The sequence below is a fragment of the Syngnathus typhle genome, linkage group LG2, assembly GCF_033458585.1.
Source record: "Syngnathus typhle isolate RoL2023-S1 ecotype Sweden linkage group LG2, RoL_Styp_1.0, whole genome shotgun sequence".
Lineage (NCBI taxonomy): Eukaryota > Metazoa > Chordata > Actinopteri > Syngnathiformes > Syngnathidae > Syngnathus > Syngnathus typhle.
Genome location: NC_083739.1, coordinates 9,619,440 through 9,684,229, shown reverse-complemented (window position 1 = coordinate 9,684,229; position 64,790 = coordinate 9,619,440). Strand labels below are relative to the sequence as shown.

At 42.0% G+C, this 64,790-nt stretch overlaps 6 protein-coding genes and 4 non-coding genes across 15 annotated transcripts; 7 read left to right on the top strand and 3 right to left on the bottom strand.

Annotated features, from left to right (window-relative positions):
* Positions 1-5,359: 5,359 nt before the first annotated feature.
* nol4la (nucleolar protein 4-like a) lies at positions 5,360-27,031 on the top strand. 2 transcript variants are annotated; one of them, XM_061272983.1, is made up of 11 exons: positions 5,360-5,990; positions 15,885-16,040; positions 17,422-17,533; positions 18,917-19,026; positions 21,697-21,838; positions 22,826-23,115; positions 23,502-23,687; positions 24,270-24,458; positions 25,448-25,564; positions 25,658-25,847; positions 26,277-27,031. In XM_061272983.1, the coding sequence occupies exons 1-11, from the start codon at positions 5,640-5,642 to the stop codon at positions 26,492-26,494; spliced, it is 2,061 nt and encodes a 686-aa protein (XP_061128967.1). In that variant the 5' UTR covers positions 5,360-5,639; the 3' UTR covers positions 26,495-27,031. The 2 variants fall into 2 exon arrangements, with proteins under 2 accessions (XP_061128967.1, XP_061128966.1); XM_061272982.1 differs by having other exon boundaries at positions 22,823-23,115.
* An 11,565-nt stretch (positions 27,032-38,596) lies between these two features.
* ppdpfa (pancreatic progenitor cell differentiation and proliferation factor a) lies at positions 38,597-41,685 on the bottom strand. The gene is made up of 5 exons (XM_061272514.1): positions 41,507-41,685; positions 40,124-40,225; positions 39,457-39,534; positions 39,303-39,375; positions 38,597-38,993 (listed from the first exon to the last, which is right to left on the bottom strand). The coding sequence occupies exons 2-5, from the start codon at positions 40,176-40,178 to the stop codon at positions 38,837-38,839; spliced, it is 363 nt and encodes a 120-aa protein (XP_061128498.1). The 5' UTR covers positions 40,179-40,225; positions 41,507-41,685; the 3' UTR covers positions 38,597-38,836.
* Positions 41,686-42,013: 328 nt separating this feature from the next.
* On the top strand, positions 42,014-42,085 carry trnae-cuc (transfer RNA glutamic acid (anticodon CUC)). The gene has a single exon. It is a non-coding gene; the product is annotated as a tRNA-Glu (tRNA).
* A 403-nt stretch (positions 42,086-42,488) lies between these two features.
* Positions 42,489-42,560, top strand: trnae-cuc (transfer RNA glutamic acid (anticodon CUC)). The gene has a single exon. It is a non-coding gene; the product is annotated as a tRNA-Glu (tRNA).
* Positions 42,561-42,650: 90 nt separating this feature from the next.
* trnae-cuc (transfer RNA glutamic acid (anticodon CUC)) lies at positions 42,651-42,722 on the top strand. Its single transcript has one exon. It is a non-coding gene; the product is annotated as a tRNA-Glu (tRNA).
* Positions 42,723-42,811: 89 nt separating this feature from the next.
* On the top strand, positions 42,812-42,883 carry trnae-cuc (transfer RNA glutamic acid (anticodon CUC)). Its single transcript has one exon. It is a non-coding gene; the product is annotated as a tRNA-Glu (tRNA).
* A 510-nt stretch (positions 42,884-43,393) lies between these two features.
* Positions 43,394-47,452, bottom strand: LOC133150552 (tumor protein D54-like). The gene is made up of 9 exons (XM_061273175.1): positions 47,247-47,452; positions 46,523-46,635; positions 46,207-46,355; positions 46,019-46,066; positions 45,628-45,729; positions 44,344-44,370; positions 44,230-44,265; positions 44,100-44,148; positions 43,394-44,001 (listed from the first exon to the last, which is right to left on the bottom strand). Exons 1-9 carry the CDS (start codon positions 47,257-47,259, stop codon positions 43,990-43,992), a joined length of 549 nt encoding a protein of 182 aa, XP_061129159.1. The 5' UTR covers positions 47,260-47,452; the 3' UTR covers positions 43,394-43,989.
* Positions 47,453-47,772: 320 nt separating this feature from the next.
* dnajc5aa (DnaJ (Hsp40) homolog, subfamily C, member 5aa) lies at positions 47,773-55,381 on the bottom strand. Of its 5 annotated transcripts, none has more exons than XM_061264263.1 (6): positions 55,242-55,381; positions 53,598-53,799; positions 51,370-51,498; positions 51,079-51,292; positions 50,809-50,980; positions 47,773-49,662 (listed from the first exon to the last, which is right to left on the bottom strand). In XM_061264263.1, exons 3-6 carry the CDS (start codon positions 51,477-51,479, stop codon positions 49,559-49,561), a joined length of 600 nt encoding a protein of 199 aa, XP_061120247.1. In that variant the 5' UTR covers positions 51,480-51,498; positions 53,598-53,799; positions 55,242-55,381; the 3' UTR covers positions 47,773-49,558. The 5 variants fall into 5 exon arrangements, with proteins under 5 accessions (XP_061120247.1, XP_061120239.1, XP_061120256.1 ...); XM_061264255.1 differs by lacking the exon at positions 55,242-55,381 and adding an exon at positions 54,125-54,348; XM_061264272.1 differs by lacking the exon at positions 53,598-53,799 and having other exon boundaries at positions 55,242-55,358.
* Positions 55,033-57,795, top strand: LOC133142741 (glucose-induced degradation protein 8-B homolog). The gene is made up of 4 exons (XM_061264233.1): positions 55,033-55,169; positions 55,253-55,449; positions 55,782-55,979; positions 56,262-57,795. Exons 1-4 carry the CDS (start codon positions 55,049-55,051, stop codon positions 56,433-56,435), a joined length of 690 nt encoding a protein of 229 aa, XP_061120217.1. The 5' UTR covers positions 55,033-55,048; the 3' UTR covers positions 56,436-57,795.
* Positions 57,796-58,110: 315 nt separating this feature from the next.
* Positions 58,111-64,314, top strand: LOC133142737 (voltage-gated purine nucleotide uniporter SLC17A9-like). The gene is made up of 12 exons (XM_061264217.1): positions 58,111-58,402; positions 59,082-59,279; positions 59,900-60,039; positions 60,673-60,772; positions 60,864-60,988; positions 61,686-61,785; positions 61,860-61,956; positions 62,044-62,166; positions 62,248-62,363; positions 62,684-62,739; positions 63,290-63,319; positions 63,831-64,314. The coding sequence occupies exons 1-12, from the start codon at positions 58,281-58,283 to the stop codon at positions 63,998-64,000; spliced, it is 1,377 nt and encodes a 458-aa protein (XP_061120201.1). The 5' UTR covers positions 58,111-58,280; the 3' UTR covers positions 64,001-64,314.
* Positions 64,315-64,790: the final 476 nt, after the last annotated feature.

The window sequence follows — 64,790 nt, the reverse complement described above, 5'->3', positions numbered from 1 at the left end:
TGGAACAAATTACTTTATAATCATAAAATAATGATCCATAGTCTTTTTGAGTCATGATTCATAGTCTTCAGCGGGCCACTTATGATTGATTTCATGACACAATACTTCGGGCCAGTTTGAATTTAGGAATTTGATCCATATATAAGGTTCACCGGACTATAAGGCGCACTGTTGGTTTTTGAGAACATTTTAGGTTTTTAGGTGCGCCTTATAGGGCGGAAAATACGGTAATCTTTCGAAATGTTTCTTTTTAGCTCCTTTTTCTGGGAGGGGGGGGGGACACCATTCCTTTTACAATGTAATAATTTTAAAAAAAGTTATGGTACCAGTTAAAATTCTCCATTATCTGAACCACTCAACAAAATAAATCTCATGCAAATATAAAGTTAGTATTGTGTTTCACGCATCGCTAGAGAGAATCTGCATACAAACGTTAAGAATTCTACTTTTAATGATACCAAAAGAAATGTATTACGTTCAGTGTTAGGAGAGCCAAACAATATATACATGAAATGATGCAAGTTGCGCTTTGTGGGGATGGGTCGGCTCTCGGATGGGACACAAAGGAGCTGCAGTTTTCAGCTCCACCTTGAGGGGGGCAGTAGTGGTCAGGTTGTTTTGAATGATGCAACGAGTGGCGTCAACTTGTCAGCCTAACTGAGGCCGATTCCTCATCACCCGCCGTCAGGCTGTGTGCCACGCGTTGTCTTCACTTCAACACCCATTGCTCCACGTCACTTTGATTCTTTGCCCTCGTTTACCGGCCGCCTGGTGCAGTGCTGTGCCTCCTCCACCCGGCCGCTCTCTTTCAGGTTCTTTCAGGAGGATGTGTGATGAAATAAATGACTATGACTGTAGGAAAACGAGTCCAAGGCCTTTGTAAGGATAAATTGCTGACAAACCTTTTTGGTGGATACGGGTCACCCGAGAGTTTGTAGATGGATGCGAAAATGCTGTCATCAGTAGATTGAGGACCTTAAAGTGAAATGAATGTCCCTTCATAGTCTACCTCACAATGTTAGCTGGAGGCAAAAGAAACTTTCGCTGGAGGCAACAAGCCTGGAAGCCAGGAGTAAACATCGTTACGTGTCGAAAAATGTATTCTTGTGTTGTTTGGTTGCCAAAACCATAAAAGCACATCTTAGCGTCACGTCTTAGCGTCTGCCAGTCAAAAGAAATCTCAAATAGCTGTGGCTGAACGCAATTAGGCATAAGATTGGACTGCGAGTATCATCCCTGACGCTCGTTTTTGCAGTGCACACTCTGTCAAGAAAGATTTAACATGAAATTGATAATCGCCTATGCCTGGTACATCCTCGTCTTCTCTCCCGGTCATTGACTTGACTGTGTTTGTGACTGCACGACACAAAGGTCCTCGCTCAATCTGTTATATTGTAAAATTTTGAACATGTTCATTCAAGACTTAGTTATCACTTATCTTCTTTGTGTGTTAGAGGCACTACACGTTTGCATTCTGATTTAATTTAGTATATAGCGAGCATTTTATCGCAGGAATTTCCGATTGACGTTGATCACGAGTCAATCGCGATACATACTAATGTTGAATCATCACCCAGTCTTAGGACTGGATGTTTTTGCCTCCAGCTAAGCCACGTCACATAAATGACATCACATAATTTAAAAACTTTGAAGAGGCCAATAGACCAGAGGGGTGCACTACAAAGCGAGCTTAATGGCTTAGCGAGCTGTGTTGAATCTAAAGCCAGGATTGTTACGACGGTTTTGTCAATCTAGATCATGCAAGGCAAGCCTGGCTGTGTTGGGTTTCCTTCATATGGTATACCCCCCCAGGGGGTCTTTTTGAAAATGAAAGCCTTTGAAAAATTGTGGTTTCTCCACATATACCTTGTTGGTGCTTAGAGGAGGATAATAGCGTATACATTGGCTGTCTTCATGGGCTGTGACTTTAGCACTGTTTTTTCTCATCTGTTATGATCAGATGCTTGATAAGGGCATTACAAAAAGAACTGTGGACTAAACCAAAAATAGCATGTTCGAGAGACGTTTCCATGACTAGCGACTGAGGGGGAAAAAACAGCCATAGATATGAATAAGTAGATACGACATGCGTAGAAGAGCTGTGTGCTTACATTAATATGAAGCTAATGTCCACATTTTTCCTTTACATTGGTCAACAAATGTTTACAAGATTTCGAAATTAAAGGTGCACTTTTCTCGATTATCTTTTTTTGCGCTGATTCCAACTCTGCCCGTGTTTTTCACTAGCACCATCAGATTTTCGTAATAGCAATACAAAATATAATAACCATTAGAATTGTAATAAAACATTTAGTAATATTATAGATTAAGGGTTAGGTTCAGCAGCAGGTGGATTGTTTTTCCTGAAACGTTATAGCTATAAATTACAAAGCATGATAGAATCCAAATTGAGCAACCCCTTATATGTAGGTCAAACCTAAAAACATAATTTGAGAATATCGCACCGTTAAAAACATTTTTTAAATAAGCATCAATGATACATTTAGGGACGCATAGAGCCATCTTTTTAAAATTGACACTTTTATCTTTGATGGGACAGTCGCCCCTCCCAACATGGCTGCCACGTTGACGTGTCTTTCAGCCGTCCCCAGCCCACTTTAAGCGTGTTTATTTGACGAGAGCAGCCCAAAGTGGGGAAAAAAAAGTCTGCTGATGGCACCAGCCAGAGGCGTAGCCAGGAATTTTTCCAGTAGGGGCGCGCGCCCACAGGAAAAAAAATCGAACATCACCCACGCCGTTCGCTGATCGCTAAAACAACATCCGGGTCCGGGAGGCAAACGGTGAATGGATAACATCGCGCACATAGAATAGCGCAAGCACATTCGCGCAAGACCGAAAGAAAAAAACGGCATGAAAATGAAGAATCGAAAAGGCTCAATTTTTTTCAATCGGGCCGCAGGGAGTCCTAACCGGGGCGCCGCCCCGGCTTGGCTACGCCTCTGGCACCAGCGCACTTGTAACTGACACGATGGCAAATTGTAGCCAATTACAGCCAATTCTGAAACTTATGTTTGCTCAAATCCAAATGTGATCCATGTTAAAAAGAAATCTTTTGTTGCACGTAATTCTGGAGGACGGGTTGCTGCTTGTCTCTTCCGCATGCACACTGGTCCAAAATAATTGCAGATTAGCGGAAGACCAAGCTGCACTGATGTCTGTGTATATGAGTGAACTGACTCTAGGAAATGATGATGGATCAGCCTTGCAAAGATTAGCCTTGAAATGCCCCCCCCCCCCCCCCCCCCCTGTCCCCCACACACCTCCAAAAGGGATGTGCAACCTACAGGATCTGGCCAGTCCTGTCCAAGAGACCAAATGATGAAATGGAATGAAATGACTTGCACAGGCTTCGGCCAATCACCACACGCACAGAAGTGCAAATGCCGTATTTGACGTCCGCCAGCGGTTCCAACGTCCAGGGTGGGGCTTTTTGTCCAATGTTCCATTTCGCGAGCGCGGATGGAGCCACGAGGACGGGCCATCCCACTCACCCTTTGCACGGCCAGAGACTCTGCTGAGCTGCTGTCATGGCAACAGCAGCAGTCACTGCCGCCAGCTTGGGCCTGTAATGCACAGGCCAGGGGGAGTCACACACAGGCTCCCAACTGCACAAATAAGACCCCCGATGGAGGGGAGAAAAATAGTCAGACCATGTGGGATGCTTCCTCTTCTAATATAAACGAATACTATATGGATCATTTTTATATAACTTGACTGATAATGGTAGAGACACTTGATCTTTTTTTTTTCCAATTTAGATTTGAAATTTGAGTCTGATAACCAAGACGTAAATACACTCAGTCCAATGCAAAAATGATCGACAGTAATGTCTTCAACTCTGCTGATTGAACCTATTGACTTTGGCAAATGTTAGTGCCCCATTGTTCTACTTGCATAAGATTAAAGAGAAAACAGCTTCTAATTGTGCAAGTGGCTCAGAAATAACAGCATCTATTTAGCTGTCTGCAAATCCCGGGACTTCTAATCACAGATTCCTCTAGTGTATTGCAATGACAAAATGAGGCTCTCTCCAGTGGTATTAGCTTGAGATGAAAAGATGGCAAGAAGGGAAAAGAAAAAGCCCATAGAACTAAACATGGAATGAGCATATTCCAAAAAACCTGTTGCCAAACTTGACATTTCGTTTGGGACATAACGGTATAGACTTTTTGATAAAGGTGTGAAAAATATTTCTTATGAACCAATTTTTGTTGTAGAAACAATTTCTTTTTGAGTGGTAGCAACCGCCAATAATTGAAATACAAATATCAGGATTATTTATTGTGTTTTTTCCCCCCAAAACAGGGAAAAGTTTTTGTTCTGACTCCTCAAACAATAAATTGAGTAAAATGGAATAAATTCAGCCGCCCTGACTGGCTATTTCATTATCTAACAAGTTAAAATGAACGTGAAATAATTTCATTCTACAAAAGAAAACATTTGTCCAAACAAAATCCATTATTGGGGAACACTTGTATAATCGACAACTGCTTTTATTTCCGCCTAAAGTGAAAGTGAATTCAGGAAAAATGATTTTTTTTCTTTTTTTTTTTTAATGCCAGATGTTGCAATCTGGTAAATTTTAAATATCCCTGTCTGTGGGACAAGTGGCCGGCAGCATCCCCTGTGCAAATTAAATAATAATAATAATATAGTCTTATACAAAAATAAATGCATAAAATTATCTTACTTAAATCGGACATTCTGTGGTGCTTTTTGAATTCATGCATAAGCCTATACTCTCATACGGTTCGCTTGTGGGACAATGCACGGGGCGCAGACGAGGAAATGAAGTTGAAGTCCTTTCTTTCACTTCTTGTTCCTCTTAGAATTGCATCGGCCGTATTGCGATCGGCCCTATTACGATCACACAAAGAAGCCCCTCCTCCCCCTCATGCTTTGTTGCACAACGGGACGGTTAAATCATAACGCAGCAAATTTCTCCCTATACGTTTGCAAAAGTGTTCATAAAGACCAAGACGTTGTGTGCCTTGCATGCGTGCGGGATGGGTTCTGTAATGAACATTTTGGATGTTATCTGTCGGGACGTCAAGGAAAAAAAAGGCACAGATGCCATTCAAACAGGTGTGAGGAGAAGCGAGAGGCGCACGACGTGATCGAGTCGCTCTTTGCAGTTTGAGCACCCCCCGCACCCCCAAGCCACCCCAGTCGGAAGTAGGTCGATAGAAAGTGAAAGCGACGTGTTGTTTCTTTTGTCTTCTCTGAGCTCAAGATTTTACGCACAGGTGGGAGATGGCAGCCCCGGTGCAGGACGTCCCCTATACCCCCCCCCCCCCCCCTCTTCTCCCTCCCTCCTCGCTCTCTCGCTCCTGCTCCTCAGCTCATGATTTGAGGAAGTGACATTTTATCACCGCTGCGGTCCGGACAGCGGCTGCAAACAGGTGTGCTGTCGTCTGTCCGGCCCGTGTCACTCACGTCTCGGAAGCCGAACCGGGCCACGTCGGACGTGGGACGGCGGCGCTGGCGGCAGGGCGGGCGGTGGGGAGGAGGAGGAAGCCGCTCAAGTGAGCTCTTTATTAGCCGGGCTGTTGGATCCAGACGTGGAAGAGGAGAGAGAGAGAGGGAGAGGGAGCGAGAAGGGGGAGCGAGGGCGAGCAATGGCAACGAAGAAGGCGGCGTGCGTGGATGCGCCCAAAAGGAGCCGGAGTCGGAGTCCGGTCGCGTTGGAGGCGGAGATGTTCAGTGAATTTCAGGACTGGTGCCTCCGCACTTATGGAGACTCTGGCAAAACAAAGACCGTCACCCGGCGGAAATACAACAAAATCATGCAGACCTTATTGCAAAACGACGAGTCGGATGGTGTGTACGTGGACAACAGCCACATTAACGCCAAATTCAAATTCTGGGTCAAGTCCAAAGGATTTCAGGTGGGGACCAACGTTTTGGGAGAGCACAACAAGAAAGGAGCTGCGGCGAAGCCCGTGCTGTACGTCCCGGTCAAGTCAACGGTAAAGTGTGATCGTGTGCGTGCGTGGCGTCTGCGAGATGTCCCGTCGCCGTTCGCAACTTGTCTTCGTTTCCAAGCTCGAACGAAAGAAAATGTTTAATAACTACTAAGCCCCCAAAAAACACGCCAACATTTCGCGGGCCCATCTCCACCCAGCGCGATAACGCTCCACTTTGTCCGTGGATGCACATCCCAGCGTGAGCGGCCCCGTGCACTCTCATCCTTGCTGCCATAGCAACGCCGCTGCCTGCCGGCGGTGGCGATGCTGAAAGGCTGTTGTGCAGCCGTGACAGCGTGAAGCAACACCAACATTGGCATTGCGGGTCCATACTTTTGCACCGGACCGAAACTGGTATGCAGGTTGGACCCTCACAGGCTCCCCTTTAGAGAGGGGTAAAGAGGGAGGGGGGTGAGGGGGGGGGGGGGTATAATCACCAGGTGATTAAGGGTGGAGGGGCTCATCACATGCACTCCTTGTCCCATCTAAACCAAATGGCACACGCATTTGCGTTTTCATGTGAATGTTGCATTTTGTGTCCAAAATGTGACCGTGTGCATTGTGACCATGTTGGCCGAGTGTCACTTTTCATTGTCCTGGCCAAGATGCGGATCGACTCGTTGCTCTGGCAACACCTGTGTGCTCCACCAGCCGGCTTCTGCCGCATTTTGTTGTCGGCAAAACATAAAAGTCATACATAGCTGCATATTCGCAGGCCGGTCATAGGTGGGAGGGAGCATGGGGGCGGGGGGGTTAATTGGTGCCCTGCTGGGTTACGAATGAAACAAAAGGGGCCGATAGCTACGCACACGCATGCCACACACACATATTGGGAGTGCAGAGCGTCACTTGTTTGTGTCCGATGACGTAAAAAGTAAAGGTCAGGTCGCATGTCCCACTGCACCTCACGGAGTTATACGAGTCGTGTCATGTTCGCGCTCATGCAAGTGAGAAACAGTGAGGTGGGTGCATGTACCGTTCACCTCCATTTTAAATACGCCTTCTGGAAATCATCAACCCCCCATCCCGCCTATGTTGTTAACAAACCAGAGGACATATTGGCACGGATTAGGATGTGAATGCGTCGATTCTAGTTGAGTGGTAGATCCCTCCACAGGTGCTCCACCTGTGTGAATGCACAATTTCCACGTGGGCCGTGCGAGCGCCTTTTGGAAGATGGTTAATCTCGTCTCTGTGCCGTATTGTGTTCCCCTGCGGACAAGAGGGCAGGTGGAAAGCGTGGAGTGTGTTGGGTGTCTTTTGTGTGCAGCTTTCTTTTGATAAAAGTTCCTGCAGTCGTCTAGATTGGGACAAATCTCCCCCGGTGTCTCATAAGCTTTGTTGAACCAAAGCACACATTTCACATTACAGAATAAAATCCTAAAAGTGGACAAACAAGTTCGTTATGGGAATGGGTTAATGGTTCCCGAGAGACAACCAAGCAAAATTTGTCATAGCTTCTATGCCTTGATTTTTATTATTTGTGACTAAACTTACATCACAAAGACTGTCGTTTAGTGTTTGGGAAAAAAAAGTGAGAAAAGACCTACAAGATGGCTTCTGGAATAATGTCAGCCAAATCAGCATCCGTGGAGGCGTGAAGCGGCAAGCCCTTAAATTGGCCAAACTTTCTTGGCCACGTAGCAAAAAAAAAAAAGATCAGCCCAATGATGTGTTCGATCTTGGAAAAACTCGTAGGTGGCGTCACTCTTATCTAAAATCATGGCTGTATTATTTATTTCTTATTGAATACATCCATTTCAGAACAATGAAGTGAAATTAGATCATTTCTAGTAGCACACCTGATGATCTCTCCCGGCACATCAGCTTTGAAACACTGCTCAAAGCACCGAAGGTCTTATTGAATTAAAAGTGTTTTATTTACGTGAGAGGACTATACACACTTTGTAGCTAATATTGTGTGTGCATGTGTGTGTTAGAGGGGGGGGGGGTTCTGACTCAGCAGCACTTGGGAAATGGAAAGAAGAAACATAACATTAGGCAACTGGCGCTGCGTCTCCGACTGTGAGTCAACTGCGATGGATGCATTCGTCTGCTGGATTATTCCAATGCAATTTTGCTTTGTTTAGCATTTTGTCAGCATTTGTCACAAATAGGCCGGGGTGAAAGTGCCGCACACGCACACGTGGTTAACGGTCACGGCCTCGCCGGGGGGGGTGGGGATGGGGAGGCGCTCTTGTCTCCGGACGCCCCGCTGCAGCTGCTCCCAGACTGTGCCAAGTTTCTGTATGGGGGCAGGCGTGTAAATGACGGGAGGATGCATGGGTGGGGGCGGGGTCGGACGGTGGCTGATGTGCACACAGAGAAGGCCTCTTCTGTGCGTCGGCCAAGCGCACAAGGCGGCTTCAGTGTGTGATGGGACAAAGGCTGCCGGGCGAACAGTCGCCACTCCGTCAAGACGCTTCTGTCCGAGCGAGCCACATACTGTATTCCGCTTCTTCTTGGTCGCCTGTATGTCGGTGTTGTCTCGCCCTCTTTCTACATAGCTCCCCCAGCAGCCCCCAGTGTGGAGAAGCAACCTCGTTTAGCTCCCATTATGTCCTGATTAGGGAGGAGGTGGGGGCGGGGGGGGACTAGACGCACACCAAAGGTGCGCCGCAAAATTGCCTCCAGCAAAAGCATCGGTGAGGCTACCGGGAAAAAAAAACGGTTGCCGTAACATGACCCGTGTGCTAAAGATTACATATCAAGAAAGAAAATATTGCAAGCGATTGCTTTTAGTTGCCATGTCAACTGAAAGCTGTAACTGTGTGACTAGCGTCACCGCAGATTTCAGTGGCCGGGTTGCAGATGCGTGTAGCCGTCTAGAAATCATGCGACTGGTGAAGCAAACATTGCAACAAAAGAAAAAGGAAAAACCCCAGGTTAAAACCCGGGCTGCAACTGACAATTATTTGAATCATCCATTCGTCTGTCTAGAAGTGAAACAATGAATCGACGACAAATCAATTATTGAAATCTTCAACTATTTTGATAATCAAATATTTAGAGATGTTTGAGGTAAAGTTGTCCAAATTATCGGATTTTAGCCTCTCAGCAGTAAGAATTTTCTGATTTCTGTAGTACTCCATTAAAGCATTCATGTCTATAATTATCTTTGTGTGGACTCAGAATAAGAGAAAAATAATAGAAGTTATTTTTTTTAAGCAGTTGAGCGTACAGATCCCTCTGGTGCATTGCAACAACAAAATGACATTAATGGTAAAAAGAGTTTCAATGACTTTTGAAAAAGAGGATTCTAAGATGCATATGTTTTCATTGTCATGAAAAAGACATTTGAAGCAGTCGGAAGAAAATCCTATGTATCCATCTTTAGGAAACATGTTCAAAATTATGTTACATACCTACATTTTACATTTTGGCATTAAAGGTCCGAAAAATATTAAGTTTTTGTTGTGAACAATTGTTTCATTTTCAAAGATGTTTACTGCCAGTAATTCCAGCACTCAAATCGGTAAAATGAACTAATTTTCACACAAAAAATGCAGTTGTCTGTCTTGTCTTGTCCACTCAGACATCAAATTGAGTAAAATTGGATGAATTTACTCGCACTGACTGACCGTTACGCTACTCATACAGTTCCTTTTTTTTTGGCAAGACAAACGAGTTCAAATCAATGGGAATTAATTGACTCACATAAAAGAAAACCCATTTTTTGAGGACCCTCAAATATGCATATTTCTTCTGCCTGAAATGAAAGTGACACAAGAAATGAGGATGTTTTTCTTTTGTTTTTTTTCTCCCCAGATGTTGCAATGTTGGGAATTTCACGAATCCTCCTCTGCATTTGCTTACTTAGTTTTGCTGTTTGAATTGTAAACACCTTCTAAGGCCCGTACTGTATTGCATGAAACCAGACAAAGGACCCCATGCTTGCTTTGTAACACAACGGGATGGGTGGATCAGCCAGCAGCATCCCGCATGCAGGTGTAGAAAGCAAAAAAAAAAGGCCTTAAATAAGACATCAGTCAAATAAATATATTTTCAAAATGAATTTCAGTGGCGTATTGATCAAACGGTATACAATTTACACATCTGCATGCTTCTTTTAGTAACCAGAATGTGTTTTTTTTTTTTTTTCTGACCTGAAGCTTTAATGGGAAATGAGCACTTTATTTTACTAGTGAAAGGAATCAATGAGGAAAATTTGCCAGCTTTGTTAAGTCCCCATTTTTTTTGTGACTGGGCCGGAGAGACAATTAAACCGGCCAATGTGGTATATCCACAATCGTGCCTCCCTCAATTTACAAAATAAAAGGCTTGACGGGGCCCGTCGTCTTTGTGCAGTGGATCTTATTATTCTTAACCATCTCGGAGATGTTTGCACCTCAGCATCGGCCGAGAAGGGGAACATCATCTTTATTATCTGATTAATTAGGCCACGCTTCCCTTGAGAGACCATCTTTTCGGGTAAGGGCCACAGAGTCAAAAGAATACTGGCCCTATTATTCCACAGCATTTGCATAAATACCTTTTTGAATCTCCTGCGCTTTTGTCCTCACTTTTTGTTTCATGGCTGTCTGGCAGCACTTATCGGAGGGCCACATGGCCTGGCTCAAAGGGCTTCCTAAATGTTCGCTGCCCTGAACGAGAATCGGAAAAGCGCTGATGAGCTTGTCGTGTCATCAGTGCAGATTTCATAAAGAGTGAAGAGTGTGCTCAGACGGAACATCACTTGAAAAACAAAAACTTGTGATTTTAAAACCATTTAGACAACATACTAGATTTGAACTCTAAACAGTTGAACAAGAGATATCGACTACTCAAGGCATATATTATTTATCATCTACAAAAATATCACAACATCTTACGAAGTCACGTAGTAGAAGAAGCACCACAGTAGTATTTCTTTGTCCGCAAGACTGCATTCTACTGCCCCCCGGTGGCCAAGGCAGGCACACCTGAAGGAGCAACACGTAGAACTGAATTGCAACATAAAATGATGTACGCACTGTTAAATTATTTACATTCTATCTATATTCCTACTCTCTGTTTTAACAAAGCAGAATTTTATAGCATGCTATTTCCCTTTATCAAAGTACAAACAGACTGGAATTGACTGGATAGAATTTGCATTTATTTCAAAGGGAAAAGATGATTTGGAAATGTTTTGAGAGTTGTGGTCAGAGAACAAATTCAACTTGTATGTCAAGCCACCTGTGTGTTCATCTCGTGATTTGAGATGCATGGGCACCCGCGTCCAAATGCTAGGTACATTGTGCTCGTATGCACGCCGGTACAAAGAGGGGGTCGCTGATCGGCTGCTCGGCTGCACGGCTGCTCGGCGTTTCCTCCCTTCTGTACCCTCTCTGTTGCCATGGAGAGACCGCTCTTTGCTTTCCCATAGGAGGAGAAATTAACACCATTTTTAACTGGCCTGGGGGCCTACCCCCTGTGTGGGAGACAGTCAGAGTTCCGCTCCTATCCACCCCCCCCCCCACACGTGTGTTTAAGTCATCGATAACCCCCTCCTCCCCCTTTCACATTCCTCTGTTGTCATTTTAATACCTTTCCTAGGACAGAATTTGACAAAGTGAGACATAGCGGAAATAGACTGTGTGATAATGTGTCCGCGGCTCATTTACATACAAGAGCAGAGCCGGTCCCGGGACTGATGCTCCTCTCACTGGTTCCGTAAGATATTGGGAGTGTCACACTCACCATCCACCAATGTTTATCTCGGGATAGACGCACACGTGCACAGGACAGTGGCTCGGAGCTGGCTGCAGCTAATGTGGATTTAATGACAGGCTTTGTGAGCGGAGGCAGAGGGGAGAGGATGATGGTAAAAAGAACGGGCAGCGGTGAAGAAATACGAGGGGGGAAAAAAAGCGATTGGGGGTAATGATCTCTTATCCCCATTTGATGTCATATGCACCTTAACCTGCCACCATTAATCAAGCGTGCACACACACCGCTTCCCGCCTTTGTCCCATTTACGTGTCCATTAGCTAGCTTATATTTACGCACTTCTTGATGATCTGTCACAAGTCACGAGGACTAATAAAAGTCTTTTTAGTCGTTTTTAGTCACGTAAAATGCTCCGATACTACCACACCCGATATCAGCATGACATATATACACGGTTTAGTTTCATCTGTATTGTGACCTTGCTTGGGATGTAGTGAATCCGTTCCAGCACTCACCAACTACCAACACCCTTTTTTTTTTTTTTTTTAAAGGAAAATATGCATTTGACACTATAATAGTGAATTATAACCTACAGGAATACCACTTGCTTGCCACATAAGATGCAACATGGGCACTGATTTATTGTCCTTCTGTCTTCTGAGTTGTCTCGCTTAGTGGCACATCGTCAGCTGATATTGTTCCTCCACTGCAAGGAAACCAATGGTAGCCGGATATTGGGAAGTTTGCTAGAGGCACCTCGAGGTGGTGGTGGTGGTGGTGGTGTGTGTATGTGTGGGGTGACATACTCATTTTTTTTGTTGCTCGTACCACAAGGAAACATCAGCGAAGCAATGGCGCATATCTGGGAAAACTCCTATGTGGAAGCACTCATGTCTAACAACACCACTGTAAAACAAAAAGTCATTTTGTGGACGTTCAGTGCAAAACCCCTGGTATGGGATCTTTTTGCATGTCCACAGCATCTCGTCCAGCAGCTCTCGTGGCCTTCTTGCCTTTGTGACCCAGCTGCTTTCCGTCAAGCGCCCCACCTCCTCCCCCTCCTGACCTGGCTGCCTGTGTGCAGGACCTCTCCTCTCTCGCCATCAGCGACTCGTGTGCTCTGCGTGTGCGCGTGGACGTGCGTGCAAGACTGCCAGCGGGGGTGGGGGCGGCCGACTCAAACCCTCCAGTCTCCTAGCAACAGAGCGGTTTGTTGCGGGACAGGGAGGCGAGGCGAGGATGGGGGCTGGTCGTACAGTGGCTGGGGAAGAGAGCAAAGTCCTGCGGGATTACCACCAAAGAGCGAGAGTGAGAAGGAGGAAAGGCGTGTTGCGGCGTGTTCTTCATAATGTCTCGTTGCCATTTAGGGATGCTGACATGTCTCCTTTGCTCTTCAAAACGCCCCGCCGCCGCCGCTGATGAGACCAAGCTGCGACTCCATTCAACAGCTGTTCTCCTCTCCTCATGATGCTTACAGCTCTGCCCGCGTGACGTGTACTGAACTCGAACGCACGAATGGGACGCACAAACACGCTCACTCCAAAGCAGGACGTGTTCAGGGGTGAATGTTTCACTCACTGTTTACTCAGATCTGGAAGCGTTTAGCTGAGACGGCCTCCCGGAGACGTTCACTACATTTTCTTACCTGTACACAACAGGTTGGCAATATTAGCTGTGTCTGTATTCCAAAGAATACAATAAGAACAGGCCTGCAGCTATTGAAGATTTTTGGAGTAAAATGTTTTATGTATTAAAACTGTACATATGTATTTTTATTAAAGTTAAGATTCTTATATTTATCAGTCAGACCTATTTTGTGTTAAAATTTGGCATCATTTATTCCGCAGATTAGTCTTTTTAATCCCTCCACAGGTGGTTTGGATAGAGGAGTCCTTGTGCACTCTCAATCTCTCTATTGAACACATGGTAACATAACTCAGTAAACACAAACACATTCTTAGTCAATGACCTCAACTGATGCCATGGCATTGTACAAAAAAATCCGGTGCTGGCTAAACGTAAGAAATCGGAGCCCACAATTTGCATACACATGCAAATTATTTCCAACTCATCACATACGTATGGCGGGACGGTGGAACGCAGTTTGGAGGGTGCAGGTTCGATTCCACTTTTGGCATTTTGAATGTTTTAAGTTAAATAGTGGCTCGAAACGATTCTTCGATTATCCAATCGGTTGTGAATTAGTTTGATCTTTAAAGTTGTCAATTCAATGATTAATATTTGCACTTCAATCAAGACAATCCTTCAGTGATACCCAGAAGGGAGATTCAGGCGTCAAAGCAGCAGTGAAAATTCATAATTAGTTAGAGCTGCCAGAATTAATCAATTAACTGATTGTTGAATTGGTCAACACTATTTTGATAATCGATTCCAACGGATTTATTGTCTTTTGGGGGGTAAAATAAGACATTGGCAAACATCTGCTTTTACTTTGGAGAAAAAATGATTTTTGCTTATCTATTTTACGAACCAAACAAGGAATTTAATCACAATCATTTTATTTGTGTACTTCCTATGCTCTCAGTTTGAAATAGTGTGCTGTTTTTGAATAAATTGATAGAAATTGAAATATTTTGTTTATCAATTTCATCAATTATTCAAAACATTATTCTCCAGATTGGTTGATTTTTAAAAGAATCGTTAAAAAAAGCTTAGTAGAGTAAAAATGAATAGCAAGAGAACGGTTATTTATTTTTGTTTAAACGATTAAGTGGAAAAATGGTGCAGAGGCCTTGACTCTGAGAATATGATTGTGTCCTCCCGAGCGAGTGCTGCAAACATCCGTCTAGGAGAATTTGGGAGGAATTCAGCAGAGATGCAGCAGTGCTGTGGGTGCAATGCACACCCCTCACTTGTATGAGATTATCTAAATCCAGCGTGAATGGACCTGACACCATTGTCCCAAGCAGCGCTAACGCTGGTGATGATGTCACCAGAAGCGGGATGGTACTAGAGTGGGGTGCTGGGGGGGGGAATACCGTGATGATACCTTGCTAGATTACAGCTGGGATGATGAGGTGGAGGATTGTTATTATTTCATTTATTAGCGTTACATTTAGCCCATGCTGACAGGGGAGAGTGGCTGGGAAGAGGCGGGGCAGGCCGGATTAAAACAAACCCACTCTGTGAGCTGGTTTTAGTTGCCATGGCAACGATCATTACCTCGCACTTGGGAGAGCCGGAGCAAGAAGAGAGAAGGAGAGGGGGAGGGCGGCAGGGGGTAGGGTAGCGTTCGTGGGGCGTAAGAAAACAGTGCACAACGGTCCATCCGGATGGGGCAAAGAAATGTCACAAACAGTACACGAATCTCAGGGAAGGGATGGATGGAAAACATTGTGCATGGCGCAACTTTTTCCACTCGGGATGCTCCTCTGACAAGGAAAGATCATTCCCAATCACCTGAGAAAGCAACTCATCATGCTTCAATTTCTCAGCCATGACTTCAGTTAATTGGTTCCCGGGACGCTGAAACGACTCCACTTAAAATTGCAACTATAAGGGGGAAGGAGTAAGAACTGTACAAACATGGGCAGAGAAAGCAGCATGTGACACGGTGGATGGCGGCGGTTGTCCTGGCGATCCCACTTCCACGGTATGTCACGTGACCCTTTGCCCAGCACACCTGCCCGAGAGAAATCAGCGGCAGTTTCTATGGCGACAGGGTCAGCGGTGCAGGAGGCAGGACGGGCTGCCAGAGGTGGCAGTCGGTGGGAGGGACTGTTGGTCTTCAATGGGTTATTTTTAAACGCTATGAGATGAGCGCTTTCGCGACCTCTCCTGCTGAAAGAAAAATGTTTGGTAGGACTGTCCAAACCTACGTGAGCAGTCGTGTACGTATGCGCAACCCTACCGCATCGTTTGCCCCTAATATTAGATGGGTCTGATGCGTATGCCCCGCCTCTTGCCCAAAGTCACCTGGGATAGGCTACGGGTAATTTGTGGTCCTGATTAGGAGAAGCAAAAATGGGTGGTCGATACATAAAGTACACACGTTTTTTTTTTTGTATTAAAGTGGGTCATGGTGGTAGCGGAAAGTACTGGGACCAAAATACAGCCATGGAATATTCGCCGATGCTATACTATGGCGCTCCCTGTTGTAAGACCGAGCCCTCCCTCTCTGCGTTCAGTGAATATATACTTCTGAAAAGTGTGTGTTTTTGTTGTTACAATCAACACTTGCAATATTTGCATCAAAGAAATGTGGCGTTTGTGTCTTTGTTTCAGTGTGCGGACGGCAATTCAGCTCAGGACAACTCGTCTCTGAAGCGCGTGGCTGTAGTGGAAGACTTCTTTGACATCATCTACGCCATGCATGTGGAGATTGGCGCCGACCCTGGCCGGGCCCCCAAACACGCGGGCCAAAAGAAAACCTACAAAGCGGTAATTTTGTCACACTTTGGTGTTCTACCTACGAGTATACAGTAGAAATTTTTTTTTAGCACATTTTTATAATTCTCTCTGTAATGTATAGTTTTTAGCATCAGTAGTTTCCAAGGGAACAAAAACAACTTGCACAGATGCGTCACATAACCGCTGCCTCTAGAACAAAAGGCAGCATGAGCCTCCAGCTCACAAACACCACCATGTGGCTTCTGATACCCGGGACACGTGCAATGGGACAAAAATGAGTTCCTGCATGATTTTGCAGCCACGTCGGACACTTATGCTGGACTTTGGTAATGGCATCCCTGCCCGCCCCTTGCCCCTAAGCAACCCAAAACAAAAAGAAACCAATTTCTACTTGTGCCCCTGCCCTGTAGAGAGGTCCTGTCACGTCTCATAGCGTGTCCCCTTTTGAGGAGGCAGCATTAGTGGGGCAGGGCATAATATGGAACTGTCACTGTGGCCTTCTGGGACGAGCACGCTCCTCTGGGTGGCCTTTCCCTTTCAGCTGCCTCAAGGGCCCGTGATGTGTGTGTATGTGCGTGTTGGCGGGGGGGCAAAGGAGATGGCGAGCAGTGGCAGCGGTGGTGGGCCCAGTGGGGGTGGGCACCCCTGCTGTCTCTCCGTGGTCTCGTGAAGGTCGCGTTTTCCAGGGAAACGCCAGCGGGGACGAGGAGGGAAGGGCGACGCTGGAGAGCGGGGGATGGGGGGTTTGAGGGGGGGGGGGGTTGATGAGGCCGAACATGACACCGACATCGAGGTGGAGATTTCTGGTAAACGTTCAATAAGTCAACTCAGAGATTAATTTATTTATACATTATAAATGTTTCAAGATACTTGATAATGTTTTAAGATAATTGATAAAAACGTGTGGCAAATTTTCAAACTCTTTATTTTCATTTTCCTATGGTCTATATTGTAAATAACTCATTCAATCCCATATCCATTTTCCAACTTTAAAAACCGATTGAATTTTTAAACCATAACAATGGGGGGAGGCCTCAAGGATATCTCAGTGCATCCCTAAAACATTTTTCTTATACAAACGCCTCAAATTCTTCATTGTGTTCCCTTCAGGGGACAGGTGTGGAAAATACCCCAAAGTCTATTATCTGGCCTAGCAACTGGGTGGTCCAAGCATTTTTCAAGGGGAGGCAGTGCCCCCATGGGCCCCCTCTAGCATTGCCAGTGAACCCTACTTAGAGCGGAAATATGGATCAGGGCTGGGCAAAAAAGAGAGACCGAGATGATCTCCTGGAGGGATAATCACGTCAATGGCAATCTCACAGACATTGCATCTTGCCCCTCTCAGAAAAAAAAAAAGAAACACTGCAGATGCACTTTCTTACGCCATTTTCATGTCCATCTCTCACCACAGATAGCGGAGACCTACGCCTTCCTGCCTCGAGAGGCGGTGACTCGCTTTCTAATGAGCTGTGGCGAGTGTCAGAAGAGGATGCACATCAACCCCAGCACCGCAGAGTTCAAAGGTAACACAACCTGTGAATGGCCCGCTCGCTCAGGAAACATCATTAAGTGCTGGGCTATTTTCAAAATCAACCTTTAAGAGCACACGCTGCTCCCATCACCCCGCCAGCTGATGATTATAACACTCCGATAAATAGATGGAACAGTGCTCTTCCAACTTTTTACACTTCAAAATATCTTTAGTTGTACAAATAATACTATCATTAACAACATTCAAACGCAGGTTTCATTCCCACAAGTAATATTTCATATTATTGTAAGTCCTTCAGAGAACATTATCACAGTATGAACATTAATAGTGAATTTAAATTAAAGAGATAAAACCAATTAAATTATAATTAGTTGAAAAAAACTTTGGACAAAAAACTTTAAAATAAATTCTCGACTTATTATATATGACTAAAAAATTTAAAGCCACTTAGTATCAACATTAACACTGTTGGGGGGGGCTGTATAGCATTTAAAAGTTAAAATTCTAAAACCAGTTTAATAGTTCTAAAACAAACATTTAATAAAGGTTATATAAAAATGTATTGCACTTAAACTTGAAATGTAACTGAACTTGACTTAACAAATGTATTACATTAGAAATAAAAAATTGAAATCATTGTAACGTTATGCACATTATGAGTATCTAATATTTTTTCTTACAGATTACTCCAAAATAGTCCGTCCTATTGGGTTCAGTGAAGATGCTAAAATGTTTTCAGCTGTAGGTAGTTGTCTCCTCGTGGCCTGGGATTGGGTGGCCACCAGTTCTGGGTGTACCTGGCCCCAGTTGGGATAGGCTCCAGCTCACCCCAAACAAGAGACACACTTGGCGATGAATTGACGGATGGATGGATGGATGGATGGATGGATGGATGGACGGACGGACGGACGGACGGACGGACGGACGGACGGACGGACGGACGGATGGATGGATGGATGGATGGATGGATGGATGGATGGATGGATGGATGGATGGATGGATGGATGGATGGATGGATGGATGGATGGATGGATGGATGGATGGATGGATGGATGGATGGATGGATGGAATCTGATGCAACCAAGACTCAAAAGGTTCGCAGGAAGCCTGAAATAGGATGATGGAAGACTCCCCCGAGTGGATGACGGCGGGACTGCAGACACATTCCTCCACTTGAGGCTTTTGCGAAGAGACTAGCAGACAACTTAAATTTGGTCACAGAATTACTAATACAACGTAATTTAACTGTTAAAAAAACAAAATACAAAAAACACCTCTATAGGAAAAATAGACTCCATTGATCCTCTAGAACACAAAAGTAATAGATGTAGAGTGACATTAAAATATGTTGAATCAGGAGGAAGCTATATTCACCGCACAAATCTTTTATTTTCTTTCATTTATTTTTTGTCAGAAAATGACCGTCCAACCTCGCTGGTCCCTGACCTGATTGACTATAACATGCCCCTGACTGCCACCTACTTGAAGCAAATGAAGTTGCAGTGCATGACTGCCACCGAGAGGGTAAGTCTTCTGTATTTTTTTTTTTCAAAGTGGAAAAACTGTCTTTCAACCACCGATAGAAGCGAGAAGTACAAATGGAAAGTTTCAAATGAAAGGGTAGAAGCAAAGGTTTTATGTTTTATGTGTAACTGAATACAATGCATTTGAATAGCTCTGGTGAGGAGGATGCAGACTTTGCTCATTCATTCCCATGGCTCTATGGTTGAAATAAATGATGACACTTGTTTTCGTGGCATTTTTTTTTTCTTGGAAACATAATACAATAATAATAAGTGAAACTAAATGGCCAGTTTTCCGGATTTGTGGGGCAACATAGTTTTCCAGTTCTGAAATTATTGACAAAGTGCTCAATTAAGTTAAACTTAATATACTTGTCGGCGTTCCCTCTCCGTGAACCGGGATTAATTTTGTGGGCGTGACGTCATGTGCCAGACCCCTCCCACCTAAGGGAGGCTGTGACAGACCGAACCCCCCTCTCCCCTCCTCCCCTTCCCAGTGCGCCTGCTTTGCTGTGAGCAAAGTGCAGGGAGCGGCACTCGCTTTTAGAGCCAACCCGAGCATGATGTTCGTTTTAAGGGAATCGAGAGCCAGGCAGGGATTCGAGGGTAAGTACAATCAAAACAAACCCCGAAACGGAGAAGCGTGCGTTTTGTTATAGTCGCAGAGTGTTTAACAATAATTCATCAGCAGCAGCGGCAGCGATGGAGTGATGGAGACTACTAGGCCGCCAAGTATTGTGTGAAGCGTCACAAGCGGGCTGCGTGAAAGCTGCAAGTGTGCTCTGCTCTGCTCTGCTCACATTAGTTGACAACATCACCATAGTTTGTTTTGAAAGGAGCCGCACGCTTGAGCCACTGTATTAAGAGCACACGAGACTGCCCTCTCTTATATAGATTCAGCGGTTCCTCTTGCTAATCATAGCAAACTACAGGAGGGGGGGGGGGGGGGGGGGGGGGGTTCTGTCTGTGTGGCATCCCAGCCAAGACCGGAAATTTTACTCTCCTCCACCTCATCTTGGCAGTGGTACAAATAATACTTAACTAGATTTTTCAGGTATCTTGATACTTTTTCTCCATGACTTTTTACTGACTCCCTAAATTTGAAAACTTATATGTGTACTTTCTACAATGCAAATTGTAGAATAAAACAAAACACCTCTATTTAAATTCTAGATTTACTATACATAGTAAAAACTCAACTGAGCAATGACATTTTTACTTTTTGCTTATCTCCATGGATGTATACAAGTGGGGAAAAAAGCTATTTTAAAGAATAAAAGATAAAAACACACACACACACACAAAAGCAGAATAAGTATACGAATAATAACAAAAGCAACGTGTGGTTCACAGATTATGATGTCATTTGAATTGTTTATTAAAAATATTTACAATACAAATAGCAAATGCAGTGTTTCCATTTTGTTTAGGAATGCCATTAATAGCAATCAACATACTAAGAAAAAGAAACAAAAAATACAACAAAGGGCATTTAAATTAAAATCTGTGTTTGAAAACCTATTCAGGAATATTCAAAGATTCACCTAATTTACTGTTTTGGTCCGGAAAATGTTTATTGTTTTCCAAAGCAACAGCAAATGCTGCTTTCATGGAGGATGATATTTTCTGGAGATGTACAATTTTGAGTTAGACAAGGTCTGTAAGGAATTGATCTATTTTGAAAATAGTTGTTGATTCATCGATTTGATTGTTGCTCTTTTTTTCACGAGTAGCAATAATTACAAAGCGATTAAAAATTGGAAACTGTTTTGTGTACAAAAAACTATTTTGTTCTGTTGTACCAAGTTATTGAATTGTATTTTGTATACAACTCACAGTAAAAATTCATATTTGCTTTTGTACTAAGTATATTTTCGAGTAGAACGCTTAAAAAGGTTAATGTAAATGAGTTGAATTTTTACTGTTACTTCTACCATTTTTTTTCCACAATTATCTGTATTTTTATCTACTTAGTGTGAGTAGTTTTCAATTAAAGTTCGAGTCGAATCTACATGAAAAAAGAGTCAGTCCCAATCATATGAGTGCTTTTACTTTTAAGTTACGGTAGGACGGGGTCACTGTTTTTATTGTCGTATGTTTTAAAATGATGTGACAGAAATGAATTTCAAATTATTTTGGCGACCCCAGATAAAGAAAGCGAGTACATTGTTATAGCAAGATGTCGACTGACACTTGGCAACTTTCGCAGGGGCCAAGTTCAATGTTGTGGAAGGAGGTCAAAGGTCAGAATAGGCTGTGAATAGTTAGCAAGATTATGGTGCCTTCTCCTCTGCTTGGTGAAAGGCTACACCAAGTATTTTACGTTAGTATTGAAAACAAGGTGCAGCAATGGATTAATCAACAATCAATCGCTTATCAAATGAACAACAACTCAAATGTTACTAAACTTTATATTTCTACTTTTACTTTCTTTTACTTCTAAAAGATGAAGTTGCTTTATGAAAAAATGTCCTCATCAAATAAAATATCGGACCAAAATACAGTCTTGAAAACCTTTTTTATTTGTATTTTCAACAGAAAGTGGGGACTTGCATTTTTCTTTTACTCTTGGTAATTGTTAAGAACTTCATAATTTAACGCTTTGTGATTCGGCTCGTGTCATCACTCTCAAGCACTGAATTGGAATCTGCTCTTCTGTTTGTTTCTGCAGGATGACTCGTCGGTGAGCAGCGAGGAGATGAACGGCGCCGAGCCCGCTTGGGCGGCAGCTGACCGGCCGCCAGCGCCTGAGCCCGGGACTCCGAACGGAGCGAGGCTCAGCAACCCCGCAGCCTCCGTCAAGGAAGATGACGGTGAGACTTCCTGAAACATCTGTCTCAAATCATCGGTTCATCCATTTTTAAATTTTAGTACTCGTATCTCAATTTACTGCTCCTACATCAAAGCAAAACAAAACTTTCATGAGGCGGGACACCCAACACTGTATACACTGTATTCATCGTACGAGAACACACTTGCTGTTTGGTGGCAAACAGCTTGCCTCGGTCTTAGTGGACTAATCCAAATCGGTAAATCCACTCTTGCAGCGAGTGGACCGCCAGTGCTGCCTCAATGTCAAATACCCCTCCCTCTCTCGCCGGGTTCGAGGCTTAAAAAAGTAGGACAAAGGAGGCCACGAGGAACCCTCACACCATGCACACGACGGCAATTGGTGCAAATCACACAATTCTACCAAACACATGACACAAGAAGGAAGCATTTTTGAACACACACACTTCCGCATTTCACCATGAAAAGCGAGCGCCATTAGCTTTACATTCACATAAGCGGTGATTCAGTGAAAATGAAAGCCGTGAAAGCTTTTCTTGCATCTGCTGATTCAACGGATGGATAGTTAAAAAAAATAAACTCCCTTAACAGCACCATGTAATGCGAGATTATTGGCGTCAAGAACATGGGAGGAACTGGGAAAAAAGGTATCAAACAAAATAAGCATGACAAACGGAAACCAGACTTTAAAAAAAATTGTTTTTTTTTTTAAACTTTCTTACAATGGGGTTTGGTTGTGTTGCATTGCTTTTATTGCTTTTTTATTACCAGTCGGACATAAAAAATCTACACCCATTCCTTTTCAGGACTTTATTTTTCTTTTTGCCCTATATCAGAAGTTTGAAGGTTTTGTTCTCACATTAACTATTATTTGGAAGTGTTTATTCAGTTCTAGCCCCCGTTTATGCCGTTTGCCTTCAGAGCCAAAAAGTTCAACCTTGGTCTTATCAGACCAGAACACATTTCCTTCCACATTTGTCTGAATTTTTCTTTTCTTCCCCCTCCAGCAGACGACGACTCCTCAGAGAGCAGCAACGGCAATGGAATGCCAGCCATGACCTCGCCCGAGGTGCAGCCCGCGGGTACCAATCCCCCGGAAGGCAGCGCCTCATACGGCGAAGTGATGGAGAACGGCGTGAGCGCTCCCTTGGACTTCAGCACCACTTTGTCTACATCCTCCTCGGATGAGCAGCAGCCCGTCAACCTGAGCGACCGACTGCTGCCCGCCGGGTGTTCGCCGCCAAACTCATTCCCGACAGACCCGAACAGGAAGTACCCAATCAAAACAGAATATGCCAAGGTAATCATTCAAACTTGACATTTTAGGAGAATGTTTGTGTTTTTAACCCTTACAAGTGGGGAAGTAGAAATAAACATGAAATAATGTGGTTGCCAAAGTGTGGATACAGCTATGGATGCATGCCTACTAGCAAACCTATACCAAACTTAAACCACTGACTTGTGCATTTATGCTAATATGATAATGACATAATAAATACCTACTATACGCTAAAAATATGAATTTCTAAAAGCTCTGTAGCTCATAATTTGATCTAGACAATTATCATGAAGATGCATGGCCCAAGCAAAAATCAAAGAGGTGAACATGCAAGAGTATGTGTGCTTGGAAAATCACCAGTACGTTTGCGATCATGCCATTTGACGTGCTCGCTCATTTTTCGGCAGTCGCCTCCATACAGCTCAGGAAGCTACGACTCTGCGAAGACCGAAATGAGCGCGTGCGCTGAGGACTTGACCTCCGGCCGCGCGCAGATCATCGATGATGACGACGACGATCACGATGAACACGATGACAGCGATAAGATCAATGACGCTGAGGGGATGGACCCTGAGAGACTTAAAGCCTTCAATGTAAGTAATCTGCTTGTCTGGAGCCTTTTTTTTTAACAATTCCATGGCGAGCTCTTCAGCAAATAGTCAACCAAAGTACAGACGTGCTTTGAGATACAAGTTTGATTTACCCTCGTATCTCAAATACCTGTGTCTCGAGCTGTAACTAATGATTAGGTTAGTAATCAATGAATCCGACGATTATGTTTTCGATATAAACAATACCAGGTTTTCCATTCATTTCAATGGGGGAAGATAATTTGAGTTACGATTGGATGCGGATTATACGGGTATTGAAGACAACCACGCTTATTTTGACTTCCTTCTCGTAAATCTGAAGGTCTAACAAAAACTATGAAACACACAAACAATGCTGCATTTGTGGTGATGCAATGATTTAACTTTAATTTTCGCTGTGGGTTTTTGTTTTCCCATCCTCCCCCCTCCCTCTTGATCCTCTCCGCCGTACGGACGCCCATCCCCTCACTGCCTTTCCTCGCTTTTGTTTTCAACTCTGCACCGCCCCCCTCCCCACCCTTCATTGCCCCACTCCATTTTTTCTGCTCTACATCCTTTCCCTCACCTCCCTTCCCCCTCTCTCAGATGTTTGTGCGTCTGTTTGTGGATGAGAATCTGGACCGCATGGTGCCCATCTCTAAACAGCCCAAGGAGAAGATCCAGGCCATCATGGAATCATGTGGCCGCCAGTTCCCTGAGTTCCAAGAGCGCTCTCGCAAGCGCATTCGCACCTACCTCAAATCTTGTCGCCGCATGAAAAAAAGCGGTTTTGAGGTATTAAAATCCGCCTTTTCGCCATCACATCACACGTCCTGCCCAAGGACAACAAGCACCTGGCTATTTTATGTTTCATAAGATTATCCTGTAAAATAATCTGGTGGTGTTCATTTAGACAGTTATCGTGTTGGTTTTGAAACATATCAATATTTGCACAATAAAACATAATAACGGGGTAACAAGACAGACAGATAATTGTGCAGTAGAGCAAAATGTAGCCCATATTTGCAATCCTCCCCTTAAAAATAAAATTACTCTAAAAGCTCACCTAAATGAACAAAAACATATTTCTGAAATAATTATTATAGTAATAATAAATACTCATAATTGTGATAATGAGAGCTAAAATAAACAAAAGCATCCAAACAACTCTAGAAAAAGACAAGAAATGAAAACAATTTATACAATTAAGATGAACAAATTTGTCTCTGTTTAAAGCTTACTGGTATGATTATTTTCATTGACTGGACAAAAGATACCTAATCAAACCAGACCTTCAAACGTTTTTGTAGCGAGATAAGATCTTAAGAGACCTATCAAAGGAATTTCAGAGTTTGGGGTCACAGAGTTTTGAAAAGAATTTATGACTTTAGGTGTAACAATGAGGTCATTGAAAGTTGGTTTGACCGTCGGGTTGAATATCAGATGAGAACAGAAAGTGGGAAAAAGTGCCTGGTATGATTTTATTTTATTTTTTTAAATCTTAATCTACTTTTAATTTAATTTTAAAATTGTATCTCTGTACAATTTACATTTAAGACATACACTGAGTTTAGTTTATTCCTCCTTACTGGATTAATTTATAGATGGAAAAATAGAGGGAAAAAAAACAACAACTCTTGTCGTGCAACTCAAAACACAAGTCAGTGTTAGTCACTCGCATTCAGCCACCCTGGAAGTCCCCTGGTGCTATTGTATGCAAATGTTTCCGAAAAGGTCTGTCCAGAGTTTGACATTCATTCAATATGCACTACTTTTGCTGACAGATAAGACCAACCCCTCCTCACCTCACGTCTGCCATGGCTGAGAACATCCTCGCCGCCGCATGCGAGAGCGAAACCAGAAACGCCGCCAAGAGGATGAGGCTTGATATCTACCCAGCGGTAAAAAAAATAAAATATCAAATGCTATGCACAATGAAGAGTCTCGGCTGGCTGGCTGGCTGGGTGTCATATAAGCAAAACATGTGCTCGCAGGAAGAACCCGCCCTTGTTGACAAGTCCAGCACCAGGGAGCCCGCATCCGTGGCCCCGTCGGGCTTTGTCATCGCCAGCTCAACTTTTGCCCAAGACCAGCTCTACACCAACGGAGGCCTCAACTACAACCTGCGTGGCTACGGCACTGTCGCCGGCAACCAGCAGAATGCTGGTGCAGCACAAACCAACGGTGAGCAGCAACACTTAATTAGAACACAAACAGTGGAGTAACACATGTAGACAGACAACGTAGAAATATTCACACCCTCTGCAAAAATGATTAAAATGATAGCATGCTAATGAGTCATTGAGAATAATATTGACTCTTCTTCGTTTGTGTCTGTATGACTGTATTATACTGCCCCCCGGTGGCAAAGGCCAGCGCACACCTCATTTGATTAAATTGCCTCATTAATTAACGATGCACAAGTTGTTTACTACTATTAGAATAATAATATATTCAATTATAATAAGAATAATTGTTCTTCTTTTTATAAAGTCCACATCCGCCTCACAGTGCAGAGGTGAATGTTTCGATTTCTTCCTGTGTTGAGTTTGCATGTTCTAAACTTCCTTTCAGCCATATGTCTCCCTCACGACACGACACTTGCGTCCGCAGGTCCAACAGATCTGAGCATGAAGTCGGTGGTTGCGAACTCCTCTTCCTCCAGCTCAAACAGTCATGGGCAGGGCGGCGGGGGTGGAGGGGCCTCGGCCCAACTCAGTCCCCCGGAAGTGACGGCGGTCAGGCAGCTCATTGCAGGATACAGAGAGTCAGCTGCCTTCCTGCTCCGCTCGGCCGACGAACTGGAGAACCTGATTCTGCAGCAGAACTGAACACCCAACAGACCCAGCCCGCACTCGGCTTGTCCGTCCGTCCATCCGTCTTCGTGTGTAAATATGTCACTCTGACATACAAGTCTTGGCGAAGTTGGACAGAGGCACAAGCAAAGGGGAGTGGTTCTGCCAAGCACAGCAGGTCCTGTAAGGTACCTTGACTCATCCCACATGACTATTTATGCATTTGCTTCCCTTTGACCTCAGTGCTCTGTCTTCTGTAGTCTCCCCGCTAAGTTTCTCTCTCCACCTCAGCCCCCATTTGTCTCAGGAAGTGATAATGTGTGCAGAAAACAAATCCAATTGTCCATCTAGTGCCATTTCCCCCAACCTTCAAAGAGCCAAAGCTCAAGAAAAGTCCCCCGGCAAAACACCGAACAAACTCGTCACAAAGTATTTCAAATAATGACTCCCATTTAACATGAGTGTGATTGGCTAAAAGATTTATTTTTGTTTTGGTCAGTTCAGCAGAACAGTTAATAGATCACATTTATGGTGGAACGAGTTATGAAATGATTTACCTTGATCTTATTTTCTTTTATATATATATATATATATATATATATATATATATATATATATATATATATATATATATATATATATATATATATATATATATATATATGTGTGATTTACCTTGAGCATGTATATTTATATAACTCACAAAAAATTGGCATATGAACAGGGGTATGTAGACTTTTTCAATCCACTGTAATTGTTCTACCTATTTGTGGCTACCATATACGTAGATAACAGAGATACATTATTAGTACCGTTTTTTTCCGTGTATAGTGCGCAAAATTTTACTAATTTATTGTCCTAAAATCCGGGGTGCGCATTATACATGGGTACAAAAAAAAAATTAAAAAAAAAAATTAAAAAAAAAAATGTTTTTTTTTTAATTTTTTTTTTTTTTTTTAAGTCCCAATGATCGTCACACACGCAGGGAGGCAATGGGTCCCATTTTTATAGTCTTTGGTATGGTCTTAACTAGGCTGGATGTAATTTTTTTTGTTGGCGTTGATTTCTCCGACTGCCCGTAAACGCACCACCGCGCTCCGTGCGCATGGAGCGTGTTTGAAGTGAACAGCAGAGAAGAAAGGAACAAGGCAAAGTGTTGTGAAATAAAATATTACCTGTAATACGGATTTAGGTAGAGAACTGAACTCTCGCTCTTTATATAGCTGACGTGTCTTGCTCATCCGTTCTGCGCATCTGTAATGGCGGCCTCCGTATGATATCCGGTTTGCGTGTGTGCGAGAGCGAGAGAGAGCGAGAGAGAGAGCGCGCGAGAGAACGCTCAACCGTAGCGCGCCGCCGACCGCCCAACTGCACCGGGCTGGTCGATTATTGTGACAGAGCCGTCGCTGAAATTTAGAAGATATTTTTAAAGTCCTGATGTACTTTCTAAAATTTAAGTGGACCTCAGTGCGCACTGCGCAGGGAGCTTAATTTGGTGCAGCGCGCCGGGCGCTCACTGTCGCATTGCTTAAAGAGCGCCTTTGTGTTTTAGGATGAACAGCAGAGACCAAAGGAACAAGGCAAAGTGTTGTGAAATAAAATATATAAAAATGGGACCCATTGCCTCCCTGCGTGTGTGACGATCATTGGGACTTAAAAAAAAAAAAAAAAAAATTAAATTTTTTTTTTTAAAAAATTCATAAAAATTGGGTGCGTATTATACATGGGTACAAGCTTTTTTCCAGCATCAGCATGCCATTTTTAGGGGTGCGTACTATACATGGGGGCGCACTATACACGGAAAAAAACGGTACTCAGTAAAAAATTATTTTCGGCCCAATTAAATCATAGATCATTTTATGCGATCCACTGGATTCTTTTTAATAGTTGGGAATTGCTGATTGTAGTGAACACAGAATGAGTTTAATTAGCTTTCCCAGACATCTTGCAGGTTTCAGTGGTGGATGGAATAATAGCAATGTGTTTAAAAAATAATGAAAAAGTAAAGCCGTGTAGTAGTTTTTAAATCTAATATAATGGGGAGTAACTGAATTAGCGACCGGTTTGTTTTTGCTGCCCTGGCAATTTGAAGTCCTGTTTTTTTTTAAATCAAGGGATGGAAACAACAAAATATTTATTGAACCGATTAATCTTTTGATTGGAAAAAAATCCACACTGCTATTATTCGGCACCCAAGTGTACTGCAAGCTGCTTTTGGGTCAAAATATTTCATCCAACAGTTTGACTTGGTGGACGTCCATCGACAGACAAACGGTTGCTAAATTTCCTGCCACCGTTGCTGTTTGATCCCAAAATCAGTCTCATTTTTGTTCCAAGCCGTTCGCTCAAGACGTTACCTCGTTGTCTTTTGTTAGAGACCAAGACTCATTTTGTGAAAAAGGTATGATATGGAGAGGAAATGAAACGATAGGAGATCACCAACACCTGTCAGGGAAGAAAGAGATTATTGAACATTTTGTTGAGTGCGAGCAGAAAAAGGTGCAATATTGATGATAATCAGTAGAGGATGATATTCATGTCACAGGCTATCGTGGGGAGAATTTCACCACAATTCTGTCCGGTCCTAAAAGACTTCATAATCCCATGCAGCATTGTAGCCAATTTCAATGTTTTGACGGCTGATGTTGGTCATCAACCTTATCACTTTTCAAAGGTCACATGACTTGCACACTTTGCTTGTTTTTTTTCTTCTTCTTGTCATCGTTGTTGTTGTAGAGGAATTATTATGTGCATTTTGTCACGCGTAGCCAATATCAATTGATCACTCGATGGATTGAGGTAATCCCAAACATTTGCATGGGGGGGTGCGATGGAACCGAGAACCCCCCCACACACACCCCGCCCTCAGCCCCCGAGCCGCATTGCGGCCATCCTGTCACTGCAACCATGTCAGAAAACTGTCAGTTGGAAAAGACGCAAGAGACAATCTTTGACAAAGATGTAATTACATCAGTTTACGCTCCCTGCTGTGCGTGCTTTTGTGTGTATGTGTGTGTGTGTGTGTGTGTGTGTGTGCGTGTGTGTGTGTCTGAGAGGGCACACACACAGAGAGAGAGGAGCACAGTCTCACACTTGATGGTGAGTCAGCACAAAAACGGTTGTCAAGTGTACTTTTTGTTTTTGATTTCCCGATTTTGGATTTTTTTTAGGGGGGGGTTGCTTGACGTAAGTGTCGTCGTGGACCGTTTGTGTAAAAGTGAAGTGTCCCACTTTGAACATGAATCTGTCAAGAAGTAATTCCGTCACTCAGCACATTCCAAACAAGGACAAGTGACACTCTAAGCAGCCGACTCAGCCGGCTCGCACCTTACAAAAAAATAATAATAATTGTAGAGAGATATATTATCTACCACATGACACATTCTATATTAGCGTGCGTTTGTCACATTGTCAGTGGGCCGTGTGCTATGTGCATTTCAAGTGTCAGCATGATGAACTATTGCAAGTTTGGAAGCACTTTATAGCTCAGGATTAGGAAACTTAACGCAGTGATCCGCTCGTCAGCGGCTTTTTACCTCCAAGTTGTGCTCACAAGCAGCTTTGCAGCTCCTCCGCGGGCCCGTAGGTGGCGCCATACAGGCACCTCTCATATCGCCACAAATAAAATTACACACATGGGCAACAAAAATAACTCTCACATTTTGACGAAGGGAGGGACTTATTGCTTGGCAGAGCCGATCAACATTTGAGATGGCATCTTGTTTACACTTTTGAGCTTCCGTCCACACACACAGTTTTGGACTCTCACATGGACAAAAAAGGTCTCACATGGAAAAAATGATGGATGCTTTTTTTGCTTCAGTAAGAGGGTTAGCATAAGTCTTTTTAGTTTATGCGAGAAGTTTGGAGGGGTTGTGAGAGTTTTCTTGGTGTGTTTTTTTTCTCTCGCATGCATGTCACGGACGGGCCTTGAGGGCTGCCATCCTGCATGTTTTAGATGTTTCCCTCCTCCAACTCACCTGACTGGCACTGTTGGAGAAGGGAACCATCTAAAACATGTAAGATGGTGGTCCTCGAGGACTGGAGTTTGACACTAGCGATGTACGTGAAAGAGTTTTGTTTGAGTATGAGAGCGTTTTTATTTTGATGAGTGTGGGAGGCTTTTGAGATGTTTGAGTTTTTCTTGCCTGTGTGAGAGATGTAGGAGAGATTTTTGTGCATGTGTGAGATATGGTATTTTTAGTTGTGTGGCAACTTTTTGGTATTGTGAGAGAGGCTTTTTGCTGGGGGAGGTTTTTTTGTACATACGCATAAGAGGTTTAGGGGTGGGTGCGCATAGCAGTGAGTATGATTTTTTTTTATGTGCGTGAGAGATTTTTGGACGATAGAGTTTTTTAGTGAGTTTCTGTGCATGTCAGAGGTCAATGTTATTTGTAGTTACAGGGGACTTGTGTGTATGTTTTTTAGTTGTTTTAGCATGTGTGTGTTTTTTGTTGGACGTGGAGCTTTTTTTTTGTATCTGTGTGAGTCATGGGCGAGATATTTTTGTGTATGTGAGAGCTAAATGGTAAATAGAATTTTGGGCCTATACATCTCCTCGGCAGGCCATCTCGCACATGTCCAACGTTAATCTTCTCGAGTAATCATGACGTACGCGTCCTCGTCTCCTCTACTTCTTTGTCGTATTGATTATTTTGATGTTATTTTTTTTGTTTTTTTTTACTGTTGCCGTGGCGGTCTCGTCTCAGTCGAACATTTGATTGCTGATGTGTAAGTAAAGCACCACAGCAGCTTGTGTGATCACCCACCATGATTTTGTCTGTTGGTTTGGAAATGATGCCGGCAAATTTTGTATTGCGCGGACAACATAATGATCTCTCGGTGTTGCTGCAAGTGCCCTGGTAGCTCGTGGATTGCTCAAGTGGTCAGATTCTGTACGTGTACTGTATAGCTGTACAAAGAGTGATAAAAGCTGTTTTCAACTGTTCTTTTTTTCTGTGGGTACAGCACTGTTTTAAAAAGAAGACAAAAAAATCAAAAGTGGTTGAAGAAGCCCTTGCCTGTTTGAACTTCTCATTTGGTGGTGGTCTGTAATGCTATTGTTATTTCTTTGATTTGAACGCCTGCCCCCGCCGCACTCATAAGACTGTAGCTGTGTGCATGGACAGGGGGCGGCGTCCTGTATCCCCGTGTGAAGCTTTGTATCGCCCCCTCCCTCCGGTTTTGGACTCAGTGAAAGTGTGATGTTTACATGTACAGTTTTTTCACAATGTTTCTTTTGCATTTTCTTCAGGATCTCCCCCACCCTAATTTGCATACGCTCATCTAAAATGTTGTCTTTTGCCCTCCCAAGTGTGACCTCTTTGTCGGAGGTCAACAACCGACAACTCCCCTACGTCTCTGCATGGGCCAGCAAAGATAAATACGATTCTAATCAGCTCTTTTTTTGTGTGGTCTAGAAGGAGAGCAGAGTAGGTACATTTCTAAAAGCCAAGTGCTCACAAAAGTGTAATCTTGTACCGTCAAAGGTACACAAACGTCCTCGGTAACGTATAAGCCATTCCCGTCTCCTGGCCTTCACGGGGAACCCATAAACCTCAGGAAATACGCAATCTCCGGGTGGAGTTTGTACCCGCTGATTTCCTCTGATGTGAGACTGAAATCACTAACAAAAACCATTCAACATTTCTATGGAGATGTCTATTGTTTGTACATTGATCATTGTGTTTGCAAAGTGGATCTTTTTCCAGTTCGTGTGACTTAATATTTGGATTACGTTGGAGTGTTTATAGGTATGGATATTTATTATTATTATATGTGGAAATACAAAAAGTGAAAAAAAACAACTGTCCAGGTGAGATTCTTTCTGCCTCTTACATATCACGAAGGAGGGACCTGGGTGCATGCGTGCGTGCGTGTTCGGAAAATAGTGTTTTTTCAGTGTTGCATCAACGCGTTGGGGGAAAAAAAAGAAAAAACAAGGGAAAAAAACTAAACAACACGATTGGAAGGTTCTCCTGGGATGTCAGTAATATTTCCCGTATTATATTCCAAAAGATCCCACTGCAAGATGAAATGGTGAGACTAACAAGAAAATATGAATTGCACAACATCCATGTTTGGATTGTTATTTTCCAGATGAAGATGAGAAATAGTCCTGACACACAATTTGTATAGGGACTTTGGATAAAGTCCAGAAAATAAAGGACATGTCAAAAATCATACAAAGCATTCTTTTTAAAAAAATAATCAGTTTTCTAGAATTATTTTGATAGTGGGGAAAAAAATTCAATGAATACTATACCTACACTTTGCTATACTAAAATGAATTTAAAATCGGATTGACGTTTGTATTTGGTTAAATCGACATTCAGGTACGATTTTTTTTTTCTCATCTACCAATATGAATTTAAAATTGAGTTGTCAACGATTATTTTGTTAAATTTCGAATAATTGCAATCAATAACATTAGTTAAAATCGAATCATCACTGGTGTTTACCTCCTTATGTAATATAATATGAAGAAAGAAATGTGCAACTTCTCTTCAGCCTATACTGTAAATTTTAATTGTATTTCGGGAAAAGGGGAAAAAAAGGACAATGAACATTTGTCAAATTATGCAATTTTTGTCCACGAGAGGGCAATAAAATTACAGAAATGGCAGGAGGATTATGTCACGTAGCTCGAGATATTTTTAGGACTCAATGAGGTGAAGGGTCAAGACCTCCTGTGAATGTCACTTTTGCGTACCAAGCAATAGAATTAACCACTTACTTTTAATCAATGGTTCTCAAACGATCAATGCAAGTGTAAATAAAGAAAGGTGTATTTGAGTAACTGTGTCAATGGTAGCTTTTGCTCGATAAAAGTTGTCCAACACTGCACTATGGTAAATCATATTCAGCACAAGCATAGACAAAGTGTTTCACTCATAGGAAGAGTTTTGGCACAACCTTAGGTGCTTTTAAATTTGCCTCAAATATAAGTAGAGGTCTTTTGTGACCTGTTGTCTGAACAGAGTGACCTACTTCTCATACATGATTGGGGTCAGATTCTTTGGCTCAGTAAATGTTGGCCCGGAAAGATCTGCAGCTGCCGTTGCTTGACTGATGTTCAGTCAGTACCAGCAAGGCCTTTGCTGGTGGACTCGATACTATCAGAAGCACTGACCTACATTCACAACCCAAGTATTTGTTCTATGAATTTTTATTCATTTATTCCCAACAGTCAATTTGCTTCATTTGTAACATTTCACCATGCTGCACTACCTCCAGTATGTTTATGAAGATGTTAGATTTTTTTTCCCCCCATGTGCTGCCATATTAATCTAAATTGCTCAGGGCCTTCAAAAGCAGAAGCTCTGACCCATGGAACTTGAATTGTACTGGTTCGCCCTGAGCAGACCCATTTTACTTGAAATTAAGTACAGAATAAATAAAAAATGGTGACAGAATGACACTTGTGATAGTGAGATTGAATGCATGACAAACAATGCAGACAAAAAAATCCTGGTGTGGCCTCTGGCTAAATCAGGGGTGTCAAACTCATTTTTGTCACGGTCCGCATTGTAATCATAGAAACACAAACCACCATTCCTGTTTCTTGTGTTTACACCTATCTGATTTAAAGGCTTGCTGAGCCTGCAGATATCAGCAAGACATGAGGGATCACTGCATAGAGTTTGCTGGAACATTTACGCCATTTTGTGGCTACTTTCCCGGTCATGTTATCGATACGCTTAAAATACTGAGTTCCTGGAAATTTGAATAATCTGTCTTTCTGTGCTTGCGTCCACACAAATTAATTTCCCAAAATTTGCCTCCAGAAAAAGAATAGACTAAATGAAGAGTCTTGTACACAGTACCATTATTTTTTATTTCATTTTGGTGTTGCACTTATTTGAGTTGAGTTTGTATTGCACAACTGTTAGTTCAACTCTGACTATAGAGTGTCATTGGTGTAGTCACATCTCGGCCAGTTTCTTTATGTTGCATCACAATTTACCGACTGAGTCAGCTGTAATTGTGCCTTTCTGCTGGAAACTTTGCCTGAGCAACCACGCTCTTTCAGAATTTCAGTCAAACAAGTTCCAAGTCACAAAATTGGCAACTTCAGTCGGAATACTTGACCGATTCAGACTGGCGTTGCCAATTTCAGGACTTGGAACTTGTTTGACTGAAATGGTCAAGTTATATAACTCGAATCCACTGCCTTTGCATGCTGGAAACTTGAAACGCAATTTGGATTTTCCATCGGGACAGTGTTATCACACGTCAAAATGGCTTTTTCAAATGAAAGCCGTCTCCGTCCCAGAAAAAAAGCACTCTGACAGTTCTGCCAACAACAGTGTTTAAAGTAGAGCAATCAGAATTGGGTCAGAGCTGGTTTTGATACATAGAAGTAGCTGAGGTCGTAAACCAGGGAGCATCAGAGTGAATTTGACATTTATAAATTGACTTTAACTATTCTGGATTAATTAACAAAAACTTCTCCAATTAATTATCTGAAATCTCCATTTAGTTATCTGAAAAAATAAAAAATTCAAGTACATATCTTCATGAAAGAGAAACGCTATTTTATGTGTAGATATAGTCTCTATAATTGACAGAAATTTAAATTTTTACTTAAGTACAGTGCCCAGTCCATATTTTTTTTACTTTTACCTAAGTACATAACTTTTTTTAAAAAAAAATGAACTTGTATGCATGTAAACAAGTAAATTACTTACAAAGGTAAGTAACTTGAAAAAATAAAAGCACTATTTAAATTGTCAGCATAAAAAAAAAACTTGTTAGCGAAAAGAATCAACTTAGCATACTTACAAATAATTATCTCACCTTTAATTTAATTGGTACTTTTGCTTTTCCAGAGTAATTTTACTCAAAAGTATTTTTCCGACCTCTATGGCTGCTAGTGATCACAAGCTCGGTAGCTAGGTAGATGTAACCATGTATGAATCAGCATAGTGTCACTTCTCGTTCTCAAAGGTTTATTATTACTGCAGAGGCATTGCACTGTCACTTGCAAAGGGTCAGGGTGAAGCTAATTTTAAACTGCAGGTCGGAGGACCTTCAAATACTCCTCTGTGCTGATACTGTCAACTGCTGTGTGTGCGTGTGTGCGTGCGTGCGTGTGCAGGACATGCACACGAGGTCAGGCAGGACACGTTGTTGTTTCATGGTACCCATCAAATGGACAGCTAAAACAAGCTAAAAATGGGACAACCCTGAGAGAACAAACATATAGCATATCAAAAGTCAGTGAATAGGTGACTAGTTTGTGATAAGGAAGGAGCCATGGGTGAATCTTGTTTACTTGTTTTCCCGTGGCAAGCTGTGCCGCCGACCAGCTGCCTTTGGCCCAGATTCCTCAGCAGCATGCTGAGAGAGGTTTAGGAACAGGTTTAGGAACAAATCAAACACTGATCCAAGTGTACTCAGTGCATTATGACAGCCTCTCCCTCCTTATTGTCTTTCTGTTTGTTTAAGACATAAAAAAATTAAAAAAAGTTTCAATTTTGAACTTTTAAAGCAGTTGGTGACATGCTAGGCTCGACAGGATAACGTGAACATGTGAAGTACTTCATTATAGTAGAAAAGAATCAGAATTATCTTCATTAGGCAATAAGTTCCAACCAACAAAAAATGTCTCTGCTAGTTGGAACTGCTCTAATCGTACAGCAAAAAGACACAACCCCAAAATAAACATTAAGGACACGGGTGTCAAACTCTGGTCCTGGGGCCAGATCTGATCCGGCCTATCATTTTATGTGATTTTCAAGTATTTGTTTCAGCTATTCTATATCAGCGAGCACAACTTTGCCCAACAAGGATACACAAACAACTTTTAATCACTGAATGAAATACAAGTATAATGTGCAACCCTTAAAATTTTTGAAATAGAATCATACATATGTCTGTGAAGCTTGAAGCAATGCATACAGCCAGGTTAAAACTTTTTTTTGTAAACCATCTGTTTTGTTCCCCAATGTAACAGTCAAGTTGTTATCATCCAATAGTGTGGTGCCTTGTGAACTTTCCCCTAGAAAACTCTGAGAGCACGCCTCCTCTTCCCTCTGTGTTGGGATGCAGGAGATTCCGTTTAACCTCGCTGGCACTCGACTGATTTTTTACTTGGATCGGATCGTGGTCCTTTTTTTTAAATGTCTGATTAGTCTGCCCGGAATAGAGCAGCTTTTTCTAGGCAGGGGCAGAAGGACGAACAAACAATAAACCTGGACTTTTACACGACATTTGCCACAGTGGGAGTCCACAGTACTTTCCAAAAACAGCATCCATTCAGTCTGACTGAGAGTAGACTTTGTCCAGTGTGTTTGCAGTGTTCTTTTTTTTCCTAGAAATGTTTGGACGTATGAGCCACCTTGGTGGACCGCTGCTTTGTGTCTCTACCTCATACTAGTTCTGAGGTTGGGGGTTCGAATTTATGCTCTGTCTTTGCTGTGTGAATTTCCAATGTCTGTTTTCCAATTTCCAAGAATATAGGTTTCGTGAAGCATCTCTATAGCAGCAGTTCTCAACTGTTGTCATCCTTGGACTTGCACGCTATTTTTGCTTACTCATGACCTACTTTTATAGAAGTGGAGAATGATAAAGACAATGTATATAGTTTTAAAATAGCCTCAGAAAATATATGAACAGTGAACCGAACTGCTAGTTTGCCATTTGCAAATTCACTTCACAGTTTTTTTCCCCTCACTCTACCTTTTATGCAAGAACTACTCAAGAGACAGTTTAGTAGAAATATAAAGTATAAAGTGACACATCTGGACTCTTTTCAAATATTTGTATGTCGAGAAGGAGTTTAGCTTGAGTTGTTAGTGGAAAAAGCTACTGTGTGGCACATGTGCGTGTTTTTGCTCTGCTAAAATGAAATTTACTACATGGGTGTTGAACTCATTTGTGATGCAGGCCACTTTTTAGTCTTGGCTTCCCTCTGAGAGGAATTATGACGGTGAAACCAAAACTAAAGTTATTTTTGCATCGTATTATGACATATAACACATACATACAAATAAATCAATTAATAGTTCTGAAATCAGAAATCAAGGATTACAGTTTGTTTAATTATTGTTCAACTTTCTGTAAAACGGTTGCAGAAAATAATTGCAAACTCTCAGTTATTTTTTATTTATGATCATTTCAAATTTTGGAACCGATCAAAGATCATGGTTAAGATTACGTTTAGACAGTAAACACACATGCAAGTGCTTCTCAGAGTACTTTACTAAAACAAATAATAATAATAAAAGGAGAGTGAACACGGATGAAACTGCATAGACAAAAGTTAACAAAGTAAAATTCAACAATCGCTCAAAATATTCCTTAATCTACTAGCTGCCGATCTCTTTTGTGAAAAATCCACTATTTGAGATATTCCTTATTGTACAAAGGCGTACCAAATACAAATACGTGTACTCCAAGTAAAAAAGTTCTGATGCATTCAGGTCAAAAAACATTTTCCAAATTAAAGCTTGCACGTGAATTAATACATTTAATAGAATATCCTCAGTTTACGACAGATTTCTACTGCGCAGCAAAACAATAATTACAGTAAACAGCCCAAGAACTGAAAAAAAATATGAATGAAATTCAAAACAGTAAAAAAAACAGAACAGATGAAGTAGGCTTTTTCAACTGCCAGTTGATTGATTGGACTTTGTTACCTGTGAACTTATGAGCAGCCTGAAATGAGCTTATCTGTTACACAAATAGCGAGAACTGTTTGTAACAGCTGACATGTGATTACGTTGTTTTTGACCACTTACTCAAATGATATGTTAACTGCATCAATTCACTTGAACCATTTTCTTCTGTTTACAGGTACTTTGCTTTTAGAATGCATTTTTAGTTTGTGTTATTGTATAACAAAGACAACCAAATATGAATACCAATGATTCGTTATGCTAAGAAGAAAAATGCACGTCAAGTGATTCCTGACGACTGTAAAAAGTACTTCCATATGACGCACAAACGTCTTCCAGCTGCCTCCCTCCTCTTGAGCGCGGCTGATGTGCTCTCTGACCCACATTTGTGATGAGGTGGCGTGTTATGTAGGCACAATGGATTGTGACCAACCAATGTAGCCAAACCACACAAGTCCTGCTGTGCTCAAGGATTCAGATGCAGGCTCCAAAAAATACAGTACAGGCAGCAAACTTGTAGTTATATATATTTTTATTTTTATCAGCAATGTGTATTACACAAGGAGAAATAGATGAAAAATCTTTTTTTTCTTTTTTGGTCATAGTACAAATAAAAACTATACAGGCAAAAACAAAAAGGCTATTTACTGAAAATGTGAGTTATCTTCACCGCCACCATCTCCATCTGGACCATGATGGCAAGTTGGCAGTGAGGTAGCCGTAGGCGGTAGATGAAGATGAGGGCGAGGGGCCCCTAGGAGGACTGTGAGGAGGGCGGTGAAGAGGCTGGCGGAGGCGGGGTCGAGGCCTCAAACTTGCCCGCGTCGGCGCTTTCGCTGAGCTGTCGCTTGAGAAGCATTTCCCTGGCGATGCAGGTCACCTGACCGTTAGCCACTGTGTAGCTTCCGTTTCTGAAAACAAACAAAGCAGCAGCAGATGAGCGCAAGCGACCCAGATCCCAAAATTGGGCGTTAAGCCGACAAACAAATCGCACACTGTTGCTGTGAAAGAGTTGAGATTGCTGTATTTGAAAAGTTCTCTGCATTAGGTAGGCTAAATAAAAATCACATCGGTTGCTCATGATAGAATCTCGGTCAACCGATGCAAGAGACTTTTCAGTTGCTCTGAACCTGGAGTTATTATTTAAACATACGGCTGAGGATCGCCCCCTTTGATTTTGAGACGCTTTTGTTTTGTCTCAGGTTTGATCAATGACTTACTTTTGGGGTTCGGCTCCAGGTTTCGCAAAGAAAAAGGAGGTCCACCAGTGGCCAGAGTCTTGTCTTGGAAGTCCTGTGGGGAGCACATGCAACACTTACAGGAAGTCTGTAAAAACAACTAGAGAAACCCGACGTGGGTCTTGGTGCTACATACCAGGGTGGTGTGGGATGACCTCTCCCGAGAACTCGGCGCTGCTACACGAGCTGCTGCTGGAGGTAGACCCGATGCGCCCTGCACAACACAAATAGTGTGAAACCTCACCTAGTGTTGGGTTGCTGATACCATTTTTTTAAATCATTATATTGCACCCAGAGCTGCGAACCTACCCACTTCACAAATTTGGCTTAGCTACACTACTTGCAGTCTCAATTCACAATATTTCTAATTGCCAAGATTATCCTTGCCTGACGGGAATGTCAATTGAATATATTTTTAAAAAATAATACCCAAGGAGAGGATGATATTCAAGGATTTGGGCAATTTTCAGTTTAACAATTTTTTTAAAACAATTGATTCTTAAAAGTGCAGCGACTGATTATTGATTGATTAGTATTTGCATTTTTTTTCCCCAGTTTTTCTCCCTGTGAACCCATTTGCTGAAAAACCCCTGCTCATAAGATTACGTTTTGTTCTCTTTCTAAAACGCCACCGGATGATGTCAAAGTCCTGGCTAATAGGGAAGTAATAATTGATGTCAAGGATGTATATAGAATTGATACATCTTGACTGAGACACAAGCTTTGAGCAATAATTTCAGTACAAATGTATTGGATAGCAGTCTAGGTTTTAGGTGTGTCGTATTCCTGAAGACGTGACTTACTTCTGTAGTAATCATGGGTGGCGATGAGGGAGCCGCTTGATGGAATTGCTGCCATCTTCAACTCCAAATGTGGAAAACAAGCTGGGTAAAACGCAGGGGAACCTGAAGGCAAGACAGGAAAAGATAAGTCATGGGCAAGACTGTGAATCCCAAGTTGCTTCCAGGTGGACACGGTAAATAAGAAACTCTTCAATTGCTATCAATCTATTAACTCAGCGAAATAAGATTTTAATTGCACAGTTCAAGGGGAACGGGTTTGCCTACTTTTCATTTCCTAATAAACATGTTGAATCTTTAGTAAGGGCACGTGCACTGGATTTCAGCGCACGGTCATATATTTATTGTATGTACACACATACCTTTGCAGTATATAAATATTAAGGTATTTATGTATATGAAACAGCTGCTTCTGGGAATCTGGTTTCTTCCCTCCTCTAGCACGTGTGGCACGATCCCAACTGTGAGATGGGTTATGGATTAAATGACACTGACTAGGTTTCAAAACGGGGATTATGGTAGTAACTGGCACAACAAAAAAAGTATTTTCAAGCTATAACAAGCAAAGTCACACAAACAGTTACGATAACTAAGGCCCTATTCGAGTGAGATGAGAAAAGAGGTTCAAGATGATGTCTGTTGTATTTATGCCTAAATGGATACGAAATAATATTTAAGGGTTTTCTGTGTATTCCTTTCCAAAAAAAGCAGAAATGTACAGCAGTATTTTTACTTGAAGGCCATCTTGGAGTCATAAGGAGCTGATGAAGGCAATGCGGCTTAACTGGATATGAGAAGCAGATGGCTTTGTGGGATTTCATGGAGCAGGTGAGAACATGCTGTACTGGCCACCAGACACAAACAAGACAGCTGCCCAAATTGGGGCATTCGTCAAGAACAACACCATATGTGTATATATTTGGAGCCAGAAAATGCACATAACACGCGAACGAAATACGACATTGGTGGCCATGGCTCCACACGGACAGTTGGGTAAACAAATGGAGCCCACCTCCTCTTGAAACGATGACGTCAGGCAGATACATTCATTAAATGCAATCTAAGTATGGGAAATGAGCGAAAATGCAATTCTTAAAAGCCTGTTAGTGTAAGGAATCATTTTTATTTGATTTACATACTATCGAGATGTAGGTTGTTATTGTGAGAGTTTATGGACGTCGTGTATTGTTTTAGAAAAAAAAATGCACACCATTTTCTTATAGCTAAAGATCCAAATTGCTGCCGGGAGTGATAATGAAAGCACAAATGAACATTTTTTTTTGGATGCGCCACCGATTGAGGTTAGAACTCCGTTTCTGAATTCCCCTCACTGTAACGTCTCAGGTTTCGTAAACAACAGTGGAGTCGTTGTTTGTGGAGGCTTACCTTCTGTTGAGATTGGAATGCTGTTGTTGGTGGTGAAAGGTTTGGATGGCGCAAGAAGCTTCTTAATGGTTCGAACAACCCATTTGAGGATGGACAAATGTGGTGTTGGCCACGCTCGGTCACTCGCTGCACGGCACTGGCGGACAAGGGCGGAGGGGCTGCTTTTAATCGCTCCTGGGGCCTACGTGGGCTGCGGATGGGCGGGGACTGGGGGCATGGCGTGCAGTGGAACGTGAGCATCGAGCTCGACTGGGGAACATGGTGACGTTTTTTTTTTTTTTTTTTTGTCACGCACACAAACACAAACGTACATTGACACAGTCACATGCGGAAATCGAAATGACGGTATCGGCACACAAGACAGGCAAGAGTACCCCTCAGCGACTCCCAACATGGTGACGTTATTGGACGGAAAGAAGCCGCGTTTCTCTAATGCTCTAATTTCTCATCTAAAAATAGACTGATACAACCAACAAATAGTACAACGACTGTGTCGTTAGCAAGTCTTCCCTGGTGGTCTAGTGGTTAGGATTCGGCGCTCTCACCGCCGCGGCCCGGGTTCGATTCCCGGTCAGGGAACGAATTGCTTTTGAAAAATGGACGTTAAATTTGTTTTAATACTGGGTTAATCATTGATACTATTATATAGGTCATTGACTTTATACCTTCCCTGATGGTATAGTGGTCAGAATTTAGCGCTCTCCCTGCTCCGCCAGGGTTCGATTCCCAGTCAGGCAGTACATTTCCTTATGAAAAATAGACGTCTGATGCCCCAGAACTGGGCTAAACATTGGCAATATTATGATAGGGCCTCAACGCCATAACTTCCTTGGTGGTCTAGTCGTCAGGATTCGGCGCTCTCACCGTCGTGGCTCGGAATCGACTCCCGATCAGGGAAGTGATTTACTTAAGACAATAGACCTTTGATGCCCACAAACCATGCTAAACATTGGCACTAATATGATAAGTACTCGACTCATTGTCCCTGGTGGTCTAGTGGTTAGGATTCGGCGCTCTCACCGCCGCGGCCCGGGTTCGATTCCCGGTCAGGGAATCCGTTTCCTTATGACAAATTGATCTTTAATTTGATGCCCCCAAATTGGGCAGAACATTGGCACTATTATGATAGATCTGCTACTTCATGTCCCTGATGGTCTAGTGGTTAGGATTCGGCGCTCTCACCGCCGCGGCCCGGGTTTGATTCCCGGTCAAGGAATCAGTGTCCTTATGACAAATTGATCTTGAATTTGATGCCCCCCAACTGGGCAGAACATTGGCACTATCGTGATAGGACTGAAGTTTATGTCCCTGATGGTCTAGTGGTTAGGATTCAGCGCTCTCACTGCTGCGGCTCGGGTTCGATTCTCGGTCAGGGAATCAATTTACTTGTTGTAATTTGATGCCTCCAAACTGGGCTGAACATTGGCACTATAGTGACAGGGCTGATGTTCATGTCCCTGATGGTTTAGTGGTTAGGAATCAGCGCTCTCACCACTACGGCTTGGTTTCGATTCCCGGTCAGGGAATTAATTTACTAGGGATAAATTGATCTCAATCTGATGCCCCCAAACTGGGTTGAACATTGGCACTATTGTGATAGATAGAAACTCTATGTCCCTGGTGGTGTAGTGGTTATCATTTGGTGCTCTTACCACCGTAACTCGGGTTCAATTCCCGGTAAGGATATCATTTTTCTTACGAAAAATAGACGTCTATTTTGATGCCCCCAAACTGGGCTGAACATTGGCACTATTATGATAGATCACCAACTTCATGTCCCTGATGGTCTAGTGGTTAGGATTCGGCGCTCTCACCGCCGCGGCTCGGGTTCGACCGCAACGCCTATACAAACTAATGGCACTGAAAAGTCAATATACCAAAAGTCAATTGTAATGTTCCCCATTTATTTATTTGACAAAAGCCACATTTAAAAACAAGGTTGACCACCAAAAGTCTGTGCAATCTATTTAAGATACACAAGATGTAACACGTAACATAACAATACAGAAGAATAAAATACAATATTCAGATAGTCAGTACAATGAGTATATGCACGAAAATGGATGGATGGATGGATGGATGGATGGATGGTTGTGTTAATAAAAGCAATACAATACCGAATACTACAGTAAGAAATAAAATAACACCCACGACATATTTTGGATTGAGCAAATCAGGCTTGGAATGAATCAAACACACTTTTGGACTTCATTTTATTCACTATTTGTAACACATTTGACTTTAATTGAAAAATATTTAAGTACAAAAAACCGTTATAAATATTCAATTTTTTGGGGATAGTGTCGTAAACAAAGTCAGATTTACAGAATGGATTGAAGCATTGAGCAGAAACTCTTTTCATATGTTTGCGCTTTGCTGTTTCACAAACAGACAAAACAATTTGAAAGATTTCATGTGCAGAAGCACGGGTGGAGGGGGGGGGGTTCTCCTTTCAAAGCCAGCTTGGCCATTCTTTGTCAAGGTCATCTTCTCCTCTGGAAATCACACATGAAACACAAGGTCCGACATCATACAAGAACACCTCTAAAAATACTCAACTGTCCTTTTGTAATCAATGCCTTAATCCACTCACCTTCACACCGTCGACCATTTCCTCAAAAGACTTGAATGTAGAGGAGTGTCTGGGAAGAAAATAGATATTAGGTTCACATGAATTTGTATTTCTGTTTGCGCTAAACAAAAGTACATTGACTCATATTTACCTCATAGATGGCACACTCATGGTGTGGCTCAACGTGCTGCTCATGACAAGACCACGACGGAATTAGACAGTGATGCATTATCATTTCACGTTTAGCATAGATGGTAAAACTTACCGTGGTGGGCTTGGAAGGGGCAGAGCTCTGATTTGTTTGCAGCGTGAACACAAAAAGCAGATGCACAAATGAGTAAGTCATTTTGTTTTACTTGACTTAAGTCAGACTTAAGTGGCCAATTTTAGGATTTGACAAGTTGTGGCTAAAATTTATGAAAGACTCGACTTGATATTCAGAAGACTTGATACATGACATGACTTGTTTGCTTCTGGAAGAATGGTCCTATAAACACACTCCTAAAACACCAATATCGTGTCGTCCGTGACAGAGACAAATTGCACAACTTGTGTAAGCCAAGTCATGACTTGACTGGACTTGCTTAAAATTTAATGGGCTTGACATCCGCTTTTGCCACACTTATCTGGGACACGCTTGAAACTTGAAGGTTAAGGCTTGGTACTTGTGCATACATTATGTGACGAAATCCTTATCCCGGATTATTATTACGTGGGATTGTATGGCAAATTAATGCTGAGGTTTTTTTTATTTATCTTATAGTATTTTGAGTATTAGTAGAGTAGTATTTGAACATCTGACCCCTGTTCTACTTTCACTGGCCAATCTCTCAGATCGACATCAGCATTTTTTTCCCTGTATCTCCTGCTGCTGCTACTGTAAACGGTAAATATTTGAGGGGGAACTCCAGCGTCAGACTATCCCAGCCTGGAGACAGATGGAACAACACTGCCCCCGTTTGGTATTGCATGGCTAACAAATAATATCACATACGGAAAGAGGAACATACTCTAACTTTCAAAACACAATGAAGTTTTTCTAATCACCTGCTTATTAGGATATCGTTCCGAATATATCCTACCACTAAAAATGTAATTTGGTTTGCACTCCTTTTGACTGCAGACTTGAAAAAGAACCCCCAGAGGCCATTTTGCCACGATTGTTGACCCCCTACTGGTCTGTCCGTATGGCTGGATGACTTTGCCAAAAAAGTGCCAGGTGGCATTCAGAAATCAGCTTGTACTTCACTGATCTCATTGTTAAATGCAACAGCTAACGATGACCTGCTCTTTTCTTCACCGTGACATCCCATGTAAGTCATATGTCCTGTACTTTCATGTGGCAGGTACTGTAATTGAACCACTTGTGAACAACAACAACACAATTATCTGTCATTGTGTTAATTGAACTGTATCCAAAAAATGAGTGTCCCTGAATCTCAAAGTAAATAGTTTTGTGATTTTCTTTCCTTTTCTTTCTCTCACCTGGACATGGCCTGCATGCCGCTAATCATTTAAAACCATTATGAAAGTATCCAATGCAGGGTACCTCATCGCCGCCAGCCTTCTGGTGAGAACCACGCCCACGTTGGACAATGCAGAAGAGGTCACATGACCTGCATGAGTGAGACCTTCCTTGGTCCTCACGCATCTACAGGCAGAAGGAAGTGGCAGGAATAAGAAAAGTGTCCACTTGACACACACAAACATAACAGAAGGCCTGCACATACGCTTTATGCTGGACCTCCCGCTAATACCGCTGCTGCTTGTACTAATTCGGGTTGCAAGGCTATTAACAGAGAACCAATCCTATTGGACACGGAAAATCCCATCACTTGTTCCATAGAGGAAACCTTAACGTGTGAGCACTTGACAACGACAGGGAGTCCCACACACAATTATTTTTTTCCCAAGAAAAACATGTAGAAGAAAACACTCACACGTTGGAGTTGTTGATGTCATCCAGAACTGCAGAAGCTGAGAGATATCTGTAAAGAAACTCACATGTTGACACATCCCTATCACTAATCAGAGGGTATTTCCAGGTTATATAATCATGAGCGGATAGTGTATGAGTAGCGTGCAAACGGTGATCCAATTGTTGCAAACATGCAATGAGTGTACTCACGGGGAGGAGGTCTGCACGTCCTGCCAGCCTTTGGACAGGCTCTCCTTGAAGCTAGTGAGAGGGCCCATACCCAGCTGCCTCCTGATATCTGCAGCAAACCTTTCTTTGGTCAGTAGCACCTGCCTGAGAGTCTGAATTTCCTCCTCCATCTAATCACAAAAATGCCGCAAAATGGGTTCAGTGTAGACGCGGCTAGTTTGACGACACTATTCTTTTACTAATAGGTTTAGGAGTGGGTCAAGAACCCAACCAGGAGTATCTTCAGATTTGGATAAAGAAGATAAAAAAGTCATACAGCTACTATGTGGGGTCTCACCTTGGCAAGTTCGAACCTTAAATTGTCCTTGTCCTCGTCGCTTAACTGTGCAGGGGGACATCCATCCCCTGGCATGCTGGAGAAGAAACTCGGGGATGAAGTCTCGCCAAAACCTTTAGAAGAATTATAGAAAGTCTGAGTTGAAGCAATTTTGAGTGTCATCATGGCGAGTGGTCTGCTCATTCTTTCTGGTGAAATCACAAACAGGGTTCATATGTTGAATTATTTGTTCAAGTTCAAAACAAACTTTTAAAAATGGTTTGTTGCACAATAGGCTGCAGTCTTGTTTACATTTCAGATGCAGGTTATATTTTTTATGTTGCACAAATTTTGAAATCTGTTGAGGGGCTGTTGGTGTGACCTTCTATAAGTTTGGTTGTGAATTGACGCTATAAATACACAATTAATTTTCCTTGATAATGTGTAACGATGACACATTTCAGCTGTATTTAATTGACAGTTTTTGCTTGTATTCTCTACATTTGGTTATAGTACATTTTGGATGTACTTGCACTGTGATAGATCCAATGCACACAGAGCTGTCCACAGTTTTGAACTCAATGCGAGTTGTGGCTAGTGGCTAATGCTACCAGTTGCACACAATGCACACAATGTTAGCTGAGGGAGATAGATTAAGATAACTATATTCATATAACTATATTCAATTGGTCATAAATTAGCATATGTGTCAAAAGACATCAAGCAACAAGGCGCTCTTTCTTACCCGGTCGGCTCATGGCTTCGGAAGAGGCTCGACTGTGACTGTTTACATTCAATCAGCTCAAGTGACATGCGCAACACGCGCACACGCACGGGAACACTTAAGGTATTAATGGCAATAGATTTAACACACCCACATGCGCGACACGCACACTGACGTCATATAAATGAGTCAAAAGTTAGAAAAAAGTCGATGATGATGAAGGGGTACACTTGCCTGTCTTGTGTGCCGTGAGTTGAATTTCCGCATATGACGTGCGCGCACGCGCGTGTGCGTGCGTCCCAAAATTAAAATGATCAATATGCAATGTGCATATATTTTTAAACGTGGCAATTTTGGGAATGTTGAAAATCCTCCCCAATGTAAATATGAACTGTTGAATGTGCCATCAAGAATGAATTGTGAAAATTTTGCCGAAAATTTGTGAATATTCCACAAACAGTGAATTAAAGTGAACAACTAAACTATCTTTTCTTGTGAGTTAAATGCGCATAGCATGCATAAAACAATGAAAGAATGAATTCCATCCCAATGTTTCGGAACATTTATTCACAAACAGCAAATTGAGATCAGTGATCCACATGTTTTCTTCCAGACACACGATAACCATGCTACAACATAAATGTTTCTTGTACTTTACTGTTTTGAGGCGGCCTGTATGCACAACCAACCTGAAGTCCGTTATAAGTCTCCTCGCACAATTGAATGGTTACAATACAACACTGCACCAGTTAAAATGAATTTCCACCACAAAGTATAACATGAATTAACCTCAGTGGATTTGTCATAAAACCAATTCACTATAGTTGCACTCAATACTGTCCTCTTTTGCCGGAGTCATTTTTCAAACACGGACCTGTTGTATTTTTTGTTTCCATTTCTTTAAGTGCATTCAACTTACAACATGTACAGTAGCATCTTCTCAATGGAAAAGCCATGGGACGGGCACTACAGTATGTTTCATCAAGGGGTTACAGGAAACATCATACGAAACATCCATACTGTTAATAGCAGAGGTTGGACAGTCGCACGCAGCTCAGCGCTTGTAAACCATCGAAAACCGTATCGAGCCGAGTGGCAAATGGAAAACTTACAGTACCGTGCGGGATTTGCATATGTGTGGCCATTCATGCAAATCCAAACGATGCAAGTGTGTCAAAACGAAATTCTGGTGGAGATACCGGATCACTGACTGTGCTCCGTGCCAGCTGTGCAGATTTAAAGGCGTAGAGGAGCATCAACTCTATTGACAACTAATCGATTATCAAATTAATCGACAACTATCTTGATAATCGATTAATCGTTTCGAGAACTTGTTTAATTGAAACTAGACCAAAATCTTGGAATTTCAGCCTCTCATCGGTAAATTTCTGTTTTCCTCCATGAAAACAGACTGAGTATCAAAATAATATATTTGCTAACCCATGCTTTTAGGATGGAAAACAAAGATCAATCATTTTGCTGATTTTCTGACAAATATTACAGACCAAATCAGCAACCGAATTATTACCTTCATTGTCAAATTGAGTCACTTTGGGTGGAATTTATAGATTTTCTTTATCCGATTAATAGTTGCAGTCCTAAAAACAAATCGACAATGCTCACAGATATCACACTTCTAAACACGAACTTCAAAACAAAATGAACAATTATATTCCTCTCAAAACAATAAAAAAAATTAAGCGGTTGCGGCCATCGGAATTACCGCACAACAAGATAAATGTAATGTTCTTCCTGACACATGACCTTCTCTTTCAATCTTTCTGTAAAAACAAATGACAGTCTGCTGATATGACAACATTCCTCTCAGGCATAGAGGACAAAGTGACCCGGACACTGTGAAGCAACTATCAAATAAACGTGAGAGAATTCACGACGGCAGCCACATTTTTCCCGCTGCTTGACAATCGGTTTGTAAGCCCAATGCCACGGAGAGCCACACCGCTCTCAAATCGCACTCCGTACTCATGTAGACATAATTGCACGGAGAGAGTCAAAATGTTGCCAGAGAGGAATTATGCTGCATGCTACACAACAACACACAATGCGGGATTAGTGGGACGCGGGGAGGAATTAGAAAAGAAATTAAAATATGATTTCTTGTCATACTTTGGGCAAATAAATAGGGAGTTTGGGAACGGGAGGGGGTGTAAGGGATGAGTAGTTCTTTTGATGGACCATGCTGACTAGTCCCTGTCCTCTGCATGGGCCTTCCTTGTGAAAGATGGATTCTTTCCCGTCATGGAGGTGGCGCAGGGGAGCAGGTGGTACAGAGGTGAGGAGGAACAGACAGACGGACGGACGGGTGCGGCCGCTTAGTTGAAGCCGGTGTCGGTGTGGTAAGAGTAGTGGCCGTCCGACGTCAGCTGGGTGGTCTCTGTAGCTGTGGGCTGAAGCATGATGGGCTCACCTCCCGTCTCTGCCGGAGACACCAGAAGAAGGGGCGTTGAAATGTTTGGGAACTCTTTCTTTTTAAACATAAAATTAACAAATACAACATGTATAGTACAAAAAACTAAACCCAATATTAAAACTACAAAAAATAAAGTAAATCAAATGTTTTCTGGGAAAAGTACAAAGTAACAAACCCTTCCCACCCAAAAAAATATTAAAAGACAAATTAAAATAACTGAAACTGTATTTTAAAAAGTCAATACAAAATGACAAGTAACTATAATATAAAGCCCCAAAATATTATAAACCTGATTTCAATGCAGTGCAGATCCCAACGATTGCAAATTGATGATTGTGTGCGTGTGCGTGTGTGTGTGTGTGTGCGTGTGGAGGAGGGGGGGTGTTTTGCAGTCACAGGTTGAGATGTAATGGTATTACAAATATTATGGTTTCTCACTTTCAAAATCCCGTGACGGTATTAAAGGAGAACTTCTGAGTACTGCCAGCCAATGCGTTTTTGTTTTTTTTGTCTTCTGGGACAATTGAGGATTGAGTGGTCTGGTCTAAGTGAACACTGCCCTCTGCTGTCAACTTGCGGTGACTAAATGCTATATTAGTACTTTTCATTTGTTTCTCAAGATTTGTAAAATTGCAGAAACAAAGCAGGCAGGCCTTAAAATGTGTGACTGCAGTGCCATTTTGGTTGCTGCAATTTGAAAGACAATCGACCGAAAGATTATTGCTTGTATTTCTGCTGAAACACATCATGTTTAAACGAGTTTTTTGTTGTTGACAATAATAGAATACATTGCATCTTCTAGAAACTAGTCATTTCTAATGTGACTATTTTACAAACAATAATCATATTACGTTACTTATCTCGTCACTATGCGTTGCTATTGCGGCTAGAATGAGTCACATGGACCCCAGCTTGACCCTAGCTATTGGCAAGGGAAATTTGCAAATAATTGATGCTCATTATAATTGCCCTGGAAAAAAACAAACTTGAATGTGCAGGTGATCAGGTAAAAAAAAAAAAAAAAAAAGACATCAGGGATTGAAGGTTCTAGTTGACTGTATACTGTAAAAGCCTACAAAAAAAGGTGACTGTAAACTGTAGGCCTCTTGCCACACAGCGAATAAAAAGTTAAAAGGTGCGCATTGTTCTCACCTCTTTCATCAGATTGCAACTGGGCTTCCAGGTCCTCCGGGGACACGTAAAAATCCTGTTCCTGGCCCTCCCGAGGCCGAGGTTTACATTTTCCGCAGCAGCAGTTGCAGCAGCAGCACAGGCAGCAGCAGAAGTAGCAGCCAGTGGCCAGGCCGCAAAACACAAACAGCGCCTGCAAAAGAGTTCCAGTTTGATGGCCGGCGCGCACGCGTGCACACAGAAGAAAAGAAAAGAAAAAAAGGAAAATGTTTGCTTTGCATCCGAGCTTACCTTTGCCCACCAGCTGGAAAGGACAAAATAAGTGTTGACGTTCTCCTCTCCAAACTGCTCAGCCACGTACAGTCCCAACGAGCCGTATTTGTCGTAAATGTTGCGCTTCGTGGAATCATTGAGAATGGCGTGGGCATTGTTTATCTCCTTGAACTTATCTGCCGCTTCCGGATTGTCAGGATTCTTGTCCGGGTGAAACTTCAAAGCCAGTTTCCTGCGGGCAACACAACCACATCATAGAACATCTATCCAATTTGAAAATTATTATTATTTTTTTTAATTTGCGCTCACCTGTAGGATCGCTTGATGTCATCATTCGTGGCAAGTTTTTCCACTCCAAGCACATGGTAGAGAGACTCACCAGCAGTGGACAGAGAACGCTGCCTCTGATGCTCAGCCATGATGCCTCACGTCCACAGGCTGGAAACACACGCAAACAACTATATGTTGTAAATCATGGATCGTTATCCACGATATGGTCACATGAGAGCTTGATCCTGTCCCAGTTGACTTGAGGCAAGAGACAATAGACAAGTGATTCCCAATCACTGCACCATTAGAGACCATCAGGTGCACCATGGGAAATGATCCAATTATAATCCATTGATCTGAAAATTATAATTAACTACAAGTAATGTCTGTCTTAATGTCTATCCTTGTTCCACTACCTGTGCCAGCAAATATATGGTGATAGGGAGGACTATTACATTTTCTCTCACTAGATGGATGAAGGTCCAATCATTCTACCTGTTGCCATTTATACAACAGAGGTTTTACAGTATTACAAGATTTTACAGTTAGTAGGTAGTAGATACGGTCAATTTTACGAGATAAAAAATTAGTCTAGACTACCATTTTTTTCAGTGTACAGCAGATCATTTTTGTGACATTCTCATTGGTGCAGGAGTTTTTAACTGTACATAGCATTTGTATTGCAGACTCATGTAGTCATTTTTTAAACTGAACACATATAAAGTTTTATTGCAGACTCATGTAGTCATTTGCATGAGAATGCACAAAAAAAAAAACAGTAGGTCCTAAATTTCAAATCATTTCACACCCCCGAACATACATTGCAATATGTCCACGGAACTGTGGTTTAGACAACTGCAAGGTCAATGGTCGAGCTTTATTTGATAGTCTACCACCACTAGTTAGAATGATTTGTAATCCTCCAACAACCACAAATTAGAATGAGTTGTAATCCCACAACAGGTGGTCAAGGCTAGACACAGCCACCTTAAATCGCACTTTAAACCGCTAAAGTACATTTCTACACGAGCTACCAATGACCACAAGGTCGAGGAACTAACAACTAACCAACAACTAATTGATTATCCAATTATTTACATTATCTACTGTTTATCTTAATAACAATTTTGAGAAATGATAGTCATTTTTCTATTTAATGCGTAGTATGAAGAAAAAACAAGCGCTACAATCTTCACGATGCACTGCAGGCCATTTTAGGAGACGATAGTACTTGGGTAGGAAACTCTGATTCAAATGATCAGCTCATCAGCAAGGTCTGAAGAAGCTTGATACCGTTAGAGGGATGTGATGATAGGCTAGACCTCTTTAGAAGCCCAATAATGAAGACAGGGAGTATTGCAAATCAAGTGAGTCAGGTGAGCAATTCAAATCAAATACAACAGATAATGGACCAAGACCAGACGTGAATTCAGGGCAGCAAAATACATCTGCCCTTGATGCAGGCATCGCAAGGTGCAAGTACCACCTAAGGTCACGAAGGGGGTGCATCTACTTATGACACACCATCACGTTAGGTCTGTTCCTGTGACTATGCGGTATCTGAACCTCACTAAAACAGAGGGACTTCCAGGCAGATGTTATCTCCAGCCCTATTTTTTGGCAGGCAAAAAGAAGCCGCCCATAAAGCTCCACCACCACCCAAAAGGGTTCTTCTTGTTGGGTGATGTTCACATTGACCATTTTGATACTTTTAAAAACATAATGATTAGAATATTATTCTCTTCGAACAATTAGCTTATACTTATAATAATAAATATATCAGTTATTTAAATATATGTTTATTTATTCATACATACAGTACATGACATGTACTGCATTATGAAGTCAAAACTTTGGATATGGCCAACTTTGGTAGGTCTTGAAGACTTGTAGATGAATAATACTTTCCACAGTTGCTTAGTTGCATCCTCTTGCCTTAGGCCTCTGTCAATCATCTGTCCTGCACCAGACTGAAGACTTGTGTTACCAGATGCCGAAGTGGATTGTGTTTAACCCATATTATCCACTAACAAAATTCCAGCAAGCAAATGTTGAGAGGCTAGCAACCTTAGGAAGCCATGAGCCACAGTGGCTGATGGGGAAAAAAAGTTCATCCTCAAAGCAAAGGTAAAACTAGGTTCTTCAGTGCAGTGGTCACCAAGCAGCTCGTGGAACATTTTATGCTGGCAGCGCAGATAGACTGGGTTTTTTTTTTGTCTTTTTCATTTTTAGCTGAATATATAGACCCATACATTACAAAAGGTTACCAAGTTTTCGAGATGAAATGGTGCTGACTGTAGGGCAGCAGCTGGCCCTGTTCTGCCTTGCGCTGCCCGGCCAAGCTCTGCAGAGTCAAAGGGGGCCAGTGGTGGATTTATGACACACTCCCGCAGTGCATTTCTTACAATCACTCCTTCACTCGCATTCGAACACGCTTCACTTGTCCCAACGGCCTCCTGGTCGGCGTTACTTCAACATAAAACAGACGACGGATTACGACAAATAAGTAGTCATCTCGATACAAACGGCACAGGCCGCATTCAAGCAGCTTTGTCAAGACGGCAACAAAAACCCGACAGATTGCGATCGAAATATGTCAACGAGTGGGATTAAATGTCGCAAGGAATAATAATCTCCGCGCATCATCGTCGTCATCATCATCAGCAGCAGCATCCATGTTGGTTCATCCGGGCCTGCTGAGGATGCGAGGCACGGCCGTTGATTTTGCGAAGGGCGCGCGCCGTCGTGTTTTTCCAAAGGCAAAAAGGTAGAAACGGAAACAAAGAAGACTCACCTTCCACGAAACCAAAGTGTGAGAAGGACAACCAGCGGTGGTCGGGTATCGACGAAGGAAGTACGGTCGGTGTCTCGTGACTATGGCTGCATCTCTACGAGGATTTTCAGTGAGTGTGTATGGCTCCTATTCCAACCATGGACAGCTGCAGCAGAACGTTGGCCCCGCCCCTTACGTTGAACGACGTAACGTGCGCGCTCACGGTGAACGATGCGGGAGGCGGAAGCGTGCGCGTAGACGTGACAGTAACTGGACTGAAGTTTAACAGTAGTCTTAATACGCAACTCAACTTTATTCGTTGATCACTTAAAATGAACCTATAGAACTCACTTCGACAACTTTATGTCACGAAGATGTCACCATGAAATGACAATGAACGTTTTTTTTAACTAGAACTCCACACGTTGCCTTGCCTCGGCAACCGTGACGTCATGGTGTCCACCAATGCCTGAGCTCACGGGAATGACGTAGGTTTCTATCGCGAGGATATCACATTAGCTTGTCTTATTAGCAGGCCGCCGGCGAAAGCTTCATTTGTGCTTTACAGATGTTTTCTTTTCGGAGAAACTAACCACTTGACACCCCCCTCGCGTCTACAAAAAAGGAAATAAACACCAGAGCTCGCGTTGGACGGTAGGTTCCCGGGTAAAAGCGAGCTAACTAGCCGGGCTGTCTACTGCCTGCCTTGGTTGAACAAATGGGTTTGTTTTGGGATACGCGCTGGATGTTTACACTAGTTCAGCAATCGAACTCTCTCACCAACCTTCAAAATTTGTTTTATCTCGTCATCAATGCTCATTTGTTATTTTCCCACCCTTCTTATATCCAGCACGTAACATTTTTCTCCTCCGCTGTCCGTTCAGTGATGCTGTAGGTACTTGAAGCGGCCAAACTGTGTCAGTCTTGCTCCCGTCTCCCGGTTTGATGATGAGTTATGCTGAAAAGCCTGAAGACCTCACAAAAGACGAGTGGATGGACAAATTGAACAACGTGCACATTCAGAGAGCGGACATGAACCGGCTCATTATGAACTACCTAGTGACGGGTGAGGCTCCTCAAAAGACGTTGGAGTGAAAGCACAAAACATAAGCAATATGTTTTACGAAGGTGCCCTTACTTGTTTTCAAGAGGGATTCAAAGAGGCGGCCGAGAAGTTCCGGATGGAGTCTGGTATTGAGCCCAGTGTAGACTTGGACTCTCTGGATGAAAGGATAAAGATCCGAGAGATGATCCTGAAGGGACAGATCCAGAAAGCCATTGCACTCATCAACAGCCTTCACCCAGAGCTGCTGGACACCAACAGATACTTGTACTTTCACCTGCAGGTACATTTGCATGCCACACAATGACCGAGAGAAGCAGCCACTGCTACCGAACTGCTGTTCACCGGTGACGTGCAACCAAAATTTCTGTCAGGCCTTCATCATTCCTTCTTCTTCTACATGGCTAACTGGGAATTGAAATCTAGCTCAGACAAACTAATATCTGAAATATTCTGGGATAACGGAAATGATGGTCCTGGGGGTTTGGAGCACAACCCTATTCAGTATGTTTGTCTGTAATGAGAATGATGAGAAGAATGATTTTTTTTTTTTGCAAGGTTATACACGACCCAGCTTTATTTCATCACTCCTTTTATCACATTCCTCTGGTGCAGCAGCAGCATTTGATCGAGCTCATCCGGCTAAGGGAGACGGAGTCGGCGCTGGAGTTTGCCCAGACGCAGTTGGCTGAACAGGGGGAAGAGAGCCGCGAGTGTCTCACGGAGATGGAGAGAACTCTCGCCCTGTTGGCCTTTGACAACCCAGAAGAGTCTCCCTTCGGGGACCTGCTCAACATGATGCAGCGGCAAAAGGTACTCACATTGGCTCCCTTGACCAAAAATGTTTTTTTTTTTTTTTACTTCCACATACTTATGCCGGTAAATAAATTCAGCAATACATGTAGATGTATAAATAATAGCACTGTGCACGAATAAGTCGTAATTGGTTCGATTGGGCGTGCCATATTGATTTATAATTTTCCAGACTCGGATGAGATGTGTGATGCCACCAGAGCGGCCATTTTGTTTGCATGGCAACTATTATCACAGTGAGAGTACACAGACAGTGGTATGAGAATATTTGTTCCTGCACAGGTGTGGAGTGAGGTGAACCAAGCTGTACTGGACCACGAAAACAGGGAATCCACTCCTAAATTGGCCAAACTCCTCAAGTTACTGCTGTGGGCGCAGAACGAGTTGGACCAGAAGAAAGTGAAATACCCGAAAATGACTGACTTGAGTACGGGAACCATCGAGGACCCCAAGTGAACCCATCCGCAAAACCTTGCTGTCTTTTACGGGCCCCTTAATTTATGATCAACCGCGTGGCTGTTGCAACTGGATAGTGTGCTAAACTAGATTTTTGGTAAGGTTTATTGGTTGAACTTGGTCATTTTGACTCTGTTGCAGTCAAGCCATACAAGTTACCATGGAGATATGCAGTGGTGCCTTGAAATAAGAGTAACCCAGCAGAATATTTTATTTATTTATTTTTTTGACTTGTAAGTAAAATTTTCAAAGGGGGAAGATGAGTTGTCTTGAGGGTAGACACATGAATTAGTCTTATCTCAAGGCACCAGTTGTTACTGTTTTCCGTGACATCTGATTTAAAACGTAATTTCTGCATTATAGAGTTTATTATGTGTGTGGCTCACTATTGCTGCATTAATCGTTCCTAAAAAAGAATGGAATCAATTAAAAAAACATGAATCTGGCCTTGATCTAGTTTCCACGGTAACATGTTGCTTGTTGTGTAAAAAGTCATGGCTACGTTCAACCAGAATAGCCAAAAATGGCTTACCCTGCTATTTAGATTTGTGCAACAGCGCATATAATGTATGTGTAACAAAACAAAACAAAACAAAAAAACTATAATGCTCAATTTGGTTTTAATGTGACATCAATAAGAGATTATACTGTAAATTGCTGTATTATTTAAAAAGTAACATTTAAATACAGACGCTGGGTTTTTAGACTAATGTTGATGTCAACAAATACAAGTTGCTATTTTATACATTTCTCAAAGGCCTTGAGTCTGTGGTATTTAGTGTGTCAGTTGTCTGCATCGCTGGAAAGGGATTCGATTGGCACGAAACTGGAATGAGCAGCCTGAAAGAACAGGTGAAAAGTGTGAATGTTTAAACCAGGGACAAACCCTGAACGAAACAGACCAGCAAAGATATTTTAGACTGAGCCTGTGTGCGTCGAATCAAAATGTATTTATAAATATAGAAAGTCTAACTGAATATTTGTGACTCATTGTTTTAACTGTGTTTCCGTTTAATGTAATTTATGGAGAGTTTTGGTCATCTGTATCAATCAACTGTAACATTTCCAGTCTATCAATTGTGCTCCGCCAACCCACTTTTTTTTATTTTTTTTTATTAACTGCATGCACCTGTCTTTTATTCAACACAGGCACTCGTGCTTTGTTTCTTTTGGTTTGGTTTGTTTACTTCTAAGGAAGCCAGATTTGCTGCTAGTAGTCCATCCTTGAATTTTTTGACTACGTTTTGTCTTTTTGCAGAGACTTGCTCTGACATTTGCGAGACATCAGATGCTCGCGTCACTTTTATTAATCGACATTTCTAAAAGCAGATTTGCAAATAAACATAACTTTTGCAAAGTATTTCTTTCACTTTCTTTTGTTGTTGTCCTGGGCTTTCTTTTTTTTTTTTATGACAGTGGTAACTTGACAAGAATTCCGTCAAAACGCTGAGTTCGGTTGGAATGATCATTTCAACTTTTGGACCAAAAATGTTCTCTTCAGCTCACATTAATGTTAATTAATCACAAGTGAAGGCAAAATAGAAAGAAAACTGTCTCAATTATGTCATAATTCAAACATGCTCTACTCAGCAGAAGTGCAATCCCTGTTGGGGAAATTTTTGGAGCATTGAATCATCCCTTCATTCAACCACATGATTCACGCACACCCTCTAACAACACTTCCCTCTAAATACGGCTGATGTCACGCTTGAAAATACCTCAGAGGAATTATTTTTCAGGGTTTTTGTTCTAACACGTTTTACTTGTCTAGCTTGTCCATATGAGATCAGGTGACACGTCAGCGGGCTTGTTAGGGCCACGGAGCAGAGACGCCACTATTCCCGAATGGCAGACAAACACATGTCAGGAAATGGTGGGAACGATTTTGCCTCTTCTCTCTTGGATCGTAATAACTGCGCTGGCAACAAGGCCTCGGACGAGCCGCACGATAAAAATCTGTGGACTAGGTGAGATGCGCTGTTCACTTGAATCTCTTCTGCATTTGTGAGCAGTGTTGCGACAGTTACCATGAAAAAAAAACGTTCATTTCCAGATTGCTTCTTTTTAAAAGTACTTTACTTACTCAACTCATAACTAAGAAACTGAAAGCGTGAGGTTCATGAACGGCACTCCTCCCTCTAAAAATATAAAGCCCAAATAGATTGTCAATTTTGACAAGACTGCTTGTGATGTTTGAAATAAAGTTCAACTTTACACACTACTCAACAATGTGACAAGAACATCAAATGAATATTTAAAAGGGAAGTAATTAAAACGGCTTTGAATTGGAAAATCATTTTTGTTATGGAAAAGGTTCAAGTGTATTGACTTGAAAAGAATTGAGTCTTTCCCCCACTTTAAAATATATTGAAATGCATATCAAATCGTCTTATCGGAGAAATAAAGCTTTGTCAGTGGGTGCAGTATATGTGTAATAAAATACATTTCTTAATTTTTGTTTTGCCACTTAATTGGAGGTGCATTTTACAGTGACATCTAAGAAGAAACGTTCTTTTTATTCATTATGGTCTGTAGTATAGTCTAACTACTTGAATGTAAAAAAACGGCGTTAGATTAGTCATTCGCGTCATCACTGATGGTGAGATTTGCTGAAACTCCAAAAATGTGTTTGTTTGCCAACAACAGAGCAGAGGCCCACCAATGGATGCCAGTGTTGTTTGCGGGGACTTGCCTGGTCTACTGTGCCCGGATGACCATGCCTGTGTGTGCAGTGGCGATGGCAGCCACGTTCGGCTGGAACAAGATCGACACTGGCCTGGCCCTGGGTGGATTCTTCTGGGGCTACTCGTGCACGCAGATCCTGGGAGGTCATGCCAGTGACAAGCAAGTTTTTCTATTTGGCACACTTTGCAGGGTTCACACACTTTTGGGGTCCAAGGAGCCCTTCATAATTTAATAACTAGTTTAGCAAGGTAACCCTGCCTCACCTGTAAAGCGTGGCCCTCGTTTCCCGATGGTGGAGTTTATATTCCATCGAGATCCATTTGCAAATTATGTCAGAATCATGTGGGAACGCTCCTCAAAGGTTAAGGAAACATTTGTTAAGGAAAACGCCTTGCTTTGAAAGTGAGCAAAATATAACCCATAGTGAACATTTCTTGTAGAATTAGGCTTGAAGCGGTGTAAATTTAATCTAAAAACTAAACATCAAATAACGAGACTTACACAATGTGTACTTAAAACAAACACATACATAGCTTAGGCTTTTGTCAGATAGCTTCAAGCTAATACTAGCACGTGATTGGAAATGTATATTACCCATGAAATACAGCGGCTGATATTTGAGCCCTAACAGTGCAGCGACAAATTTACAAATTCAAAACTCAGCCATATATTCTTTCTACTCGACAATGAGCTTGAAAAAGAGACATTGATCTTGAGGTTTTTATTCTGGCTAATTTGAGGTTTTGATATATTTTGACGCTTGATATCCCATTTTGCAGAATCGGAGGAGAGCGAGTCCTGTTCTTCTCAGCCATTTCATGGTCAGTGGTCACAGCCGCCACGCCCGCTTTACGCTACCTTGGCTCTTACACCCTGGCTCTCATGACCATGGCCAGAGTCCTCATGGGAATATTACAAGGTAACCTGTTTAGGTTGAAATGGAATGAGGGGCTGGAATTTGCTAAAGTTTGGTATATTTTTTACTAAACTAAATCTAGGAGCGTTTAGGTCATATTTAACAAGTATTTTAATGCATCTGAGAATAATTAGTATCATAAGCAATAATTATTTATTGTGTATACCAGGAGATTTGGAAATAGATATTATAAATAACTTTTGGGAGCATTTCATAAAATAACAGAATGTTTCAATAACTATTTCAGTCGATGGTAGTAAATAGCAATGTTTGATACCACGTTGTCTCAAACTGTGTATGAACAAATACAAAGTCATAATACCAAAAGAATTTGACAGATAATTCTGAACAAAAGACCTTTTTGTGTTTTTGACACACAGTCATGTAATCCAGTTACAGTACAGTACTTACTACTGACAAGGAAAATGTAATAATGTGTCTTAATGTGGTTTTGTTAAGTATCGGTGGCTGGGATCAGTATCCTTCAGAAATACTCGATACCTCGAAATAAGGCTGATACCAAGCCAATCGCAATATCTAGCATACTCACTCATAGATATGGAATGTTGCTAAGGCTTAATTCTGCGCTACACCTCTGCATGTGATGTCCTTGGAATGGCCATTGCTGTTTTCTAGGTGTATTCTTCCCATCTTTGACCAGTCTGATCGCACAGCGTGCACCGGAAGGGGAGAAGAACTTCTTATACAGCATCAATCAAAGCGGTAGCTCTCTTGGGTATGCAGCACATGTGCAAACATGCAACATGCACATGTGTCAAGGCGTAAAATGTGTTCTTTGTGTAATGTTTTTTGAATTGTGCTTCCAGAATACTGTTGGCAGGCTTGTTGGGCTCCATAATGCTGGACTGGTACGGTTGGGAAAGTGTATTCTATGCCACGGGTTTTCTGTCTGGATTCTGGGTGCTCCTTGTGTGGCATTGTTTTCTGAAAGGTGCCGTATTTATTACAGTGTCTATGATGATCAGTTGTACTATTGTTTTTTTTTTTCTTGAAATTGTAGCTGTGACTCCAAAATAATTCATGCCGTATTTTTTTGTGAAAGTGTTTCATGAGTTTGTAATTTTTGGACACACAGTTTTTTTTTTTCTTTACGCAGACATACAGTCAGCCCCCTCCAAACATATTGCAATGGCTTTGTTTTTGTTGTATGCTGAAGACATTTGGATTTGGATGAAGAGATGAATATGAAACAAACATTCATAAGTCCATCTTTTATTTCTATCTATTACACCAACACTGCATGGGCATAGTAGCCAATACAACGATTTGAAATGCCCTGAAAAAAACAGAAAGCGCTGATGTACTGAGCAACACACATGACAGAAACATTGTGAAAAGTGTCAAGAATCCAAAGAAGGGCTGAAACAAAAAAATGCAACCAGCAACATATGACACCCGCCAAAATAAAATGAAGTCACCCAAACACCGCACTCTGTCCTGAGTTGTTCTAAATGTACAAATCATGATATGAAAGTTTGACTTCCGAACTTTTGTCTCCTATTCAACGTTTGATATGCAACCCGAATGTCTCCATGATACAACAAAAAGAAAGGAACTGACCTTTTGGAGGGGGCCGTTATGAGATACCAACACAAATTTGAACGACACAATCGATGTGATCTTTTCAGGCAAAGTTTATCCAACGCAGAAAGAAAGAAGCAAAGAGTCCCAATCAAAGAATTTTTCCTGTTCGCATCTGCTGAGCCTCTTGAGAAAGCCATGCGTCCGGTACGAAGGTCTGCTCTTTCACCACATATCAAAAACTCAATATTGTTTCACAGTTTCTTGTTGCTCTCTCACAGGGCCATGGTCTTTGCTCACCTATGCACATGCGGCACTTCCTACACGTTACTCTCGTGGATGCCGACATACTTCAGCGATGAATATCCACACGCCACGGTACTTGTTGTCTCCTGGTGGGTCAGAAGGCGTCGACTCCGTTTGCGTCCGTGATCCTGATGGCGCGTCGCCCCATTTTCCTTACAGGCGTGGGTATACAATGTGTTCCCTTGGGCAGCTGTCATTCCAGTAGCTCTTTGCGGCGGATATCTCTCTGATTCGCTCATCAGCCAAGGATACAGTGTGGTATTTGTGAGAAAGTCCATGCAGGTAAGCCTCCTCCATTTATGTTTCTCAAATGAGCTGCTTTCGATTATAGCCCGAACGTCGACATATTTGCATGCCTTTCAGTTCATCGCCATGGGTGTGTCCAGCGCTTTTGTCCTGCCACTGTCTTTCAAGTTGTCTTTTCCAATCGCCGTCATCTGCATTTCTGCTGCGATGGTTGCACTCTCCTTCACCAGCTGGTATGTGCCAATTACACACATTTTGAATATTGTGAGGGAAAGTTGTTTGTGGTCTCATGTGCCAACATGTTTGTAGCCTTCAAATGGAGTCACGTTATTCACTCATTCCCTATTCAATGGGGATTTTTGGATAGTGCACCGTGATAGTTCCATAAAAATCCCCATGGAGTTATTAGGGAGGAGTGAATGAGTTAATAATTTAGAACACAGCGACTGTGTTTGGAATCATTTCAACAGAGGTGTGTAGACTTAATTGATGTATAATTTTCCTGTGTGCTGAACCACGTTGTGTTCCACTAATGACATCTCATGCATTGCAGTGGTGCTTCGGTGAATGTGCAGGATCTAACCCCTTCACGGGCTGGAACCCTCTATGGTGAGGTCATTCTTACAACATCTTGATAGATGAATGTGTCACGTGCTGGCTCAGTAAACAGAATTATTTTGCAATATCTCTCAAACGCTGCACTTCAGTTGTGCCGCACTCAACTGTCACTCAACACTGCCATGAGCTGGAAAAATGGATGTGACTTGTCAAGCATCTTTCTTATCTTAATTTTTATAGGTCAAACTTAATAACAGAAATATCTCCAAAACCTGATGTGCTACAAAAAACTGAAGAAAGTTTTTTAAATCAGCATCAAAATATATTTTTTTTCTCAAATGCTATTCGCCCATTAAATTAATAAGAATATAACTGCTATGAAAACTAATTAAAACTACCTACATTTAAAAAATGTCAAAACAAAATGATAACATTCTGTGTAGTAAAGCAAATCATGAACTATTAAAACCCTGCTTTAAAGGCCAAACTAAATTTTGGGGTGTAGGCATTGCTAACTTAACTAATTAAAGAACAATGTAAACACTGTTAAGCGGCTGAAGAAGTTATTTGAATTATTTATTTGTTTTATTTTATGCTTTAGGTTTCATGAATATGCTCGGCGCTTTCACGGGTATGTATTCTCAACTTGTTTATTTTCATTTTGTTCATTTTGTTTTGTATGATAAATCTTTTTAATCAGATTAATAAATGAATCAGAATGGGTGATTGATAAATCAATTGGATTTTAAAATCATCAATAGTGAGCATCTCAAAAATTTTAATTTGTGCAGCTAATTCATCTGATCAATATTAGAATTGGTGTCAAACGATCCCACTTTTGGATTGGCATCAAAATTTGGGGACCATGAACAAAACCCTTGAATAAAATGTTTCCTTTTTTTAATTCTGCCTCCTGGGGGCCAAAGTGGGGACACCAGAAGGAGCAGCACGAGGAATAAAATGTCATTAAATCATGATGCACAAATTGTTTAATTCTGGACATTCTATGGAATTGTTATTCCTCTGTCTTTTACGTACAACTTTATTCAGTGGTATTTTTTTTTTCTTTTTGAAACTCGTATCTCTGTAAAATTGTGCTCATGTGATTTGAAGTACTCAAGTGCATCATATGTCCTGCCCAGGTGTGCTAATGGTGTCACTGTCAGGCTACATGATCGAAGTGACCCAGTCGTGGGCATCGGTGTTCACGCTCATCTCCATCGTCCACTGCGTCGGCCTTGCTGTCTTTCTCTACTTTGGAGATGCCCAACGCGTTGACCTTGAAAAGTCACACTCCTTTGCTCTCATTTGAAATGTTGCCCATATGGTTATAAAACCTTCCTTTTTACATTTTACTCATTCAGTTGTGGTCTACATAAAGCAAAGCTTTTGTCTGAATTCCTTGTCATCATAGCATCACAGGCTTTCCCCCTGTTCTGAGGAGCAAGCCGTTTTGGTGTGGTCTATTTAAATGCACATGAGATGTTTCCGGACATATTTGTAGTTTTTTAGCCAAGGGAGTTTTCTTGCGCTGCAAATCTTTTGATTGATCAAAAGATGTCAACATCAGAAGACTTGTCCATACAACCATACAGAGCACGTAACAAGATAAATCCCCTCACAATATTTATGAACACATCTTGTAAACAAGCATTGCAAGTCAAGTTAAAAAGTAAGCTTATGCTAGCGTTACGGAGAAGTTAGAAGTTAGCGAATAGTACGTGTGTGTGTGTGTGTGTTTGTGTGAATGACAATAAAACATCTTGGATGAACAAGAATCAAATAAAAAAAAATGTTATTGTTTTGTTTGCCATTGTGTAATGTGGTACGAAATGTCTAAAATATGTACATATTTGTAAATAGCCAGCGCCGTAGTCACTGCAGTAGCCTGATGCATGGGACAGTCATGCAACAAAAAAAATGCATATAATGTAAAAAAAATAAAATAAATAAAAATATCGTATGGGACTATCGCAATAGTCATAAAATCACCAAATAAAATTTGTGAAATTGATTTAGAAGGACATAATACAATGGTTTCACACTAATGCAACAGTGACGTGCGGTGAGGGTTGGGGTTGGTGAGGTACTGACAGAGATTA

Coding starts and splice junctions, on each gene's coding strand:
- LOC133142741 (XM_061264233.1), top strand. CDS start 55,049: ATGATGAGTTATGCTGAAAAGCCTGAAGACCTCACAAAAGACGAGTGG. Junction 55,170..55,252: donor TATGAACTACCTAGTGACGG/GTGAGGCTCCTC, acceptor CTTGTTTTCAAG/AGGGATTCAAAGAGGCGGCC. Junction 55,980..56,261: donor ACATGATGCAGCGGCAAAAG/GTACTCACATTG, acceptor GTTCCTGCACAG/GTGTGGAGTGAGGTGAACCA.
- LOC133142737 (XM_061264217.1), top strand. CDS start 58,281: ATGGCAGACAAACACATGTCAGGAAATGGTGGGAACGATTTTGCCTCT. Junction 61,957..62,043: donor ATGAATATCCACACGCCACG/GTACTTGTTGTC, acceptor TTTTCCTTACAG/GCGTGGGTATACAATGTGTT. Junction 62,167..62,247: donor TTGTGAGAAAGTCCATGCAG/GTAAGCCTCCTC, acceptor CATGCCTTTCAG/TTCATCGCCATGGGTGTGTC.
- nol4la (XM_061272982.1), top strand. CDS start 5,640: ATGGCAACGAAGAAGGCGGCGTGCGTGGATGCGCCCAAAAGGAGCCGG. Junction 17,534..18,916: donor CAGCACCGCAGAGTTCAAAG/GTAACACAACCT, acceptor ATTTTTTGTCAG/AAAATGACCGTCCAACCTCG. Junction 25,848..26,276: donor TGGTGCAGCACAAACCAACG/GTGAGCAGCAAC, acceptor TTGCGTCCGCAG/GTCCAACAGATCTGAGCATG.
- ppdpfa (XM_061272514.1), bottom strand. CDS start 40,178: ATGGCAGCAATTCCATCAAGCGGCTCCCTCATCGCCACCCATGATTAC. Junction 39,535..40,123: donor CACCCATGATTACTACAGAA/GTAAGTCACGTC, acceptor TGTGTTGTGCAG/GGCGCATCGGGTCTACCTCC. Junction 38,994..39,302: donor CCTGGAGCCGAACCCCAAAA/GTAAGTCATTGA, acceptor GTTTGTTTTCAG/AAACGGAAGCTACACAGTGG.
- dnajc5aa (XM_061264263.1), bottom strand. CDS start 51,479: ATGGCTGAGCATCAGAGGCAGCGTTCTCTGTCCACTGCTGGTGAGTCT. Junction 50,981..51,078: donor TTTCCAGCTGGTGGGCAAAG/GTAAGCTCGGAT, acceptor ACTCTTTTGCAG/GCGCTGTTTGTGTTTTGCGG. Junction 49,663..50,808: donor GTTGCAATCTGATGAAAGAG/GTGAGAACAATG, acceptor TGTCTCCGGCAG/AGACGGGAGGTGAGCCCATC.
- LOC133150552 (XM_061273175.1), bottom strand. Junction 46,356..46,522: donor TAAGGTTCGAACTTGCCAAG/GTGAGACCCCAC, acceptor TTTTGTGATTAG/ATGGAGGAGGAAATTCAGAC. Junction 44,149..44,229: donor ATGAGTGTGCCATCTATGAG/GTAAATATGAGT, acceptor TTTTCTTCCCAG/ACACTCCTCTACATTCAAGT.